The sequence below is a fragment of the Neopsephotus bourkii genome, unplaced genomic scaffold, assembly GCF_033783945.1.
Source record: "Neopsephotus bourkii isolate Nb327-2 ecotype Australia unplaced genomic scaffold, CSIRO-AGI_Nbou_v1 NB_780, whole genome shotgun sequence".
In the NCBI taxonomy this organism is placed as follows: domain Eukaryota; kingdom Metazoa; phylum Chordata; class Aves; order Psittaciformes; family Psittacidae; genus Neopsephotus; species Neopsephotus bourkii.
In genome coordinates, this window is record NW_026901276.1 from 2,734,836 (window position 1) to 2,789,617 (window position 54,782).

Sequence of the window (54,782 nt, forward strand, 5' to 3'; positions counted from 1 at the left end):
ATGCCATGCAATTTCTTAATGAAGCCTTCCTCAAGTAAATATATATTAACATTATTCCAACTAAAATATTTCAACAGTTTTCATTCCTGCTTGATCATGGTGTTCTAATTCCTTGTATTTTATAAAAGACACTGAAGAATATGTATTTATTTAAATATTTTAGGTAATTCCTTTGACGGGATGCCTGTTCCTTGACATCAGAATTCATCGTGATTTTGTCTTGGTTGCACATTGCCTTCTTAAGAGACTTGCTTGGATTTTTGTTTCGGTTTTAATCCTTTCAAGGTAAAGAGGAGAACTTACATACTTGCAGCACTTTATATACAGTTTTTGACTGTCACAGCTGGTGTGTTACTCGCCACATACCGAAAACTCTGTAAAAAAGTTTATCCTCCCTAGGCTTAGTCTGGAAAGATGCAAAACAAGCACTTCTACTATGCAAATGGATGGACTGGAGATGTACAGGAGATAGGTGTGCAGATACTGATGTAACCTTACAGAAACAGGAGCAGCAACACAAAGCCAGAGCACATCCGTAATTTCAGCATTGTGGTAAGTGAACACCAGCTATTAAGCCAGTTGTGCCAAAATAACTAGGACAATAGAAGAACTGATGAATGACAAGTAGCGTCCTGTGATTTCAAGAAGGCGGCAACCAAATAGATAATGCATGCCCAAGCGCTATCATATGGTCAGGAGGTGTCAGGGTCTGTAAACCAGCAGTCTGCTATGCATCATTATTGTGGTGTTATTATTGTTATTAAGGATGTTTGGAACTTTGTAAGTGTTGAGCCCCAGCCTTGCAGCAAGAAGTGACCCAGAACAGCAGGGATACTGCTCTGGCAGAAGCGTGGATGGAGGCCAGCATGTGAACAGGGCGGGAGCAGAAGCTTAAACCTTTCACATCGGTGAAACTAAGGCTATCACTAAGATGACTCAGCATGGAAAACCAGTAGTAATTCATTTTCTGGCAGTGAGCTAGAAGGAAGCACTTCTGAAAGGGCTACAAAACTAATGCAGTAAAAAACAGTTTTAAAATGCTTTTGTATCTTGTATGTACCAGAACAACATCATGTTAATGGAAAATTCATGCTTCACCCCTTCTGAAACAGGAAGTAAGATTTGGCTACAAATTACATTTCCCAAAGGCATACCTAAGTCTCAGAAATTATTACTGACATGGCACCTTAACTTTGTACCATTGCACAAGATACCTACTTACTTGTTTTAAAGCAGTGTGACATATAACATCACCCTCCTTCTTACATATTGAAGTAAAGCAGCCTGGCACAGAATATCTCCAGTCAGCACTGAATCCCGTAACAACGCTTTAGTTTAACTTGAGCCAATACCAAGTACCATATGATAGGTCAAAACCCCTTCCCTTGGTGCCTCAACCAGGAAAACAGGGTGAGACAGAAGTAATGGAATTATGGTTGTACTAACAGAAGTGCTGATTGCCCTCATTTTTCTCCCCACTGCATTTTATCTCGGTTCATTTAAAGGAGTCCCCTGAGGGACACTCAGCACTCTGAAAAAATTACTATGAAAAGGTCCTGAGTAGATACCTGATCCACCATTAGGTATGTGAAGTCCTACAACAACAAACATACATTAGTATATAACCACAGGTTATTTATAGACGGTGGTTATGTAGAGCTTAAACTTCTGCTTTTATGAACTAGTCCTGATGTTAGAGCCAAGGTGGCTAAAGCAGCAATGTCTTCTTGCCTTTATGATTACACATCAACTTTTCCTAAAAGCTCTTCTTTTTTTAAGATGTACAATGCAACAAAATAAAACAGCATCCTACAGTTTTGTGAGTCTAAGCCTACCAATCCTCTTGAGATTTTGTATCTTTCTCAGTATTCTGTGCTGAGGTGGAAGAGAGGTGTGAGTCCTTGCAAGTGAGTTATGTGACCCTTGATACCTGGAATAGGGTGTTTCTGTTCTAAGAAATGGTTTGCTCCATTAAGAAAAGAGTTTCACACTCATCTGGGTGGAAAGCAGAACCATTTAATGAACACCCCCCGAGACTATTTTCAATGGAAGAACTGCTTTTGGGCATCTCTAGCCACAGTCTGTGATATACAGCATAGCGCTGGAGAGATGCTGTAGGTCTGGGTTGCATGTGGACCTCTGAGAGCAACCACTCCTTCCTCCCATAGTTTCTATTCAGTTTTAAACTTGAGTTCCATCAGAAACAATGGGAAGCTAGCATCCACTTTACTTGAGAATACCCTTGTTTCCATGCCTAAAATCAAGCAATGCAACAGCCACCCCACAGGCACTTACAAAAAGCTGAAGTACTACTTGCAGTGTTGTTCCCCTTAAAAGCACCAACTTGGAATCTAATTTCTTACACATAAACTAGAGAATTAACCAGAAATGTAACTTGAGTGTTTTACAGGGCAGTACAGTATTTGTGACATAGATAAACATAAAAGAAAACTCGGTTTCTCAAGTAGCTTGTTTAATTTGAGCTAAGCAGCATGAACTCCCTGGAATGACAACCTGTCTCTCTTCCTAGTTTTAATACAAAACTAGTCACAGGTTGATAAAACCAACCAAAACTCGTACTAGCACAGTTAACTTACACTGGTCTGCTAAGTTTGGTATCAGAAATCTGTAAAGTATTTATTGAGGCAATAAACTTCCCTCCTTATGGGGAAGAGATACCCCTATACTAGCACCCTCCTAAAACCAAGTTCTGACAGATTATAGGAAGAGATTCAGTCACCCAAACGAAGGTATCGGTGCCACCCAGTGTCCTGCTCTATCTACTGCTCCAGAACATGGCAAGTGCAACAGCTGACAATTACACGTGTGCCCTGCTGAGCCAAGTCATTTAAAATGCAACTGTGCACCTATGCTCAGGTAGCTAAATCTCACCTGTGGAGAGCTGAAAAATAAAATCATCACTCTGAAGCAAATCCTCAGCAAAGGGAGAGAGCTCACAAGTCATCTTAGTATTTTTCAAGAAAATCCAAGTGGTTTTCAACTACCTTATTTATACATGGCATCTCATTTCAGTGAATGTGGCACGGGTGGATACAGACCCATCAGCACATTAATGTATTTACACTTTTACTGCTCATACTTGGCTCCCTGATGCTGCAGTCATGTGCTTCATGTATTCACTGAAGTCTCAGCACATTCCCATTATACTTTATTCATGCCAGCAGTCAGAGCTTTCCAGTTACAGGAAATGTAACATTTTGGTGGCAAAAAAGAACTTTCCACTTCACCTGCCCCCACTTCCTTACCCCAGTGTGATAGGATATATAGCACACTGTGTCATATGGAAACCACAGCTGATGCCTCAAGACATGCTCCTAACCTCCCATCTTTTCTTGGGAAGGATCAGGAACAGACTTTGGGCCAGACACACTTAAGAACCATCCCACTCCCAGGCAACTCTTCTGCACACCACAGCATACATGCACAAATAACAAATGCAAGTCTACCATTGGAAGAGAGAACAGCTGAGAATGTAAGAAACTGCCTTGGGAGAGGGCTGCTAAAAAAAATCCTAGCCCTACCCTAGAAGAGCTGCTGTGAAAGCAGGTTGATACAACAATGGACCAGAGGCAAAATTCACTACCTTGTCACTTCATTGACTCCATTCTCTCTCTAGTTCTTGCACAGACCATCAGAAAACCAAAATATTACTTTGTATTTAGGAAGGCACAAGACATTTTTAACAGACATTAAGTTGCTGGAGCAGGCCCAGAGAAGGGCAACAAAGCTGGTGGAGTATCTAGAAAACAAGTCTTATGAGGAACTGTTGAGGGAACTGGGGCTGTTTAGTCTGGAGAAGGCTCAAGGGGAGTATCACTCTCTACAACTGCTTGAAAGGAGGATGGAGAGAGGTGTCTAATCTCTTCTCCCAGGTAACAAGTGATAGGAAAAGAGTTAACAGCCTCAAGCTGCACTAGGGAAAGCTTAGATGTTAGGAAAACTTTCCTTCAACTGAAAGGGTGGTCAGGCATTAGAGCAGGCTGTGCAAGGAAATGGTGGGATCACCATCCCTGGAAGTGTTCAGAAACTCTGCAGATGAGGCCCTGAGTGACATGGTTTAGTGGTGGACTTGGCATCCTGGGGTAATGGTTGCAGTTGATAATTTTAAGTCTTTTCCAACCTAGCTGATTCTATGATTCCATAAAGCATGTCTTCATACTACTGATAACCTGTACCTACCTAATAAACCTGGTATCAAATACAGCAGTATCGAATCACATTTTAGACCTAAATAAAGTAATGACCTATGGCTATTTAGCTGGAAGAATGAAGGCTGGCTACTAATCCTAGCACTAAGATGATAATACTAGTACTTTGCATTTATTACCTCCCCAAGTGAAGGAGTACATGAAGTGTTTTGAACAGACTATGGCATTTCTATTTTTTAAATTGCAGATCAAGAGATCAAGGCCCAATCTCCAAATTACCTGGATGCCTAAAAATACCCGTTGGTGCTTAACCAGTTTCTTCAGAAGCAGGTCAGCATTTCTGTACACTAGCCAAACACATTCATTCAGTGCATTCAGGAAGAACTCTTTGGACTAAACTTCACCATGGTGGTGTAGTATCATCCTAGCACTCTGCAGTTAGGTGTGCTCATCCTCATGCTCCCAAACTAACGTAAGTTGGTATCCAAGTTCCTAGAATTTGGAGTTACAGAAATGAGTTTCCAAACCATGGAAGATGCAGTCTCTGAAACAGACCCATTTATGACTCTTCTGGTGGAGCACTAAGAGAATTTGGAAGAACTACAGCTAACTCACTTTTAAAAAGGAGAAGCACTACACAAAAATTAATGTGTTTACTTTCAGCACCATGTGAGGTAGAAGTACTTTACAAATGGAGAAACTGAATATAGGAATGTAGGTGAAATAAGGGAACACAACATATAATGCAAAATCAGAAACAAAAGTCAAGCTGCTTCATCGAAGTACTTTTTGATGAAACAGAATTTACCTTTAGAGTGCCCTTGACAATATTAAGTAGGTCTGAAACCAGGCTTTGAGAATAAACACTGTACTTTGTATAAATATAGAGAAAATAACATGACTTGTTAAATAGCCTAGTATATAAAATACCTAGAACTATGTGTATTAGTACAAATGAAGAAGTTTAAATTTTAATGGATGAAAGTATTAGCACCCTAGAGTACATTCATTACATTAGGTTTTCCCCTCAGGAGTGTGATTCATCCTAGCTAAGCAAAAGTGGCTTTACACCTTTTCCTCATCGCATTCTGAATTCCACACCTTTCCCTCCTGCAAATCATTCCCTTCTACACTTTTTCCACACACTTTATAGCTCAAGATCACAGCTAATATTTAATCAACATAACTTTGAAATAATCGGTTTACTCCCACCGTATAAAGAGCTCCCAGGTCACCCACACAAAGTTTCACAATGACAAACAGCCATGTTTCAAATTAATAACATTTTTTTCATAAATCCCTTTTAAGATAAGGTCAAAACCAGTACTGCCAGTTCAGATCCAATTTACGTGTTGTTTTTCCTCAGGGGTTTATCCAAAGCTCCTTGTAAAAAAAGTGACAAAGTCAACATTGCCATCCTAACTACAAAGTGTAAGCTAGAATCCTAAAGTCAGAACGATAAAAACTAAGGAAGTTCTTGCTGTAAACAGCTGTCTAAGCAAAACAAGATGCTGTGCAAAAAGGGTACTAGTCTTCAAGAAGAGTTTGGGTTTCTGCTTTTAATGCTTGCACTGGTTGAACCATCACTGCAGTCTTTTGTTACTCAGAAAAACTGTATTAATGAAAATAAGCAATATTTTATTTCAATACCAGATTTATGGTTTGTGTGTTACACTGGGGTTGGCTTGACTGATATTAATCAGGTATGTCTGAAACACAAAGTAACATAAATTAGACATTCCATGAGACATGTACAATTCTTTTCTACCAAGATGTGGATAGTTAAACCCACTTACATGCCAATTCTTTTACACTTTTTAATGGTGATAGTAACTAGTATTTTAGTAAGAGGGTAAAATTCAATAAAACTTATAAGGACAGCCATACAACTCAAAGATGACATTTGCACAGCTTCCGATTCCACTGTGAAAATATACCCCTCCAAAATAGAAATAGGCACTTCATCTTTAAAAATGAAGCACACTCTTTTGTTCTTCAGTCATCATCAACAGTTGGCTTGATTGTCACTCCTCTTCTGATCTGACCCCAACCAATTAAACTGCAAAAAGAAAAACAGTTTATATTACTTTCAATAGCACTCAGAAATATCCTGAGTAAATCAACATCCTTCTGTCATTCTTATCCCTTCAGTTCTCACAAATTGATTTTTTTTCCACTTGTCTCCCACCCAAAACATCCTACAAGACTTAAGACAAAATGACTGCTACTGCTAAACCCAGGACAACTGGTTACTGGAAACACTGCATAAAAAAAGGATGAGGGACAGAGAACATTTGCATGTTTGTAACCAGCTAAGGATGTACCTTTGAACAATAAACTAAAAATCTGACAGTGTTGTAACATGATGTACTGGTGGACTGCAAATCTGTTCACAGCTTCATCTCTTTTTACCTTTGCCTGAAGTGCTGCATTACATTCAAACGGAAATGAAAACACTGAAATTCAGATAAGATGACAGCAAAATTACAGAGCTGTTAACTCTCAACGAACATGTAACCTATAAAGGTTAACTCAACTCTTGGGTAAGTTCTACTATTTACAGTCAATAAAATTAAGGGCCCTTTTATAGACAGCTGTTACCTCAGAAAAATATGCCTTTTAAAATAAATGATGTCCATTTCCACAGCCAGCAGGCAGCCCATGTTATTGACACAACTGCTTGTAAAACATTTGCAGTTTCTGGCAAGGAGATATGCAGAAACCACATGTGCATCTCAATTTAATTTGCTAAGCAGCAGAGCTGCTCTCTGGACACCAGAAAAGGAAATGAAGTGTATTAGCCCAACACTTCCCACTTTTTAGGACCATATCCATAGGTTATTAACTACTCCACCTCTGAATTTACTGTTGCTTGGAATCACTAGTGTATCCTGTTTGCTTGGCCACTTGTTTAATCTCTGTGCCTTTATATATATTTATTCTCTAATTTGTACCTAATTTTCATCTGTTGCTTTCACACTATCTTCCATCTTTTCAGTACTCCATTGCCTCAGGCTAAACAGTATCAACTGTACATTATCTTTATTTCAATTGGATTTTATTATGCCGGTCCTCCAAGTTTGCCTCCTCTTCCCATTTCTCAACCTTCAGTCTCCTTATGTTGTCTCTGTCCTTTTAATACAGCATAGAAGGCAACTTTTTAGTAACATAATCTTTATAACAGGCTGCCACTACTTGTCCAACCCATAATCCAGAGGCAAGTGAGTTTTTTGGCAAAATCTGGCCATGTTTTTCAAGTGGAAAGTAATCTTCAGCAGCAACAAAACCCATAATCAGATTTGCAAAGGCTACCAGTCTCTAGCTTAAAAAATAAAACAAAACAACCCCCCAAAAAAGGAAGCAAAGCATAATTTCCAATATAAAACAGTTTCTCCTTTTCCTTCCGTTTCCCCTGACTTAATTCGGGTCCTGTCTATTTTTCTTTTCTCCTGTTCAAGGCATGTTATCTTTTTCCTTGTTTTTGTCATGGAATAATCTCTTCCCTAATTTGTCAGCTAGCTCTGACAGCAAGCACTAAGTTCCCATCTATGCTTTCTTGTTGATCTGAAAAACTGCATCTCAGATATTTAAAGCTTGGGTTTTTTATGCAGTGCACACTTCTTGTAAAAATGGCTATGTTCTCTTATAGTATACAGGAGCTGTGCAGGGTCAACAAATCTAAATACCAATATGTTCTTATGATACTCATGTGGTCTTATGGAACACTTAATAGATACAGTATGCATAATCATCTAAAAAGAAGTATGGGCCTAAGATTAGAATGAATCATGAACCAATTCTGCTCATCATTTTCAGCCTCCAGATGCTTCTATGCAGTCATTCTGTATTTGTAATGAGAATGGGCCAATCCAGTTGATACTTTTTTCCCTCTCTGCTCATAGTACATAAAATATTTAAACCTCAGAATGTCCCTCCTCTGTTCCCCTCCTACTACTGCGAGATTGTGCTAGAAGTCACATACAGCTCCACAGGTAGAACATCACTGACTTAGGTGTATATAAAGACAGGCTTTGGCTTATCATTATTAGAATTTCCAAACCACTGGATGAAGATTGCCTACTGTTAGCTCAATTTACAGCTTGCGCAACAAATCACAAACCTCAGCTGTTTCCTCATCTGTAGGTATCTACCCAATTAATAATGATGCTTTAAAAAAAGGAGGCTAATAATGATATTAAGCATTCCACAATAATGGCATCCGTATCTTAGGAGAATCCAGAGGAATTTTTGAAACAGACATACACTTACCTATTCTAGAAGAAAATCAGATCCAGGTATTTTTTTGTTAACAATAACACAACCAGGTGCTCTACCTATTTAGCACCAACTTACCGCCAGTGTTTCTCAACTCTTCGACTCAGGGCGATTTTTTCTCCCACTTCTGTGCATACTGGGTTAGTTAGCATAATCTTCCCCAAATCAGCCTTTACTGCACTAACTCTCCCTCCAGTAGACAAGGATCCTATGTTTACCATTAAAACTTCATTCCTCGATAATTTTTGCACCTGAAGGCAGATATACAAAACTCTGAAACATAAGCTTTAGTATTAAAAAAAAAACAACCCACAGACAATATTGAGTATTTTCTCTCACCTACCTGCCACAGAAAATGAAAAGATACAGCTGAGGAATGTAACAACTATAAATACACACACAAGCCATGCAGAGTCAGTAGATAAAGCTTACATGTGAGAGGATAAATATGCAAATACATTGTGTATGTAGTACTGCGAGTCCTTGGTATGATACACTTTCTTGGGATTTCTGTACATTTTCTATAAGACATCCTGATGATTGCACATACTACACTAAAGTGGAAACAGTCTCGGATATTGCTACAAATTGGAACATGATACCATTCCTTTATATTACATGGATATTCTCATTTTCCTTATGCCTACTTCCATCAAAATGATTTCTCAAAAAAAGAATTGATTTCACAGGATAAAGAGAGCGCTGAAGCACTTACTGTTCCATGAAATGTTGCATTAAACTGTTTTAATGAAACATTAGAATCTAATTCTAGATTTTAATGCTAACAAAGAAAACTATGATATTTTAGTTTGATTTCTGTAAAATGGACCATGGAAAACAAGACTCTGCCATACATCAAGTTCAGTTTCTTTTCAACAACAGCATTTCAAAAATACTTAGCTTTAAAAAGTTCTTAACAGAGAGAATCTACAAAAAGCATGTAACTAGGAAGTAGATCCATACCTATATAAAACTATTGCACAAATAGGCTAACAACAAAGGACAACAACCATCAGTATGTTCCAAAGTATACCTAACTTTAGGACATAAATACTTTTTGCTACTTTAAAATACTCTGATATGAATTCCTACTTCTGTGAAAAGCATTCTTCTGTAATACTAGCTAAGCAGGTAAGCTTAGTGACAAACATAAAAAGGAGACAAAATTACTGCATAAGACCAAAACAATGTATATACTAATAAAACTTAGAAAAGAAAGCAGGAAAAAAAAACCCCAAACCCAGAAAAAGTGGTACAGACCTTAGCAGCTTTCTTGTCTCCTTCAGTGCGCACACCTAATAGTCGTCTCAGCAAGAAATAGGAAATCTCCAGCTCTGTAAATATTTCTGGCAGCGCTCCAACGGCACCAAGGACCTGACCTACCATTCGGTCAGCCCGACACAGTGTTGGATCAATCTTAGTTCCAACACCTACAACACAACAAAGGAGATCACAAAGAGTTAACTGAAAGGCAGCTGTCAGGTTGACTTAGAGAACATGTGAAAATGACAAACAGAATGTATTGGGAATTCCCTACTACTTGGAGCAGCACTTTCAGAATGTCAGCAAGACTATAAGCTCTTTCTAAACATATGAAGAAACATTCTACTGCTAAAGCTGCTATAATTAGCACTGTGAGTTAATCTGCGCTGGCCAGTGACATTCGGGAAATATTTATTAACTATCTGATTTTCACGCTCACGTTGTATCTCCCTCTATACATATGAATTATCTGAAATTCTTCATAGGCTTTTTGTTTACTACACTGATTTATTGTTAAATGAAACCAAATGTTTTCACTTCATAAGCATGAAGAAATAAAACTTTTCACAAGAGAATATTCTTACCTATAAGACCTCCTGGAGCAGCATATTGTAGATCATTGTGTTCAGCAAAGAGTGACACAATTTTGGAAAAGATTGGCTTGCACATGAGTTTTCCTTCACTGTCCTTAGACACAATACCAGGCCGGACCTCAATTTCCTGGCCCACCTAATTAGGAAAGTGAAAAAGTGATTAACTAGTGGTTTCACAGGAACACAAAGCTAACTACTAGTCACAGACAAGACCCACATATCCCAAGATCTACTATTTATACAAGTCCTTGGTTCTGGGCTGCTGCAGAACTCCTAAGACTTCTGTTGTGCTGCTTACTGCAACCCGAACAATACTGAAAGCTCTGTATCTCACAGCCAATATAACAATCAATTTTCTTTTCAATATAATTTGTAAAACTCCTCGAACAAAGGATCTTTATCAGCAATAATGCCAGCATTGTAATTTTAGATTTTTTTTTTTTTAAATAACATGTCATTTAGAAATGTTATAGCATTGAGAAAAAATAAGTTAATTTGACTGGTGTAACTGATCAGCATTGATAAACCACAAGACAAAGAAAATACAAGTTGCATAAATGTTCCAAGATACGGTTTGCTTTCCAGTCTAGCAAAGCAACTTTTACTGTTGACAATATCCCATAAGCAAAGTAAAAATTTCAAAATATACAGAATACTTAAATGATGAAGTGGGACCTGTGGGAACCCACACGTTTCCAAGGTTCTTTTAAAGTTCTTTTGCTCTCCCTTTCCCCCTGTAATTCAGCAAGTAAAAGTGGTAGGGCAGAAAAACCAAAGAAAAAAGGCACTCTCAATTTTTGTAAGCAATGAAATCAGTATCATGATTAGAAAAAGACTGCAGTAACAAAATACATTTAAAAATAAAAAGCAGTGTAAAACAGGAAGGCAAAAATGAGGCACAGACAGAAAGGGTAACTGCCATCTGACTGTGCTCTTTTTTTTAAATAAAATCATTTGTATAGATTCATTTTGTACTAAACATGGAAAGCATCTACTCGTTATCAATATAAATCCCCAGACACAAAAGGGAAAAGGTTACCTTTAGAACACCCTTTAGAATACTGCCACCAGCTACACCTCCCTTAAGGTCATCAACTTCACAGCCAGGCTTGTTGACATCAAAAGACCTAATTACTGAAAAACACAGACCAGGTTTATACTTGAGATCAGGTTCTTAAAGAATGAGTGTCTTTAGCAACTTTGCTTCCCTATTCTAATGAAGGTATCCACATATTTATAAATATTACAAAAATGTAACTCAGGAACAACACTAAAATACAATGAATATTTTAGTCCCAATTTTTAAGTAAATAGTTGACTTCTCAAAAAAAGCTGCTCATGTACACAAATATTTTAAATAATTGTTTCTGCATAGCAGAAGTTAAAGATCTGAAAAAGATAGCAACGATAAAAATATTACAAAACCTCTTCAATATTCACAATGTTAAATGTGAATATTGTAACCTTGTTTAATGTGGTTGATTTTTCTGCATTTTTAGCATGATTTTTAGGTTTCCCATGTTTCATGTGGAAAAGAAAAGGCACACAAATTGCTTTATCGTAGTGGAACTGAATTTCATATATGCTGGACAAGAACAAAGACCGACAATTCTGAGACAGGAGATTAACACAGAAAATATAACCAGGCTACCAGTAAGTTTTTTACGGAAATAATTTAATTTTCAAATTCAACAGTTTTTCAGTACTTTGTTAAATCAAATTTAAGTTGATAGGAATTTAAGGGAATGTTTTAAGACACAGAAATTTCTCATCCTTACTGCATTTTAGTGCTGTCATACACAGAAAATACAGAAAACCTAGCAGTTACCTCAAATAGATTGAGCTATAGCAGTTGACTATGAGCAAACAATACAGCTCTAGGAAAATATGCAAGTTTAAAATAAACAGCACACTAAATAAATAAATAAAAGCATACTAAACACTCCTTTTAAATCTACCTCTTTTTAATGCATTCAGCTCATCCTATTTTAAGTGTAGATACCTGTGGGAAACGGTTAGCCACAAAAGGCCAGACCTAAGTATCTACGTACCAATAAGCCTTGGCTCAGATGTGAAGTCTCGCAGTGGGACTGGGATTTTTTTCACTATATACTCGCAAACTACCTCAATGTTGTATTTCAGCTGCGCTGAGATTGGAATTATTGGAGCTCCTTCTGCAACTGTACCTGAATCAAAATAAAATTCAACATCAAGCCTTAACACAGTGTTTACGGTACCATGACCAAGTGTTCTGTCATTCACAAAAATACTAATGAATTTCAATGCACACTTTATGTGTGTTTCCCAAAGTAGTAAGTATCAGAGCATTTACCTTTCCCTCCAACATTTTAGTTCAAACCAGCCAGACTTACTTTCGGGGGCATTCTGAAACAACCCTTATATTGCCTTTGGGTAACTATACAGAAGAATTTTACAGCTGCTCTCTAAACATTATGCAAGGTAATCTTCTGCTCTTAAGAGAGAATTCACTTCCTACATTGTGATCAGAAATATTCTTAAGAGAACTTCCTCAGATAAATCAGATATCTCGCTACTGCATACAGCAGTATTAATTTTACAGTCAGATTTTATTCTGATAAACTAAAATACCTATCAATTTAATGATACATGTTTTCTAAGTTCTGCAATACAAATACATATTTTTTAAAAATTGTAATTTTGTGGAAGGATGCATTTAGCTAGTTATCGAGACTTGTTAAATATTACTAGTTTTAATTCTATTTCTTTTACGGTAACTCAAATTCTCAAACTCCAAATGTACCCATTAAGCCTGACATAGCTGTTATGAACAGCTTACACATGGCAAGAATTCTGAACTACAAATAACAAATAAACAAAACAAAACAAAAATCCAAAAGACCCACTGGTGACTTCTGATGCTGACAATCTAGCTCTGCAGCTTCTTACATAACTCAGCTGAAGCAGATAAGCAGGGAAAACAGTGAAAGCTTCTGGGAAATACGACACTCAGAGCACTAAAGCTGAGCAGGACACGGAACATTAGAGTAGAATAACACTGTGTGCGCTGGACTTAAAGAAAGAAAGACCAATCTTTTGTGATTAGATGAAAGAACACATTTATACCTACAAGGTGCCCTAACGAGCACTGCTTCATTCTCTCTTGTACTGCAGTAAAATCACAGTACAGCTTCTATCAAAGAATCAAGCCAAGAAGCAATACCAAGAAACCACCGCAGATTCAGTATAAGCTACTAGATAAGAGCTATTGCTGTCAGTTGTACATAAAGAGCTCTGACCAACAGCCTTAACACTACTGTATGTAAGCAGTCTGAAAAAGGTAAGAAGCACAACTCCAGTGCTCTGGTTTTAGATTAACAGACTGTGTACACTATCATTATTTAAGGAACAGAACCTCTTCTACAAACGTATAGAAAAGTACTATGTCTATGTCCCAACACCAAAGAATTTCCACCACTAACTATATCTCTGCTGTTGAAAACTTACCTTGTACAAATGCAAGAATCTGTTCATACTGTTCTTTAGCCTGGCTCTCCTTCACCAAATCAATCTTATTCTGTAGAATCAAAATGTGTTTCAATTTCATGATTTCTATAGCAGCTAGATGTTCTGAGGTCTGGGGTTGAGGGCATGACTCATTACCAGCTGAAAGAAAAGTGATTGTAATATAGAAACTACAAAGATATACAAAACTCCCACAGTTAAGACATTACTTTCCATTGTATTTTTATAAAAGATAACTCTCTCAGTCACCTCTCAGTAAGCTACACACAAAGCAACCAAGTTAATAAGCACCTACTCTTCCCCAGAACTGACGGCTATAGCATCCACACAATATATGACAGAAGAGAGGTTCCCTGAGAGGTTCCCTCATTCTACTTGCTCCCAGGGGAAACACACATCTAAACTTTCCAAAGATAATGACAGATTTGTGTCTATTCGACTTACTTCATATCCTTTAGGTCTTCAGACATCTTGGTACTGACTGTGGGATAATGGACAGTTTACCTTTTCTTAAAATTCTATGGTATTTTGTTATCACTAAGGCTATAAAAATGCCAAGATCCCCAAACTCTGTAACACACGATAGAGTATGTGAATAGGGTAGCTGTCAGCACGGTTTGGATTTCACCCCCCAGGAAGCCAACTTTGGCCTGATGTGCCATTATGGTGGTTAATCTCACTTGAAGATTGGTCTAGCACACTTTCTAGATCAAAACAGGCAGAAGGAATGACAGCTCATCACCTGTCTCAGACTATTTAAGCTGTAATATCTGAAGCTGTTTTTCTTCGTTGTTGACATGTCCCATCCAGGTAAGATAATTACCATTTATCATTGCAGAGTACTAATACCTATGTTCTATTATAGAACACTTGTACCTCTACAGAACACTACGTTCTACAGACATACAAAAATAAGTTTTACACAATTCCTGTCGGTTGCAAATCAGAACAGAAAATGTCTGATCCAAGATAAATCTTCTATAATTCAATTTTTTTCTGTATTCATCTGGGTTTGCTGTCTGTATGGATGGTCATGGACTCTCCTGAATGACAAAGGCTACATACATATTTAAAACAAACTGAACCTTCAGAGAAACTCAAAATGTACCCACAGCTAATCTATTTCAATAAAATAATACAGATTTTACAGCACTATACAACGGTTCCTCTTATCTAACTAATCTTCCATCAGCTTGGCCAGCTACCACACTAATGAGTATGTATAGCAATGTTTTTTTAAACCCCAGTTTGTTAGGGTTCATTTTCATCATAGCATCACTTTATTTTCTTAAACATATCTCAAAAGTATTCACTTGTTTTAACTGCTCACCCACCCCACTAAATTTTAAAAACCATACAATGTTGCATCATGATATTAAAAAAATAGAGCTGTGCGTTTGTGTTGCAATCATTACCTATCAACAGTAAAGCTGCATCCATCACTGCTGCACCGTTCAACATGGTAGCCATCAAAATATCATGGCCAGGACAATCCACAAAAGAAACATGCCTGTTGCAGAAGGAGGTTAAAAAGAAATCCAAAAGACAATTATCAACAATTTATATGGCTGATTTATGTAAGCAGCTAGGCAGACATAAAAGTGAAAAGCATTTTTAAAATAGATAAATAAACATGTCAAAACATGCTGAGAAGCAATACCTTGACAGTATTTTCATAAACGTTCAAAAAGAACACAAAGATTACTGAATGGCTACTGAATAGTTTTTCTAATATTTGACATACATCCATATTAGATACTGATTTAGTATCTCACAAATTTACTTGTTAATTAGACTAGATTTAAATGCACCAGAACAAAAAAAACCACAACCAACCAAACCCAAAAAACTCCAAACACACCACACAGGATTTCACTTATCTCTTAAAAAAGGACAACTCCCATTCTCCTATTTTAGAAAATTATGAGTCTTTAATTACAGTTGTAATTACATTTCACTTCAAAGACTTATCTACAGAAACAATGTTACATCTTTTAGTACAATCTGTATGATTTTATTGTGCAGACCATAATAGTCAATTAGCTACATCCTCGTGTCCTGGTTTCAGCTGGGATAGAATTATCTTTCTTCCTATTAAGTGGTGCAGTGCTCTGTTTTGGCTTTAGTCTAAGAACAGTGCTGATAACACACCGATGTTTTAGTTGTTGCTCAGTAGTGCTTACCCTGATTAAGGACTTTTCAGTCTCTCATGTTCTGCCACTGAGGAGGGATACAGGAAACCGGGAGGAAGCAGAGACAGAACACCTGACCCAAACTACCCAAAAGGGTATTCCATACCACAGCACGTCAGGCCCAATACATAAACTAGGGGCAGTTATCTGGACAGAGCAGATTACTGCTTGGATGGGCCTGGGTATTGGTGGGTGGTGAGCAAGTGTATTGGGCATCACTTGGGTTTGATGGGGTTGGGTTTGAGGGGGGATTTTGTTTTTTGTTTGTGGTTTTTTTTTTTTTGTTTGTTTGTTTTCTGCTTTGTATTCTCTTTCTCCTCTTGTTATTTCCTTTTTCATCATAATTATTAGTAGTAGTAACATATTGTACTTTTCATTTTTAAACTCTTCTTTCACAGCCTACAGTTTTGGGGTTTTTTTTCCAGCTTTCCTCCCTGTCCCACTGGGTGGTGGGGGCAGGGTGAGGAGGCGAGCAAGCAGCTGTGTGGTACTTATTTGCCAGCTGGGGTTAAACCACAACATCTTGCTTGAACCTATTCAGTGAAGAATCCTGGTTTTCTGGTAGCATGCCACCAAAAAGAAAGTTACTAATTTGCTGCTTCTACTATAAGCAAATAAACCCAAAGCTTTTAGCCAACAATTTAACAATGGCTGCATGACTCACTCTGCAACAGAAGTTATTATCAGAACAAATGCTCTACTGGGAATCTCAGGAAAGGAAGGAAATACTTGATTACAGCACCATGTGTATTTTATACATAAGTATAGGAACCTTGTTATACAACAGTCTTCATGGCTACTCTCATTTGAGCAAGAACTGTAAAGACCCACGTAACAGCTGTTGTGGTTACTATGTTTGCATAGTGACCATGATATGCATTATTAGAAATGAACTAAATAGAGCCCTCATCTCACATTAGGCATCAAGATTTCATATACTCATTAGCAACTTTGATAACCTTTCTGCTTCTAGGAAGAAAAAGTTTAACAAAGGTCACCCTCCAGGAACATATTTAAAAGATGCATTTGTGAGGTCCGTGTTAGTTCTCAATCTAGTAGCTTTGAAATGTACTTATATGAATAGCAGAAAAAATTAACTTCAGTATCTTGCAGATACCTGAGGACAGAAGACATAGCTGTGCTCTACTGTGGACTATGCACGGCAACTAATAAAAACCACAGCAATTCGGGTCATACCTTAGATGAGGGGTGCCCAGCGTCTAAGAACATGAGGTCTCGCATACCAACTCATTCAGCTTTTAGCTCAATCCTGACTATTTTCAGTTAACGCAAAAGGCAGTAAACACAATTTATACCATATGTTTTACAGCAGTTACCTGACTAGTTTAAAGTTCCCTTTGGTGCCAGGAATATCTGTAGGGAACTCATCTGGGGTACTGCTTCCACAGGATCGGTAACACTCTGGCCGGGAACAGCTTGGGTCATCCAGCTTGTAAATCTGTAAGCAATTGTTAAAAATTGAGAAAAAGTTTATTTATCAAGTTTTAGCTATCTGTAAGCTTACAGCCATCCTGAAATATATTAGCAATATATTTGCTAGATTTTAGCAATGACTCACCTTTGCATTAGCATATCCCAGCTTGATTGTGATATTTCTTTCCAGTTCATTTTTAAATCTGACAGTATGAACTCCAGATATAGCTTTGACTACTGTTGACTTCCCATGGGCTACATGACCAATTGTACCTATGTAGTAAAAGCAAATGTCTGTCAATAAACCATCATTTACTTTTGAGTACTGTTCCACTAGTATCAACACATAATTACCCCGAACTCTCTGTAGCCAGAGCTCCCATCAGAAGCATGCATGGGTTTCATAATAATTTTTGTTTAAAGAAATAAAGCCCTCAGCGGACAGGTCTTTGCATTTTCATGAAACTCATTTTAGTGCTTAATTTTAAGGTAAAATAAACTTTGCTTTAGCAACTATTCCCCACTTCATTCAACATGACTCTTAGAGTAAAATTGGTGCTTTCCAAGTTAAAAGGCTTTGAACAAGTCTCTTCCTACAACTTGGTAAAATTTATAACGAACCCACTATATTTATATTAGTCTGATTCAATAAGAATTTCTTAAAAATGTTCTCACATAGATACCATATGCTACTGCATTAGCACCAGAAAGAATCACATTAATGCAACCCTCTTTTTTTAGAAGTTTGCTTTTACCTATATTAATTGTTGCTTGCCTGCTGATGACTTCTGGTGAAAGAGGTGTCAACTTGGTAACATCCTGTGTGAGGGAGATTTTAGAATTTATTCATCTTGCATCTAAAGGTTTAGAAAGTACTCTATGTATTTTCTTAACAATTACCCAGTAGTTCTATTCAGCAAAATACAACCAGGCTTATTAAAATAATTCTAAATATGAGTTCCAGTCTGTTAAGAATGTGAAATAGGAACAAAAGATGAACAAATGCTGGCTGTAAACCAGTACAGGTTCCAATCAAAACACTGACTTTAAGTTGGTATAGGCTGCAAGGTGTAGAAGATGGAAGTAAATAAGAAGCCCTAACACTAAGAAAAGACACCCCAAAAGTTCTGCTGTCCTCAGTAGCCTGTTGCATTTGCACCTGGCAAATCGAACACAAACGCAGTTCATACAGTTAAAAAGACAACTCTAAAAAGTTAGTTTAGGGCTACTTTCTAAGCTGCTTGTCCAAGCATTCAAATGTGGAAATCCACTTAAATGTTCCTCTGTACTATTTTGCAGTTATTTGCAGTTAATTTCTATCCTGCACTGAATTCATATGGATGAGCTACTCAGTTCAAGCAAAGATTCACAATGCCAAGAGTCCTCAGTGCTGGACAAGACAGAAATATTTGCAAACATACAAATAACCCCCCACAAAATAATTTACATTAATTCGTATATTGTTTACAATGTTACATGCAGGTCCTGTGCATAACAATCAAATAAACACATCTGGGTGAAAATGTAAGCTCACTCAGTCTATTCTCAAGTGTTACAGGAACACAATGTTCACATTCCAGACAAAAGATTTGTCCATCTAACACAGAATTAAATTTGTATGTCTTGTATATTTAACTTGAAAGACTACACACGATGAAACCGGTGCTAGGAACATGACCTGCAGATGGCACCATCCAGCAGGCTGACAAGCATATAAGCATGATGCAAAATCCTGTCATCAAGAAAATCGTTCCTGGTGCACACAATTATGCACGCATGCAGTTTTCTCCTCAAGAGAGATGTAAGGCTAAGTTCAGCCATAAGCTCCAGTCCACTGTACAAATGCAAAGACAAAGTGAAAAAACAGAGAGTAGGCCATAAAAGTAATTCCTACTGACCTCCCAACTAGGCCTATGATCTTAGTGTCAAATGCCATGACCAGCAACGAAAAGAAGAAACATTCTGAAATTACTAACTTGCTTCACTTCACGTGCTTCAACATGCTTATCGATAACACAAAAAGAATTCTGCTCAAACACCAAGATTATCAAACATTATTACCATAAATAAGCTTTTCTAACTTGCTGAACACCAGGGAGGCAGCAACAGGATTTTCGACTGGTTTTGTCTGCATATATGTGTAATAAGCGAGACAGTCCAGGCAAGACCACCACAGCAAGAGACCTCTGTAACCGATTTTCTTGACAGTCACGATAACTTTCTTGGTAGATCAACCAATACAAGGCTAGCAACCAATCCATCTAGCCCACTGGGGAAACATAACTCCAGTTTATGGTTCTGCTTCGGGGAGGGAAGAACCTCTAATACTTTGCAGCACAGCCACACTCGCAAGGAGGAAACTGCACGTCTCCACTGCTGTGCCACTAAAGGCTCACTCGCAAGACCGGTACGCCAACCTGCCGAGCCTGGGGCTCACCTCACCAGCAAGCGATGGCCTTTTTCTGCCAACACAAACCCGCTGCGACCAGCCCAATAACCTGCTGCCAGCGCTGCCACTATGCTCAATGAGTACCTTCACCTACCCATTCCTTCAGCCCCGTCCTACTGCCACTCGCCTTCCCTGTCCCGAAGCCACCCGCTTTCCGCTCCCCTTCAGCCCTTACCGGCCCCAGCGGGGCCCGGTGGGAGGCACGGACCCCACCGCCTGCCCGCCCGCCCTGCCGCCAAGGCCCCAACAACCGCATCCACCGCTCCCCGGAGCCCGCAGTCCCTTCCCGATCCCCCGGGCGCCCCGCGGCCGGGTCTCACCAACGTGGCGAGGTCCTGCCGGCTGAGGTGCGGCTGCCCCAGAGTCACTCCCGCCTCGTCCCCCGCCATCTTGGCTCAAAGAGGAAGCTGGGCGGTCTGCGCGTCCGCCTGACCTCCGGCTCTGCGTGGCCCCGCCGCCGCCGGCACTCAGCCCGGTAACCGCCGACCGGTGTGGGCAGACGCCCAGCTCCGGAACCGGCCACGCTGAGCGGCGTGAGGCAGCCACCAGCCTCACTGCGGAGCTGCAGCGACTCAGGCGCGCCGCCGGGCAGCCCCGCGAAAGGACCCCCTTCTCCCTCGCGCCGGGTGATGCAACCAGGGCTGCCACAGGTGCTGCTCCGCGTGCGCTGGCACCGCTAGGGAAGTGCGCGTGCGCGGGGCCGGGGCGGGAAGGCATCATGCGCGTGCTGCCGGGTAACGGCTGTGGGCTGAGTGTGGTGGGGGTCTGCTGGAGGGGGTGTGGGGTTGTAATTAAAATGCACCGCTAAAGATGCGTGTGCTTTCAAACATAGCTTTAGCTACTGCTAAGCAGTAAGTGTCTGGGGAATCCGCTCGTTTACGTGTTTCCGTGGAAAAGGGGTTATTTTTTGCCCGCAGTGGGCCTGCTGTTATGCTGTGTTACTCCTGTGCGTGCTGCGTATGTAACATACTGCCAGTGCCTCGGTAGTGTGATCGGGATGGGGACCTCGCTGGGTTATAAGATAGGACAAAAAAAAAAAAGATTCATTATGTTGGTGCATGTCCAACAGCATGTCAGTGTAGGTTTGTTTAGGGCAGTGAGTGGGTGTGAAGCAGAAAGGAGCATGTTGGTAAAACTCAAAAAAGATATGCTTGTATATAATGGAAATGTGCATATGTAATGTGTGATACACTTATCTGTTTGAACAGTAAAATGTTACTGTACGTACCTTAGTGATTTCTACTGGCCGCCAGCCTGGTGACTTTTTAAATTTCAACCTTGTTATCATGTTTTGGAGGCTGAATGCTTAGTGTCAGGGAGACCACAGGGATACAAGATTGCCCCATGGTATGGAGAGCGATAGTCTGCTGTACCAAACAGCTTAAAACCCAATCAAATGCATGCTGTTTTCAGTCTTGGATGCAATGAATAAATGCTTAAAAAATCGAATGAAATCCCCAATCCATTGATGAGACCCAGCTCAGAAGTTCCACAGAGATCAAAGACCAGATTTACAACCCTACCCTGAGGGAAATTGAATTGACTTCTCCTTCATGGAAACTTCTTAAAGACAGAGGATGTTGTTACTAATATTTCTTCCATCATCAGAGAAACAGGTTTCAATGTAAGTAACCAGTTACAGGAAATAGAGGCACATTCATCAACTGCGGCTTTGCCTTCTGGAAAAAATTATGGTTTAGATTTTTGCCTGGCTAACTGCTTGGGTCAAAAAAACAGGTTTGCTGTAGACAGCCACGTGATTAAAATGTGGTGATAGAAATCTGTGTGAAACTGGTATGCCTGGTTTAACAATGTATGTGGCCTCCCACTTTTGCAAATACTACTGTTTCCGTTCTTTTCAGAGATGAGTTAGGAGTGCGTTTTGCTGGATACAGCACATTGCCAGCGTTCTTGTTTTGAAGAAATATGTGTGGTACAAAACCTCACAGTGTGTATAATGGTGTTGCCAATGACAAAATGTATTTTGTCCTGCAAGCCAGTAGTTTTGTGCATTGGCCTGGAAAATAAATGTTCATATCTAATATTTAATTGGGCCATGTGATGTTTTTGATTTGTCTAAAATATCTCGCTTCTAGGAAAAACAGTAGAAGCTCATGACCAAGATACACAAAATATAGTGGGAGCGTGATGCAATACTTTGTAGTTGCCTCTGCATCCAGGCATATGTAATCATTCGTTTATGAAAATTAACTGAAAATACTAGACTCTAGTTACTTAGCCATTTAAATTATGCAATAACGCAGTGCAGTGTAAAATTATGGAAACAGTTTTTTGTCACATTTGCAGCAGCCTTCAGAAAGGATTTAATACTTGCCAAGAACCCTGTCAGGAATCTGAAAAAAAGAAACAAAAAAAAAAAAGTACACAAACTGTTGCTTCTATTTTAACAATGAGATGATACATTTTGCATGTTCTGGGGTGGTGTCATTACCTTATTTCACTGTATTTGGAAATACTTGTAACACGAAGAAAACCTAGAAAAATCTATAAAGACTGCAAATGTTTATTTCATAGAATCATACAATGGTTTGGGTTGGAAGGGACCTTAAAAGATCACCTAGTTCCAAACCCCCTGCCATGGGCAGGGACACCTTCCCCTAGACAGGTTGCTCAAAGCCGTGTCCAGCCTGGCCTTGAACACTGCTTTATTGGGCAGCCTGTTCCAGTGTCTCACAACTCTCACAGTAAATTGTTCCCTAATATGTAATCTAAATCTACCCTTTTTCAGTTTAAAGCCATCCCCTCTTGTCCTATCCTTACACGCCCTTGTCAAAAGCCCCTTTCCAGATTTCTTATAGGCGCCCTTTAGATACTGGAAGCTGCTGTAAGATCTCCCCAGAGCCTTCTCTTTTCCAGGCCAAACAACCCCAACTACAGTACGAAAAACATTTCCAGGAGTTATCAAGTATATTTCGTGTATATATATAAAAAAAAGAGATTAAAATTACTCAAATGGCAAATAGTCTATTAATGTAACTGAAAACCTTGCATCAGGATTTTTTTCCTTACAATAGTCTCAATTAAGCCAGTGGGAGCTACTTAGTACAATTTCCTAAATCTGAGGGGTCAGCCCAAATCTCTAGGTAAATTAATATTAATTTGGTTGTTGTTGAGGTACCACATTTAACAGTCTCATATTTTTGTTTAGGAGACTATAACTGAAGCATTATTAACATTTTGATTTTTCGGTAGAGGCAAATTTTCCAATGTGAAGGAGAGGAGGGTGGCAGTGTTTTGTGTTTTAAAATGTTAAGAATAAGGATGTCAAAGCTGTTGTTTTGGGTTTTTTTTTTGGTTTTGTTTTTTGCTAGGTTTGAGCTCCTTTTCTGTGGAAGTGTGTAGGAGAGACCTGAATATCATCTTGAGGCACAGCTTGCCACGAACTGCAAACAGCAAAATGACAGTCAGGTAAAACCAACATGGTCCTGCTTAGCTTTTCTCATCCTCTCTGACCTAGGAAGGTCAAAAGTCTGAAGAGGGCAAGAGAATGCACAGAGGTTTGGTTGTATAATTCTGTGTATGAGAAACTTGCTTTTTACTCCCTTTTTTTTTTTTTTTTTCTGAAGCATGAGATGTGAGCGGGTATATGCTTGGTGTGGCGGAAGACATACCGTATGAATAAGGGAGAGAATGTCTTTCCTTTGAGGGTTAGGCAACAGGAACGGTAGCTGTCTGACACAATCTGTACTCAAAGGTCGGTTGTTTTACCGTAAGTGCACGAGTAACAGGAAGATGGGGAAAACTTACTGAGTAAGCGGATGAGATGGAGTAGCATCAAGTGTGCTGAGCAGAGAGTGATAAGGCCGCCGTGATGAAGGAGTGAATGAGAGCAAGTTGATTGTAGTCTAGAGTAAGTAGGCGGTGAGGGAGCGGTAGGAGGGCAGTTGAGGAGAGTGGGAATAGCAGTGGGAAGTCTTTTTGTGAAGCAGTGCGTGGGATTGCTGGTTCTTTGTGTGGAACTGGAGGGTGGGAAGGACAGTCAGCTTGGGGGGGGGGCAGCTATAGAGGAGGCATGCTCTTGTTTTACAAACCGAGAATGGGGTGGGGGTGGCAATGAGAGACTGAAAATAGGCAGTGAAGGAGATGGGAACAGCAATAAACAGGGAGGAGATGGCAGCCTGTGGTCTGCTATTTAAAGCAGTGAGTGACATAGGAGGTGACAGGGAGGTACGTAGTAAGGTAGCAAACGCTGTCGGGGTGACAGTAGCAAACCGAAGGTCTGTGTAATTTAGTTTACCTCAATAAAGTTGGAATTTACAAAGGCAAGATAAAGCAAGGAGGTGATGTTTGTGCCAAGACAAAGCCCTGTTCACCCCAGGCTGGGCTGCAGTTTCCATGCATGCGCAACCTGCATGCAGTTTGTTGCTCAAGGGCAGCTACGCAGAGCGCCCGTGGTGGCTGGCGGCCCTGGCCCCTTGGGCTCACCCAGGGTGACCTGGTTCCCACACCGGCTGGCAGGGCTGCCGGCCTGGGGCCAGAAGGGAGTCAGGATCGGCTGGCAGCACCTGCGGCTGACCCGGCGTCAGGGCAGGCACGCAGCAACCTGCTCGCAGGGGTGGCTGTTTAGCGGGGTGGGTTGCAACTCTACAGGCGAGCGGGGCTTCTGCCCTGGAAAACTGAGTCCTGTGGAAAGGGGCCGTAGTTTGTGGCGGGAACCGGCCTAAGGGCCGAGGGGTGGAAGAAAACCACACATTCTCGAGACACCAAAAGCGGACGGCCGCGGCTGAGCGTCCTTGTGAGCCACATGCAGACGATCCTTGCTGGTGCCGCTTGGCCAGGCCCCCGTCAAGGGACTTCTCCCCGCGGGGCGTGCCCGCTATCCCGGCGGCGACTGGGCCGGCCCGGCGACCGGCTGACTCTTCATGGGGCAGGGAGGTGCAGGTGGGACAGGTCACGCCGCGGGGCGGGGACCGGCCGCTAGGCCGGGCCGGGCCGCCTGAGGCGGGAGCGCGGCGGCGGCGCTTTGCCGCTGCGGGCGCGCACCCTTCTCCTCCGCCCGGGCCCGCAGGTGGCGGCGGAAGTGACGGCCGGCGAGGGGTGCCTCTCGCGGGGGAAGATGGCGGCTGCAGCCGTGCTAAGCAGCGCAGAAGGTAAACAAGTGTGAGCCGCGGGGGACGGGCGGGAGCTGCGCGGACCCCGGGGGCGAGGCCAGGCAGGAGCGACGGTGCCCCGGGCGGCGCAGCGGGGGGCGGTTCCCCACCTCCCCCTGAGCGTGGACCGTAGGGAGGAGGGAGCCCAGGATCCCCCCTTCCTCCGCCTCCTCCGCCTCCTCCTGGCTTTGCCTCAGCCATTGCCCCTCTCTTCAGTCCCCCGGCGCCTCCCTCCGCCGCTGCCGCCCCCGGCTTTATGTTACACAGAGGTACCCCTCTCCGCCGGTACAGCGGGAGGAGCTGCGTCTTCAGTGCCGCCGCTGCCGAGAGGTAGGTGAAGCCGCCACCGAGGTCCTCTGGGCCCTCCCGCCACTGCGTGCCCGACTGGGGGCGGCCCAGGCCCCTTCCTGGTCTTCGGGGACCTTCCTGCCAGGGCTGAGCCGGCCGCGGAGGGTGGAGGTGGTGGGCCGGGTGCCCGCGGGCGCCGGGAGTGGCGGAGGGAGGCAGGGTGTAGCGGGACGGCGGGCACTGCGGGGCTGCGCTGAGCGGTGCCGGACGGGCGGGCGCAGTGAAAGCGTTGAGCGCCCGCGGGGCGGCCGTGCCCCGAGCCGGGCGCCTCGGGCTCTTTGCCCTCGGTCTCTGACTCAGAGCCCGCCTGCCCACTTCGTTGAGTAACTCGGCCTCCGAGCTTTCGCTCACAGCAGAGTGGTGCAAAACGTGTCAAACCGATAAGCTGAAGTAGGTCATCTGAGTTCGTTCCCCGAAAATGGCTATTTCGCGATCAGTAGCATTGGAAGAGAAAAAAGTATCTCTGAGCTGAACGAGTAGATTGCTGCCCAGGAATTGGTACTGAAGCTTTGGCTTATTTGGGAAATACTTAAATGTTGCTTACAAATATCAAGTTCTTGGGGGGGTGGGGTGGTGTGCTATTCGGTTGTTTTTTCCCCTCTCCTTTAGAATAATAGGGGAACCGTAAAACTGTTACTGGATAAAAGGGCAGAACTACTGAAGTCTGGCTTCCTGTTAACTTCTTTGTTGTGTATACCCGTCCCTAGGATAATAACCCAGCTCTTTTCACCACCATTGCCCCAGTTCACACTCATATTCCCTCAGCATACCACCACACGCCAACAGCCTTTCTGCTATTTTCCAACACCTAACTAAGGAGTTTAATTTCTGACACATGTCCTATAAACTTTCCCACAGTCACTCATCTCTTTTCAGTTCTCTTAATTATACCCTATGGCTGGTTTGAATCTACATGTGTGTTGATTTGCCTTTCAGCAAGCAAAGTAGAACAGATAACTGTTGAGCTCACATTGGAGACACTATCTAGCTGCCAATTTGTGGGAAACCTGTAGAAATTTAGTAAGTTTGAGATTTCTTTCTTTCTGATAAATGAGATTGACATTTGGCAATGAGGTCAAAAGCTTTATGTCCTGAACAAAAGGCACAAGCTCACTAATTTCATTTTTGCAGAAGATGCTAAAAGTATTAAGTTAGCAGCAAATGCACAGATAATAACAGACAACTGTAAGGGGTAGTTCAATTAATTTAGATTAAAGTTATTTTTGCTAATATAGTTTAAATATTACTTTTATCTTGTTACCTTTTTATTATGCTAAAAATTTATGTGATGAGAGTCCAAAACTATAGGATTTTATTTTTACTACTTGCTACTTTTCTGTATAAAATACACCATGATTTTCTTGACAAGATTCTTCATATTGAGAATATCACTCTTTATTAATATTTTTTCTTACATTTGGAAAAATTTATTATAGAAACCACAAATATATATAAAAGGAATGTTGATACTCAGAGCAGGCCTGTCCACTTCAAGAGCAGTGGCAAACGTAGTTTTCAATGCTAATATTTAACTCTGAGGTATTAGTGATAAAAGTTTTTCTAGTTAAAGACAATATTCTTTCTTACGGATATATTAAAAATATTTTATCCTGGGCACCTGTTCTGCTATCAGTAACTGTAATTGGAAGAGCATTGAGCATGTTTTCGTGTTCCGGAGCATGTTTTTCTGTACAGGTATAGTGATGGAATGAGCTTTTAGCCAAATGGTTTAAACTGTTTTAATGTCTCTGAAGTGTAGTTATCTGCATAATGGGCTGATCTGATGAGAAACCAATGTGTATCTCATTGATGAGACAGAAGCTGACTTTAAATTCAGTTAGGTGAAGTTAAACTAGCTAAGTAACTACATTGGATGCATATGTCTGGCAGTCTTAAAATGCTTGTCAAGCATCTACTTTCATCAGAATGATAGTCATCAAAAGCTTGATTTAAGCTGGGAAGCATATTTTGTTCTCTGGAGGCTCATGTTATAAAATGGAGAGTTCTAACTTGTAGTCAGTATTTGTCTAAATTGAACATATGTGAAAACTATATTTTTAACAGTATTTTGAAACAAAATTGTTCTGATATTTTGTGTGTGATTGTAACATTTGGATCCTTCTGTGCAGAAAGGCTGAATTGGGTTATAGATTAAATTTTTAGGAACAGAGTGTAATGTGACCTGAGAAACCTGACCATTATGAATACCTGCTTATGCAAACAACACCACATCTGCTTGAGTTAGGCATTTCTCAAAAAGAAAAGAGAACAAAACACTCTTCTAATACTCTTCTTTGTGGAGAAGAGCTAAGGATTGCTCATCAGGGTTCTAGCATACTTAGAATGACGTGTACAGAACTGAGGGACAATCCATACCGAGTTTTAGTATGTTTGGTTATAACTAGTTCTGGTAATGCTTCTAGTCTAACCAAGATGACCTCAGAGATGGCTGGTGTATTACGAAGTGCTGCTGTTGTTACAAACTGATGCAGATTGCTCAGAGATGGCAACATGGGTAGGGGTAAGAGGAGCTCTCATGGTCAGATGCGTGCCCCTGCAAAGTTCTTTGCACAGTGTGGACAGTTTTCAGGACTGCCCAAGTTTTAATTTCGAGTTCTGGCAGTCTGGTTCCTCTGGAGCAATCAGTAAGCTCCTGACTACTTGCTTCCAAAGTAATCCAGTGTTTTTTGAATTCTCAGCACGGATTGGGTGAAGTCCTTAGGGTGAACCTACCATGTGTTTAAGATAAATTATTTCTTAAACATAGCATGTTCGTTCTGAAGGGTTTTGGATAAAGCACATATAAGCTTGATGTGTGTGTTTCCTACATTTGCAATTGTTTTAGCAATGGAAAGTTTTGATATCCACTGGTTGTTGATCTGTCTTACTTCTACATCATTCCTTCTGCTGTTAGTGGAGAATTATGATGAAAAGTGGTGGTTTGGGAAAAGTTGAATAGTTTTAGCCTCAAACTGTGTAAATAAAAGCTTAATTTGGAGGATAAATTACATGTACTGTGTAAATACTTATTTTTACACTCACTGTGTTCTCACTGCAGTGCACTACATTCAGAGGCCCAGGTTTTAGTGATGGATATGTGCAGTTGTGAATGTTTTCCTTGCATGTTCAAATGCCTGTGTGTGTTGTGTTTTCGTATGTCTGAAACATTGACTGTGGAGAAAAGTCCTGTTTGTGCAGGAAAATGTTTGTTTTAACAAATTAGGGTTGAAGAATTCTGCTCTCAGCAGTCTTTGCTATGCACCTCACTAAATAAAGCATATGTAATGGCTTTTAAATTGCATTTAAATGCATGTTTTTGATGGATGAAAGGCATGGGATAGATGGAACAGATTACTGGATTTTAAACTCTTATTTTATTACTTTGTGTAACCGGAGTATAGTTCTGTATATCTGGTGTAATATCCTTTCATGCAACTTGTAAATACAGTGTTTTATTATGTGAATTCACATAATAAATTGAGCTGTGTTCACATAAGTGCTTTTTCAGAATTTCTCTAACGAAGGTAGAATGAATAAGCACTTCATGATCTGTAAACAGGAACTTGCTAGGTCTGTCTCAGCATTTCAAATGAGCTATTAAGGAACAGCAGTAAAGAAAAACAGAAATCTGCCTTCCAGCTGGTGTGTTAGAGGTGGTAATGTCAATACTTTCTAGAACAAAACATTTCTATCCCTAGAAAGTGCATATAAGCTTACATATTACATAAACAGACTTATTTAAATAGTTCTTTTTCAGGCAGTACTGCATTTGGATAGATTTTTACATCTTTTCAGCATAAGCAAAAAGTGGGTATTCCATAACTTCCTTCTTTGCATTTAGACTCCATTTCTTCTGCTTGTGACTAGGAGCTTCAGACACCCTGAGGAAAGAAGGTTCTCCTTGTTTAGCAAGAAAAAGCAGTCTGGAACAGGGTTTTCAGACTTCTATTACAGCTGCAGAATAAAGATGAGAAATCAGTGTTCCAAGTAAGTGCTTTTACAGCACGGAGTAGAGTCTGTAATGCATTATATGCTAAAAGAGGAGAAAATGTCAGGAAAAGCCAGTAAGGTTAAGCATATTTCTTTTTTTGCTTTTCTGCAGAGAATCTTACTTCCTGTGCTGCATTATACTGATCAGCTCTAATATGTGCAGAACAATGCAGAATATCAACTTAGATCCCCCCTCCTTGTTGTTTGTACATTGGATTTTTTTGTTCCAATTGTCTTATAGACCACTGTAGGCTACGTGTCTTCCTGAGGATTAAGTGTGCTTTATGTGGTTTGCATGTGTGAAGAAAATCTAACTGAATTTTGCATTTTTATTGAAAATATGGAAAAAAATCATTATGTTGCTGTCCTCTGGGAAATAAGCTGCAGCGTTTGAATAGTGCATAGAATTACATCTAAGATTGCAAGTGTGTGTGTGGGAGGAATGGCACAGCTATGCTTTAGAAAATTGACTTCGTTTGAGAGTATTTTGTATTGCTTTTTTAATATTTGAACTACCACATTGCTGTTTGCTTTTGACTGAGGTTATTAGCTGTAGAAATTAAGATTTTTTACCAGTTCATCTTAATACGCATCTGACTACCTACTTTCCCGGTTTCTGTGTTATTTAACCCCCTTGTGTATTTGCACTGGCCAATGCATTTTTGTGTTTTAAAGAAAAATACATCTGCTGATACTGTATATGGCTTTATGCCAGAAAAAAAGAGTACTTACTCCTATCTAATGCAGGAAGACAAGTGGTCTTTAGCTTTTCACTCAGAATTTGTGTCTGGGTGATGTTATGAAGAAATCTTTCTGGTTTTGTCTCTACTTAAATAATCTATTAAATGCTGTCTGATGTTCGGGATGAAAAATATTTGGAGTTTGAAAACTATAGATTTTCTAAAAATAATACAAGCGAGGATATGAAAATAAGGATTAAGTGACTTAAACCTCCATGTTTTTGAAAACAGTCTGGAATAATAAATTCAGTGTTGACCACTTTGTCAACAGTAGTGTTTTGCAGCTGACTTCTGATTTTAATTATTTTTACAGATTAATGTATTTTGGTGATTGCTACCACTTTATTTTTTGACAATTTAAAATCTGAGGGGTGGTAGCTTCCATCCGATTTTTTTTTTTTTTGCCTGTATGTGTCTTATATCTATTTAATCAGAATTAAAAGGATGGATAGGCAAAAACATAACCAATCAATCAGTGCAGTTTCTATGTAAAAGCATCTTGATCACAGAATCACAGTGTAGCTGAGGTTGGAAGAGCCCTCTGGATGTCATCCGGTCCCCTCCCTCTGCTCAGCAGCACCACCTAAAGCCAGTTGCCCAGGACTCTCTGTCTGAGAGGTGATAGTTTCAGGGTGCTATACATTTTATGAAATGGGTGGCCCACTTAAAAGCAAGTGGCCATTAAGTCTCTTAAATAGGAAAGACTGAAATATGATCTCAGATCAGAGAACTGAGGTCAGGAGGGGAGGAGTTACAAAGAAAGAAAAAAGCTAGTGTTTACCTTTTCATTTGATACTGGAAATCAAATTAGAAAACAAACTCCCATAAAACCAGGCTTTATGCTTACTCTTCAGTTTGTTGCTTCTTTTTGAGGTGGTCAAAAATTAGTAAAGTAATTATTTCCTTGTCTGCTTTGGTGCAAGAATTGACAACAACTAAAAGGAATATTTGACGGGAACTTTTCTTTTTAGTAGGCCTGTACTGTGTTCAGGAATAAGAGACTCAAAATGTGAAGCTTCAGAACAGCTATCATTTTGTCTTCAGTGACATTGAGAGTAGTGTGCTATCATGGATACTGGTGAGAAAGTGATTGCATTGTCAGTTCTGTTCTTTTTCTGCTGCTTACTTACAGGAATTTAGAATTTTAACATAAGGCCTTAATTGTCATGAGCACTCCCAGCATTTACTCTATTGTGCACAGAACCGGTCAGCAGGTCCCACAGTATAGGAGTGGTGCTGATTCCATGAGGTGTGGCTGCAAACACCTACTTGCCATTTTAGTTTTACATGGACAAAACGTGTCTCCAGTTTTGTTTTCCAGGATGTGTGCTGATGAATTAAGGAGAGGAGATGATTATCCATTGATGGATTCAATAAATTACATTCCAGTTACAATGGCAGCAGTCAGGATGCAGTACTTGAGGAAGTGGGTGATAGCAACGCTCTGAAGTTGTAAAACCTGGGCCAACCTGGGTCCTAAGTCAGTTCTGGGTCCATATACTTATGTAAAGTTCTACAGCCTTGAAAATAATATTTTTTTTTAAATGTAGTGGTATTATTTAGTTTTTCATATAGGTTATCAGTACTAAGGCATTATTAACTTTGTTATAGGAAATTCAGGGTTAAATGCACAAATGAGTGAATGTTGTGCTGTAATTTAATGTTGTGCTGTAATTTAAGGTGAGATAAATTGAAATGGCTGAACCAGTTCCTAGTAGCTGGTTAATGCCAAAAAGGAAAGATGTTACTCTTTTTCCCTGTTGCTGCTCAAATGTGATATCCTGCCCCCCGCATCACGTTGGCTCTTATGCCACCCTCCCTGCAATGTCAAGTTAGAAGTCTGCTCACTAATAAGCAGAAAGCTCTCTGGTTTTGAGTTTTTGTGTGTGTTGGGGGTTGGTGGTTTGTGTACTGTGTCATCATTGTCATCTCCCTCTCCTCCCCGTCCCCTGCCCTTGGTTTAGTTTTCAGTCACGTTTATGGGTTGATTTGGCTTTCTAAGCAGTCAGGTAAACCACAGAAATATCTCAAAGTAGGCTGCAGGAGCTCAGGCCCCAGGATGAGGAGAGGGTGGGAGAATGGAGTGTATCTTTGCCCTCTGACTAGTGATAAATTGTTGGACTGGTTCAAGCTGCCTTGTGCAACTTCACTGTACCTAAACCCAAGGAAGTTGAGCAATATTATGAGAAATTTGTGGATTTGGAATAGTTTGTTTATAAGGATTTTTGTTGAATATTTGTCTTCCTTTAACAGGGTAGAATCTTGCTAGCCTTTTTGTGGGGGTTTTTTGTTGTTTTGTTTGTTTGTTTTATGGGTTTTTTTCTTTTTTACAGTTTGATTGTAGCTTGCACATAAGTAACACTGCATCTGCAAATGTTCAAGTGCTTTAGAAGCAATTAAGTTTCAATAAACCCAGTATACAGAATATTATTTATTGTGACCTAATCTTGTCAGTGCTTCCTGTTGCCATAGTATTTTGCTCTTTATAAATCTCATCCCTTAATTACTCCCTGTAGTAAGAAACAGGGGTGAGGGGGAGAACACGGTGACGATTATGTTGTTGCAGAAGTGAAACACACAAATAATATCTCTGAAAATGTTCAGTTTCCTAGAAATAACATTTGAGCAAATTGATAAACGTTTTTAAAGATACTAAATTTATTTATTTTTTTTTTAGGTTATACCTTGTACAGATCTACTGGAGCTTATTTCCAAATTTAAGGAAGTTTGGCTTCCTTTCTGAAACCTTTGATATTCAAGAGTAGGTGTTTTATTGCACTCCTGAGATAAATTCTTCAGAAAGATTGAGGGAGAGAGAAGGAAAAACCTATATGACAACCTTTTTAACATTGCGTCTTCCTTATCTGGCCACTGAGTAGCTTGGAGTGTAGAATAATTTTGTCAGGACCACATAGTTATTGTTTATTTCCCTTTCTTTAAAATGAAAGGGGGGGGGAATATTTAGCATTTATGTTTTGTTTCTTAAGTTGATTTTTTTCAGCTGAAGAGAAAACAAAAGGATGGTGAAGACTTTTAATATAAACAGTCTCAGGATTTGTCTGGTCAGGAAGGGCATGTGATATGTTACAAGAAATAACAATTTATTTTTATTTCTATTTATTTATTTTTTCTTCCCCTCAGGTGATTCATGGCAGGGGACGTGGAAGGGTTTAGCTCCTCCATCCATGACACCAGTGTCTCTGCTGGATTCAGAGCACTGTATGAGGAGGGATTGCTTCTTGATGTCACACTTGTCATTGAAGACCACCAATTTCAGGCCCATAAAGCACTGCTTGCCACCCAGAGTGATTACTTCAGGATTATGTTCACAGCTGATATGCGAGAACGAGATCAGGACAAAATCCATTTGAAAGGTCTGACAGCTACAGGCTTCAGTCATGTCCTCCAATTCATGTACTATGGAACTATTGAACTGAGTATGAACACTGTTCATGAAATCCTTCAGGCTGCCATGTATGTCCAGCTTATAGAGGTGGTAAAATTTTGCTGCTCTTTTCTCTTAGCTAAAATCTGCTTAGAAAACTGTGCAGAAATTATGAGACTTCTGGATGATTTTGGTGTAAACATCGAAGGAGTCAGGGAAAAATTGGATTCCTTCCTGCTAGAGAATTTCGTGCCACTCATGTCCAGACCTGACTTCCTTTCATATCTGAGCTTTGAGAAGCTCATGTCTTACTTGGATAATGACCATCTGAGCAGGTTTCCAGAGATAGAGCTGTATGAAGCTGTTCAGGCCTGGCTGCGCCATGATAGAAGACGTTGGAGGCATACGGACACCATCATTCAGAACATCAGGTTTTGTTTGATGACACCATCCAGTGTTTTTGAGAAGGTTGGTGCATTTGAAAAGCAATAGACAGGATTCATCATTTAGCTAGGGCAGCATGCCATTATATAGGTAAGATTCCCAAACCTATTAGGAGAAATAAAAAGATAGCATTTATTTTTCTAATAAAACAGTAGAAGACAAACATCTGGAAGTATTGTCATCTGATTATTAGACAATAATATGTACAGTGACTGGAGAACAGGTAGGTTTACAATACATGTTTTAAAGTGAACTCTTATGGAAAGGACATTTCAAAATAAGGTCACTTGTGTTAATAGAAGTTTTATTTCAGTCATTCTTACTGTTTTCCACAAGTTGCTTCTTGCTTTCCAAAGATTTTAGAGCTGCATAGAGTATGTAGGGCGAATGGCATAACTGTTATTAATAAAATCAAAATATAGCGACTGTAGATTTTATGTGTTTTAAGTACAGTTATTTATTTACAAGTGGAAACTGGAATCTGCTGTTAAGTCTGAAGGATGGTGTTAGTGTTGTATCTTCAGTGCTTTTACTGTTGTTACACAGCAGTTGGAAGTAAGCCCTGGTCACATACATTTGGCGCTACACAAGGCACATAATACAGTCCAAACTTATTGACAGTGTGAAGTGTAATGATTTATTTTAAATACCAGAAGAATTTTTGTAACAGGTGATCTGAAATTCAGTTGATCATTGTATGTAACAAGATGTTAAAAGAAAACTTTCTTTTTGTACTGTTCTGTTGAAGAATAGACACACACACACATACAGAGTTGTTTTCTGTTCTGAGACTGAGTATTTGTCAACAGTAGGGTATTACAAGACTTTGTAAGGAGCTCTCTTGCAGGCTAGTAACAGAAGGGTATTCAGGTCAAGAATTACTTAAACTGTGCTGTTTGTCTTAAAAAATGTTAATTTTGTGTGGCAAGATACAACTTTTAACTTGTGTTGTTTTAACCTTTCAGTGAATTAATGGGATTTAAGACTCTATGCTTTTGTTGGGTCTTACAAATAAATTTCCTATATATTTTTATTTTGTATCTAGTAAATATACAGATAATGTTATATTGTTCTTGGTGTTTTAAGGGCTACTGGATCTTTTTGGTAGTAAGGCTTATGCTTATTTGTATTTTAAATTGTAAAAGCAATTCATAAACAAGTGAGGTTTTGTATTTTGGGTTGGGTTTATTGTGTGTAAATTGAGTAGAGGAAATAATAATACATGAAATATATTTCTGATTCTATATTAGCCAATAGACAAATAATAGAATAAATACCTGTTTTAGAACAGTAATGTAATGTTTACATTGGATTAAGAGATTTCCAACTAGTAAGAGCTGAACTCTGCAAGATGCTGTGTAGTGTCTTGTTTTTAAAAATGCTTTTACCTTATTATTACAACATTTAAGCCCTTCAGTAAGAAAACTGATAGGATTCATAAAGTATCCTTAAGGTCAGTCTACCAGGGTAAGACTTGTATGAAAGAGTCTGCTTCAGCTCTTTGTGTTTTTGGGATCTAAGTTCAAGCATCAAGCTGTCTTCAGTTAAATTTCTGTAAGCACAAGTGAAAAGTACATGTTGGTCTTCAGCGTTATATTTAGGTGTAACTTCTGGAGTTGGTTTTGGTATCCGTGGTGTAAATCCTGCATAGAGTGCTTCTCATGTTTTATACTGACAGCTACCAAATGGCCAGATAGATACAACTTAAGGAGACAAGTAATTTTCAACATCCTAGTTTATATACCCACATGCAAAAGCTTTATCTGTGGATACCCTTCCCATTAATTTTATGTGGGAGCAGATAGAAGCCAGTGCAGATTCTGGAGTGGGACAACTCAGCAGAGGGAAGCACAGCTAAGTATGTATGTCATTTGTTGCTGTGGCTAGAAATGCATTTGTATTTTACCCTGGCTAGAGAGCATTGAGTAATCCAGCATGACAAGTGACAAAGGACAACTGCAGTTGGAGCCAACATCAAAATACAAACCATGCTTTTTCTTTTTTTTTTTTTTTTTAAGTGTTCTGGATGTTACCTAAGGAGAGCTCTTTCTTCAGTGTAGAAGGGGGAGAATATTGGTTTCATTTTTTTTCTCTTTGAGATCCACAAACATAATTTATACTTTTCCTGAAGCCAGCACATACTAAATGCCTGTGTGAATGTACCAAATACAATCTGAGATTGATTCTTAACAGTTCAGCAAACTCTGTAGTTGCTGTATACTGCCTGGCATGTCCTCTTACGTAATCTTTCTAATATGTACTCTGACGTAATCTTTCTAATATGCATTACTACCATGCCTGTCTGTAATGTATAAATAACTTACATGGAACTTTGCAAGACACAGTAAGGATGGTATCTTTTGGTCTCTTAAGTCACTCTTTCTTACATCGTTTTTCTGAAGAGATTTACAATCTGAGAGGGATGACTTGTCCTCTTAAAAATGAAATGAGTGCGTGACTCTAAATGTGATGTACATTTGGAGTGCACAAGTGAAGGTGCACCCTGTTTGCTTATTCTAAACTGTCCTTGAAAAACTGCTTCTGAAGTATGAGTAGATACTCCTTTTGTTCCTCAGCCCTTAAAATAGATGTAGATTTATGCAGGAAAATGTAAATATTGATGAAGTAAGAATATGGTGAATAGTTAGGAAGTAAAGTATATGGGGAGAAACACAGGTTCCACTATCCACTTTATTTGAAAAAGTAGTATTTTCCACTTTATATGAAGCATATCCATGGCTCTGTAAGTCTTGAGAAAGGCTGGTGATAGAAGGCATTTTTCCTAGATCATTTGAGTTCATCTCTCTTACACTGGAGGCAACCATGTAATGAAAAGACGTGTAGGTGTGGCACTTAGGGACATGGTTTAGTGGTGGACTTGGCAGTGTTGGATTAATGGTTAGACTCAATGATCTAATGTTTTGATCTAATGTTAATGTTTTGATAACATTTGTTGACAGGAATATAGTTGTACTTAGAATATGGTCAGAGATTAGTAGATGTAAAAACAATAAAGATCCTACTTAGTAGGATTGATGAATCTTTAATTTTGATTCAGCTTCATCTCTAGTAAAATACAGGGGTTTTTTCAAGGAAAAGTGTGCTCTCCAGAAGCCGGATACAGATGCCATCTTTATTCATTGAAAAGGTGTAGCATAGCTTCTATATTCTTAATAGTTGAGTTTGAGTTTCATCACTTGCACATTCAGAACTGGCAGTTGTAGAAAACTTAACTAAGCACAATTTTATAACCTTTGAAATAGTTCTTTGCTTATGTGGCTAGAAATGATAGAACCATGCTATGAGCCATCCATACTTTTGTGTGATGTTTTTTTTTACCAGTTCTATAGAAGGGACCAAACTAATATCTACCTCATGTAATAACATGTTAAGATTTAGTTATCAGGTGTACAAATACTAGATACTTAGTTTGGGTGTTTCAAAAGCAGCCTTCCATCACGGTTTTGAAAGCTTTCTCTGAAAGCCCAACTAACAAAAATGAATAGGGCAATAGCTGTATATAGTTGTATTGAAAAAAAAAAAGCTCCAAATACTGAAGTCAGATTTGTGTTACAGACCATTTGCCTTGCATTTCATTGTTCTTCCTGCAGCTTATTAATTTGCTTAATTTTCTGGGGGGGATGATGAACATAAGGGTTGTATCCACTCTTTTGTGGGGATTACTTTTCAAATTAGAAACTAATGGCGTACATTTTTTGTTTTACTGTTTCATAAAATATAGATGGAAAATTCTAAAAGTTGTATAGCTGCTCAGCTAGAAAAGTAGGCATTACAATACAGCAGAAAACTAGGTATTGATTAATAGCTGCATAAATTTGGAAAGCCAGCAGTTTTTACTGAGTATTTCACTGATTCAAAATGCAATCAAGCTCAAATTTACCATGGCTAGAGGGATGGTGGTGATTTTGGTGGTCTTTGATGATTTTGGTATTGACTGCCTACTGTGTGAGTAGAGACAGGGATGAGTAGTGGATGTTTTTAATTATTTTCTTTCTTTCAATGACACATTTGATTTTGTTTATGCTGTTCCCTGCCTGTGTAGCTAAAAGTCCAACTGTGAACCATTGTAACTGGTAGGTGATGCAAACAGGTAGATCTCATCAGAGTTCTTCTGGGAGCTTTTATATTACCACTACATCCCAGCAGAACCTCTGTAAGAAGGTTTTGTCCAGAAAATGAAGAGAAAGAATTGAAAGAATGTGAAAAAAACCACGCGAGCAAAGCTTTAGCATTTGGATTAAATTCCTTTTTACTGTAAGATTGGGGTTGGCAAGGAAATCCAATTTAAATGTGCTCTGAGACCCTTCAGCAAGGTAACAGAATAGGGTTTTTTTAGACTTTGAAAATGCATTTATATTTTTTTATCAATTCAGAGTTGACAATGTACTCTTAAGAATGCACATTCGTTTTACTTCAAGGCTCGTCACGGTTAGTGTACATTTCCATCTGTTTTGGATGCTTTGCAGAAACCTGTGAGCATTCTCTCTAATTGAGTATGTTGGTAATAAGGGCATTTTCCTTCTAGAGCTTCTCCATTTGAGCTTAACAGAAAAATAAGTCTGTTGGTAAGCACTCAGTTGTTGATCAACTGCTCCTTGCCACTTCTGGGTAATGGCAGAAGCCTGATTTTGAATGTTGGAAGAAATTCCTTCAGCCTATTTTGTATGTCAGACAGCAGTCCCCACAAAAGGCTTGCTAAAGGCCATGTTCTTTAACCTACCAAAACAAAATGTATGCACAATTCACAGTTGTGTTTTAATACCTAACCACCTAAATTTTAATGCTTCTCTTTTTTGATTGTACTCACAAGTAATTAAAAGCATTGTAAAATTATTCAGAAGTGTAGGTGGAGGGTGTTCCTTACGAAAGGCTGAATAGGAATTTAAAATAATTCTGGAAGATTTCACACAGACAGCGTGTGAATATGTAAGTGGGCAAACTGACCTACATTTCCTTTGTCTTCATTTGCATCAGGCAAGCCTGAGCAGTCTGTACTTTCATATAGACATTCTAACAGTCATAGACCATCATTTGAGCCTTCAGAGAGGTACTGCTCCTGTATGGCAAAGGTTGTGCTATGGAAAGCTGGAAGTTTAGAAACAGTGGTATTTTTCCTCAACAGTGAAATCAAGGAATCCTCGTACTACCTTTTCTCACCAGAATTTAGGTAGTATATCAGTCTATTTTGTGATTTGTTTGTTTGGGATTTTTTTTTTAATCTTTTTTTTCCCCTGAATATTGTAAGAATTTATAGTGCTTATATATTTATGTTCATCTCTTCAAGATTATTCTTGTAGATAGCTTCCCCAAGAGCATCAGTCTGAAAGAGTTGTTTATAACTGATAGTAATATTTGCTTCTTGATGTCTTTCTGGTTTAAGGTAAGAGATTGAGGCTTTGCTTTCATTTCAGTGCTTTGTCAAGAGAAGTAGTACTGATAGATTGATTCCCTGGTCTTGAGATTCTCTCTGGATTGAGAGATAGTCTTTGTTTGCTTTTGCATGCTCTCATGGGATGAGGCTTAGGCTATGGAAAGAAGTATAGTGGTGAGGCTATATAAGGGTTAATTCCAGTTTCTGGCTGGTATTTCAGTTTCTAGATCTAAAGACAATTGTAAATGTTGAGGGGGGAAGAGAATACATTTTCCATCTCTGCCAGGCCCTGCTGGCATGCTTCACATTGTTAGCATGTTGATCCTGTTGTCTTCAATAACCAGTCCAAGAAAATTTGAAATGCATATAGGTGGAACAAAAATTCTTTTATCTTTTTTCTTCAATTCCCAAAATGATAGCTTCCGTTTGGGAGTGTGTGAAATAGTTGTGCTGGTTTAGAATTTGAAAGTTAATTTTAAGGGTAAAGTAACCCACCCAAGAATCTGTTATTTTAATTTCCTGTGTAATTTTTTTACCCTTTAAAGCTTTCTGTATTTTACCATTTTTCTGTTCTATGGTTTTCCCTGCTACCTCTCCCCCAGTATATTTGCTGGAAGTTATCTTCTCAGTCAGGCTGTATGGTTTATTCAGATGCCGTATGAGCAAATTGCCTGTATTCTTACGATATATTCTTTATATAAAGTAAGAAAAAAGAAATTATTCCCCAAAAAAGTTGGCCTTACGGGTGGGTGTTTCATGAGCACTGTGCCTAAGTAAACCTTTTTGCTCCGTAATCACCCTCATAAATACAGTAGAAAGAAGTTGGATATTGCTCTGAGAATAATATTTGCAATCTGTATGTGCCCATTTTCTTTTTCCAAGATAAGTTGAGCTTGTCAAAATAAAAGTGTGGGGGGGAAGAAACAGCGTAAATAAAACTGTCAAATCGCTCTAACTCTTGAGCTACAAAGTACATCACAACAATAGGTTAGCATTCAGGAGTTTTGAAAATCAGGTAGATAAAACAATTTCAGTTTGCAGATCGTCCAGTAGTAACATTTCAAAAAGTTTAAAAAATGTTTATCTTAGAGCAGAATGTCTTCATTACTGTACAAGGAAGAGAAAGGATTAACACAAAGTTAACATTTTAGTAATATGTGTTTATGGAATAAGCCACTGCTTTATTCACAAGGTATAAAAACATATATCTCCAAATTGCTTTTCAGATACATGAAAACTTGTACCACCCCCCCCCTTAGGTAAGTGGTGGTACAGGCTTTTATTACTTGGGGCAGGGAATAGGAAGAGGTGGGGGAACAGATACTGAAAACTAGTAAATTCTGGTGTTACTGTGTGGTCACTTCGAGATTTCAGAGTGGCCTTACATTTTTTCTGAGCGTTGCTTCTCTTTCTGAAGCTAGTAGGTACTAAAGGCATTTGGGGTGTGTGAAAGCAATCTGGTGTCGTGAAAGAAATGGGGACTTAGGATCAAATCTGATAGAGGATTTGTGGATTTGGCCATATCTAGTGGGGTTTTATTTGTTCTAGATGTGTAATTCAGAGTGTTTTGTTAGACCAGACTGTAAAGGAAGAATGAAACCTCTTTGAAGAGAAGCACATCGTGGCCTGAGGGCTCTCTGGAGCTAGATTAGTTAAAGTGTTCAAGACAGGGATGCTTTTCGGAATTGTCTCAGAACTGGTCTTGGGAGCTTAAATTGACTTACATAATAGGAAGGGTCCTAGAAAGATGAATTACAGTCTTCCACTCACTGCCAACTCCAGTGAAGCTGTGCAGGGGTAGCTCTGTTTGGATTGGGATGGCACTTCACTACTGTGGTAATTCAAAGGTGGTAGCTCGTAACTGGGAAGAGGAAGTTCAAGCCTATGTCCACCAATTTACCAAATAAATGCACAACCAAACGGTTATAGGTTGAGATATTTTCCTCTTGTGTTAAAGGCATTTGTTAACATGGAGACTCGTAGAGGGGACCTATAAATGTAACCATCATGATGAGTGGTCAGTGCAGTCACATGTTCTGAAGGAGGGGTTTGATTGCCTTCCCTTCCCACCCCAGTTAAATAGGTGTGTGAGGAGAGCCTACCATTCAGGAATACCTCCTTGGGCTTCGTTGCAAGAATTCAGCAAAAGCTTAACAATGATAGGCCCTGGTAAACGCAGAATGGGTGCATAGAATGATTTTCAACACCAAAAGAATAGTTCATTCTTCATTTAGATGCTTCGTGGATTAAGCAGAAAATGAACAGGCTTCTTGGGAAAGAATGAATAATGATTTTTAGGCTTGGGGATTTCAGTTGTGCCTAATTCCAACTTAAATTCTGTGTGTGAGTATTCTGCTGAAAATGTTAGTCATTGCTGTTAATCACTAAATTGCCTTCTGGATTTTGAATAACAATACATTAGCTTAAGCCTTCATGCACAAATACAATTACTCTCAAGATTGCCTGAATGAAACTAAGTAAAATAATCTTATAATGACACACAGTCATTTAGGTTTTCTGGATTGTTTCTCTTGGTCAGAATTTTAATGTCTTTTAAATGTATTCATAGGTAAAAACATCAGAGTTTTATCGATACTCCCGGCAGCTGCGACATGAGGTTGACCAAGCCATGAATTACTTTCATAGCATTCACCAACAGCCTTTGATGGAAATGAAATCGAACAAAATACGTTCTGCCAAACCCCAGACTGCAGTATTTAGAGGAATGATAGGACACAGTATGGTAAACAGTAAAATTCTTCTCTTGCACAAACCAAGGGTCTGGTGGGAGCTAGAGGGTCCTCAAGTACCTTTACGACCAGACTGCCTTGCCATTGTGAATAACTTTGTGTTCCTGTTAGGTGGGGAAGAACTGGGGCCAGATGGTGAGTTTCATGCTTCGTCCAAAGTGTTTAGATATGACCCAAGACAGAACACTTGGTTACGAATGGCAGACATGTCCGTTCCACGTTCTGAGTTTGCTGTTGGAGTTATTGGGAGGTATGTTTATGCAGTGGCTGGGAGAACCAGGGATGAAACCTTTTACTCAACAGAACGCTATGATATTACTGAAGATAAATGGGAATTTGTGGATCCCTATCCAGTCAATAAATACGGACATGAAGGGACTGTTCTTGGTAACAAGTTGTATATCACTGGTGGAATTACATCATCTTCAACGTCTAAGCAAGTGTGTGTGTTTGATCCTAGTAAAGAAGGGACAGTAGAACAGCGAACAAGGAGGACTCAAGTGGTCACTAACTGTTGGGAGAACAAATGCAAAATGAATTATGCAAGATGCTTTCACAAAATGATTTCTTATAATGGTAAGCTTTATGTCTTTGGTGGTGTCTGTGTGATCCTGAGGGCCTCCTTTGAATCTCAAGGATGTCCTTCCACGGAGGTCTATGACCCAGATACTGATCAGTGGACTATACTGGCTTCTATGCCAATCGGTAGGAGTGGTCATGGTGTAGCTGTGCTGGACAAACAGATAATGGTTCTTGGAGGCCTTTGTTACAATGGTCATTACAGTGATTCAATTCTCACCTTTGATCCAGAGGAAAACAAATGGAAAGAAGATGAATATCCGAGGATGCCGTGCAAGCTGGATGGCTTACAAGTCTGCAGCCTGCACTTCCCTGAATATGTGTTGGAGCATGTTAGACGTTGCAGCTAAACCAGAAAGAACAACCCAGTGAAATACAAAAGGCTGTACCTAATTTGTCAAAAAATACAAACTAGTTGAATTCCGTCAGAGACATTACCTTGTGTGTAAGAACTGCTAAATGCTTAAGAGCATTTAGGAGGTACAGGGAGTTTACTTACCAAGTTTATTAGAACAGCTGATGGTTGGTCTGATGTTGTAAAAGCTTTGTTTTTTTAACAAACATAATTGTAAGGGGAAAGAAAAATATATTTTTGAGTGTGCTTTTTTTTTTTAATATGACCATAAGACTTTCTTCTTATTATTCTTTTTTTTAAATGTCCATTACACCATTGCGCTTCTGAAATCAGTTGAATTTAACAAAATATTTGTAGAAGAAAGAGGAGGAAGGCTTTATTTTAATTTTATTGAGCCTCAAAATAAAACTCATCTGTACTAGGGTACAACCAAGTATAAAATAGCAAAACTAAACAATTTCTCTATTTTTATGTTGTCTTCTGAATGCTTTTCCCATGAATTGCAAAGTATTCTCAAATCTGTAGGTGTTTCTGTTTTCCCTTATATATGTTGAAGAATGATCTCAAACTCTTTGCATGACCTTTTTCCTGGTTTTGTATAGAAGTACCAGTAAGTCTGCCAAAATTCAAATTACACATTTTCTACTAAATCGAAAACAAAGCATTTTTATATTCATACCACTGTTTCTATGCTGCCTTCTATTGTCTGCATTATGTTTGTTGGTGAGTAAAGAATATATACACACATGCATACACTGTAAAAACTATATATAAATACATCTTTTTATGTGCAGTTACAATATTATATTTTAACTAGTGCACAGATTCTGCCATATTGTTGTATTTAAGGTATAGTGCTATCCTTTAATGAGCTTAATAATTCAAATTTCTTAAGTAACCGGAAGCCTCATTTGGTTTCAAAGTATCTTGTCTTTAATATGTACTGATTGATTCAGTAACTACTCTTTATATCAATGCTCATAATGAACTGTCAGTAATTTGCTGTTTTATAAATTATTTTTTAAAAAGAAAACACATCTTACCTGATTTCTTTTATGTTTGAATGTGCTGCCCAGTTTTCTTTTTTTATGAAGATGGGAAATGTCAATAAGCAAATGCTCCGCACTGCTTTGACCCACAGTTGTTTTCAGAGCTGGATACACTACAGTTTATTCTCAGTACTTCACTTGTAGTCATACTTCGATAGGAATACTTTGTACTCATATTGAAGTGGTATAATTTAATTTTTTTAATAATATAGTTATTAATGGCTATGAACTACTGTGGTTTGAAAATGTGGAATTAGGTGGTTGGATCATTAGTATCATTTCTGTTTCTTTTACAAAAAACCTACACAGCTATAGCTACTGACCTCAGAGTGCCTGAATCAAGATGTGTGGTCCATCCAGGAGGGCTTTGAATAACTCCTTTATTTTTGTCAACTTGCAGATGTTACTGACTGTAGAATGGTAAGAACTATAAATACATTCTGTTTATTTTAAAGTGTGTGAAATCAGCCACTTCTAGACTCTAAAGGGAAGATTTGGAGAAGTTCAACTAACTTGGGCACTTAGTTCAGATGTGTAGGGACAAAATGATGCTGAAACATGCACCTGCGTATGTTGTAAAATCTTATACCACTGTGTTTCACGTGAAGCAGTAAGACTACTTTATATGCAGTGATGAAGACCACTTTACTCAGCATCTTCCAGTCAGAAATCACTGTAGAAAAGGAATGTACAGTACTCAGGGGGTTCAAAAGAATGCACTTACAAAGGGACCAAAATCACCCTGTATTTCTTATGTTAAATGCAACACCTACCTGCCTAAACTAAGTTTGAAATAGTCAATAGGTGTTAAAACAACATGTAAAATTCTTCATTCTTGTACTTTGATATTTTTGTAGTAATTATGTTCTGGGTTTAGATGTAAGGATTTGGAGCTATATGGCAAGTTGACATTTAGGTTTTTTTATTTATTTATTTTTTTAATTAGAAATGATTTATTGATACAGTATTTTCTTTCAGTATGTTTCAACAGCAAGAGAGATTGTATGCCATCATAGTTTCATCACTAGTGACTGGACCAAATACTGATATTCAGCCTTCTTATTCAGACTAGTTTGCAGTTTTCTCTTTTAATCAAATTTCAGTTTACTGAATTAGAAATCTATTTTACTTTCTTACTTTAATAGCTTAACTTAAAGCCAGTGAGGCTTACGCAAAAACCTCAGTTTCATTGTGAGACTTTGTGTGTTCATCAGCTGCATGGCTGCAGAGATGAACTGTCTCCAGTAGGTGCTGGCAGTGTGCAAGTGAAAATGCTCTGCTGTACATAGTTTATGGAATATTGGGGCACAAGGATAAAAACAAGCTTTTAAAATTGTTTTTATTCTCTTTGTCACCAGCTCATTCCTCAGTAAGTTTTATGAGGCAGCAAAAGCTAATCCTGCCTGTGTAGGCTTTCATGGACATGTTATGAATAGTACAGAGAACTTTTATCTAGGGCCAGTCTGGGGAGTGGACATGGTTCTGGATATTTGGTCTTCCATAATTCAGGTGTAGTAGAGAGACATGGCAAAGACTTCATTAAAAATAACGGTAAGGATGGGGGTGTATTAAGTTATCATTTTGAGTCTGCACTTAAGCACCTTCTGAAGTTCTATCTGCTAAGCAGCTGGCACTGAAGTCACTGGTGAGTACTGACGCTTGAAACATGAAGAACCAGGTCGTTTTGAGGTGCTCTGGTTTTAAGTTCATATTTATCTTCAGGTGCTCAGCTCTGAAAGATCTTGTTAAGAATTGTAATAGTAATTATTCTGTGACATTCTAACTTGAACTCTTGATTTCAGCTTCCCTGAAGTTGTGTCGCCATTGAGAAGCTGGCTGTAATCTTTCCAGCAATAGGAATGCTTGGAATTTTGTTAGGTTTAGAATTTGTGGAGGTATGAGAGAATTTTTTAATTTACATTTCTACCATGCTTTTATTGTTTCAAACATGAAACAGAAATTACCGTACGTTCTCTTTTCCATGGCAGTGGAGTTTTTGAGGCAGTTTTGTTACTTAATATTATCAGAAGGATTTTTATTTTTTTTAACATAAAATTCTGTTTTTGTTTGCTTTTAGTATTTAGCTCCAGATAATTCAGTGTTTAGATAAAAATAAAAGTAAGCTAGCTAATAAGATTGGCCTGTTACTATCAGATTTTGAGCATTATGATCAGATTACAGTGGATTTTTAAAACATTTAAATGCCTCTACTTTGTCAAGAAAAAGGTAAGCTACAATCCTTGATTATTACGTTGGGGACGGTTCTTCTATTCCTACCCCAGTCATAACGGTATACTGGCAAATCTGATCCCCTCATATTTAATATTTAACACATGACCTGTTTTGAAACACCAAATGTACTTGCATTTTCATAAAAAGGTGGACATAGTGAGTTACACTCTAAGTTTGGGGTGGGTTTCTTGTTTGTTTGTTTGTTTGTTTTTAATATTTACAGCAAAAATGTGTCAGCTTCCAATTTTAATTTAGTAATGAGCTCCAGGGGATATTTTGTTTTCAAATGAGCAAGAATGGATGAAGTGTGTAGTGCTCCTATAAAGGGGTTGGACGCTGCCAGTTCCTGTTCCACATGCTGCTCTATCTGCTCTTAGGGGCAGATAATTTTGTTCAGAATTCAAAAATAGCCCATTTTTCCTCACGAAGTGTTGGTACTAGTGGGAGGTACTAGGTGGCAAAAAAAACCCTTCTGATTTTTTTTTTTTCCCCCATTGATTCAGTTGGAGGAAGGCAGTGCTCAATTTTACAGACTGCTGTTTCAGAAAGCACTGCTAGCAAGGGGGGCGAGTGGTAGCATGTGATATGCTGCTTTAGTATGTTACTTGATTTTGAAAAGTGTGGATGCCCTACTTCCTGCACAGTCCTGTTACAACTAGCTCTGAGGGTTTGTGACTGTAATATTTCTCTGGTTTCTGAGATTTGCAGCCATTTTTTCTTGAGGACCTCCTGCCTTACAGACGCAAGTGATAGGATTTTTTGTGCTGATAATGTGGTAACTACTTCAGTCAGGAACGAAGCTTTGCTTGATGCTCAGGAAGCAAAGGATAAAATTCAGCAGGTACAAATTCAAATCAGTTAAAAAAGACAAATATTGTTTAACTCATTATGTCCATTCTTCTGCAAAACCATTATGGGGAGATGCTAACAGCTTTTTAAAACTGAACTTCAAGCTGTGTCAGCATTTATGTGGCAAAGTCTTTTTAGAAGTAGTCACATTTGTAGAGGTGTTTTGCGTTTTAAATCTATTTTTCCTTTTAAAAAATTAAATAGTGAATTGTACCCCTGATTCTTTTAACACTTTGGATGTGTACTTCACATAGGTGAACAGTCCAATACAAAGAGAGTAGAAAACTAAAAGATACTTATAAGAAAACTTAAAAGCGCAAATGTTACTAAACTTGTGCTTCAGTGTTATGGGGCTGGGGGCATCCAAGAAAACATCTGTCCTGCTCTTCTTCCATTAATAAATACATAACTGGTGAAGTTACTTGAGTAAGTATGGTCCTTCACATGTGGCAGGGCTTGCTGAAGGAGTGGGAAAGAATGTAACTGGAAAACGTGTGATCTATTTAAAACAAAGCTTACCAGTGTCCTGTAGCTAACTTTTTAAGATTTAACATTTGTAAACCAATATGAAGCTGCTTAAAATGAATACTAACGACTACTTTTGCATCTGTATTCTATTTTTGAAAGTTGGTGAGTAAAGTTCCAGTTTGTGTGGATAAACTTCATAAAACGTATGTAGCAGGTGGCAGAAAAACTGACCTATTTTGAGCACAGCTTTCCTGGATTTCCCTCTGCTATGGGTTTGGTTTGTTTTTTTGTTTTTCACTTCCCAAATTTCAAATAATGTTTATATCTTTTTAAAAGAACTTTCAAAGCTCAATTTCAAGTACCTTTGAAGTAATATTAAGTTGGTGGCTGAGGGAAAACCACTTCTATTTGCAGATGGTAGTTTTTATTTATGGCTCTGGTAGAAAACCTTACTGTAAGTCTAGAAAATAAAGTGTTACATAGGACTGTAAAGTCAGCTATTCTTAGGGGGCTTTTGTTACCTCAGTGGGACCCACCTAACTTTTATGTCAGTTCTGGGAACAGGTGAAGGGAAGAGTGAGCTATGTTTTTATTTTAAATATTTTTCCCTATATATTGTTATTTTTGTAGGTCTTTTTAAAATAAATTATTATATGCTGGAGATTGAAATTCCGCTATAGTATCCCACATGAGCCCAGTGTACAATATCAGATTGTTTGCATTGAAAAGAATGTATTTGATAAGTATTTGATAAGTTAATGGAAAAAGTTATTTTCAAACTGTACTGTGTTTGTGTTTAGCAATTGGAAATACTTTTCCTATAGAAAATTAAAAGTATATATATGACCTCATGTACATTTGGATTAACTGTCTAATGATTACCCCAGGGCTGCTATAAACTCCTCTGAATAATTTAAGAATTGCCTCTTTTTAACTGTTTTAATGCCTTTTTTCTTTTCTTGGCACAAAGTAATTTTCCCTAGCTGTGGAGACAGTATGCTCAGACTTGCATATACGCTCTGCTCGGGTTTCAGACTGAAAACTGTATAAAATGTGTATAAAAGAAAGTGTAAATAAAATATTTTTAATCTTTAATCACTCTTGTGTAAGCTTTTGTAATACTGAAAGTGTAGTAGGCCTGGATTACTTTCTGCAGGACTTCAGCTTCTACTCAGTTAAGCAACTCTTCAAAAATGTTGTGTCACTATAATTCATAGTGTTATGTTAAAGTTATCCCAACAAGAATAGTTGGATGTCCTTATATAGCATCAAGCCTATATCTTTGGCTGTATTTTTACAATCTTCCCAGTTTTAATTACTGTATTGCATTCATGTGTCTACTCTGTATTTCAAGCTTGAAATAATGTTTGGAGTTGGCTTCGTTGTTCCGTTTATATCTTGGTTTCAAGGCATAAGTTTAAACTGTAAGACTGAAAGCCAAATCCAGCCTTTGGTGTTAGCCAGCAGCCAGGAGAAGAGACTGTTCCCTGCTGTCAAGTGCATGGAATTGAAGGCTCTGAGGTGCCCTGTGTGGACCTCAGAGTGCCAGAAGTTCTGAATTGTACTGCCTAATGCTTCTGATAACAGGAAGGGGAAACTTCATTTCAGGATTCAAGTGTCAGGTTAGAACAACACTCAATATCAAGAAGTGGGTGGGCGAAGCAGATAAAATAGGAGTTTATGATCTCATTTTCTTAGCCTCATGGAAGCCACATGGATGCCACACTTTCCTCTGCCACTGTTTTTTTGGCCACTCTTGCTGTCAGAACAAAGTCCTGAGTTCTAAAATAGCATTTTAATTGTATTCTAATACTCTGAATGACTGAAGACTTTATTTGCATGAAGTAGGTTTTACCGCCTTCCTCTTCGGTAACTTGACCTCATCCTACAGTTGTACTGTTCAGTGGGTGAATGCTGCAAACGAGTTTGTGCTGGTCTCAGTGGGATGTGTCATGGGAGGAAGGTCCTCTTAACTGTGGTGTGTTGCCAGTTTTTGGTTCAAAAGGAAACAAAATGTATTAGAAGGATCCAGTGAAACAGACACAGTCTTTTCATGCTGTGAATGTTATTGACAATTATTTTTGTTTACCTTTTTAATTTCACTTCTCTGTGAGCTGGGTTGTATTTTTGGCAATACCATCCTTCCACAGTGTTACACTGGCCAACCTCTGTAGCTGATTAGGAATCTCCTGTAATAGTTCCATCATTTCACTAAGGAGAGCTTTCACATTATGGTTCATAGTTGCTCATACCAAGTTCACTTTTTTTTGAATATGTGGCCTTATTTTTTGGAAGTAGTTCAGTCATATGTTTTCACTTGTTTTGTGTTATGTGAAATTAATGTTAGTTTGACAAAGGACTTTTCTTTTTTTTTTTTTTTTCCAGTTAATTTTTTCCAGATTCTTTCCTGTAAGTTCTCCACCCTTGTTAACTTGAAATTCTTTGTTTCAATAGATGTTTCCCCTTTGTTATAGATCGGGTAGATTGGGTTTGGGGGGTTTTGGGTTTGGTGATTTTTGTTTTGTTTTTCCTCTGATTCCATCAGCTTCCTAATGTGTAAAGGAAAACAGTTTGAGTTTTGCACAGATTTTGTCTTCATTCTGTACCTTTTGGGTTCATGCCATACTTACAGACATGTGATCTTCCCCTGCCCAACCTTCAGCCCTGCCAGCTCTTTCTGATGTTTCACTGTCATTGTCTAATCAGAGTGCTGACTTGTACAAGGCAACTTTCTTGGCATGTGCAAAATTGTCGTTCTTTCAAGAAAGAGGGTAGAGGTCTGTGTGTAAAGACAGCTTTAATTTTTGTTTGCATTAAGGTTTCCACTTTTACAGTTGGTGCTTCAGTTGCACTGACAGGTGCTTTATGTGGTGTTTACAGGTAAAAATAAACTTCATCATGATCTCTGCTTAAATACCCAGTGCCTCTTCTTCACTCATCTGTCCATTGGAGTGAATGCCAGGATGAAATGTCACATGCTGAGTGCCAAGCCTCCTAGACTGTAGGACTTCTAGAACTGAAATACTTTTTGCCATGTAACTGATGTCTGTCAAATGCATCTCCTGGCAGTGTTGCTCTTGGTATTGCATTGTCACTCTGTATTACGGATAAATGTTGCTCAGTAAGTGGTGCTGAAAAAAACCTCACTTGTTTTCTAATAGATGGATGGCTTTAATGGTTAGCAGTTTTTATCACACTGATTTTACCAGATAGATCTGTCTTTAGCCCAGGCTGGCAGCCTGCTTTCCCGCACACGTTCCAGTATGTCCTAAGAATTGGTTTGTTCCTTTTCTTTTGTTTTGTTTTGGTTTTTTTCTTTTTTCATCCTGTGGCTCATCTCACAAGTTGGAATTAACACCAACCATTTTTTTCCTGTGTGGGAATCTTTACCTCCTGTAGTGAATAATGCATATTATGGGTCTGTTTATATGTGTTTCAGTGCTACTCATGAGGCTTTCTGACTATACCAGCCCTTCACTGGTTGCATTGTACTGACTGAAAACAGGTACTTCCCCCATGTTTAACTTCCACAGTCTCAATTCCAAGGTGTATTCATCTTGTAATTAGCTCCCCGGATTACTGAATACATACAAAATGCATGGGATTGTGCTTGTGCTGATGACACTGGTGTCAATGTAAGGCATGGCCTAAGCATTGTCCCCTGTCTTGATGTAGTGACAGCCTTCACTTTCACTCCTGGAAACAAGAAATTGCTCTGCTGTCCCCTTGCACCTCTCTGAAAGCCCTCTTGGCTAATTTATTCCCAGGATGGAGACCTAGTCACTTGAGTGTCCTTGGTCAGCTGAGGATGTTCCATGTGATTTGCCTGATGTCATAGAATCATAGAATAGTTAGGGTTGGAAAGGACCTTAAGATCATAAAGTTCCAACCCCCCTGCCATGGGCAGGGACACCTCACACTAAACCATGCCACCCAAAGCTCTGTCCAACCTCGCCTTGAACACCACCGGGGTGGAGTATATTCACAACTTCCTTGGGCAACCCATTCCAGTGCCTCACCACCCTAACAGGAAAGAACTTCTTCCTTATATCCAATCTAAACTTCCCCTGTTTAAATTTAAACCCATTACCCCTTGTCCCGTCACTGCAGTCCCTAATGAAAAGTCCCTCCCCAGCATCCCTATAGGCCCCCTTCAGATACTGGAAGGCTGCTATGAGGTCTCCATGCAGCCTATTGTTTTCCAGGCTGACCAGCCCCAACTTTCTCAGCCTATCTTCATATGGGAGGTGCTCCAGTCCGCTATTCATCCTCGTGGCCCTCCTCTGGAGTTGTTTCAACAGATCCATGTCCTTTTCATGTTGAGGACACCAGAACTGCACACAATACTCCAAATGAGGGCTCACGAGAGCAGAGTAGAGGGGCAGGATCACCTCATTCGACCTGCTGGTCACGCTCCTTTTGATGCAGCCCAGGATACGGTTGGCTTTCTGGGCTGCAAGCACACACTGAAGCTGGCTCATGTTAATTTTCTCATCGACCAGCACCCCCAAGTCCTTCTCCGCAGGGCTGCTCTGAATCTCTTCTCTGCCCAGCCTGTAGCTGTGTCTGGGATTGCTCCAATGAAGGTGTAGGACCTTGCACTTGGCTTGGTTAAACTTCATGAGGTTGGCATCAGCCCACCTCACAAGCATGTCAAGGTCCCTCTGGATGGCATTCCTTCTCTCCAGTATATCAACCAAACCACACAGCTTGGTGTCATCAGCAAACTTGCTGAGGGCGCACTCAATCCCACTGTCCATGTCAGCGACGAAGATGTTGAACAAGTCCGGTCCCAACACTGATCCCTGAGGGACGCCACTCGTTACTGGTCTCCAGCTGGACATTGAGCCATTGACCACAACTCTTCGCATACGGCCTTCAGGCCAGTTTTTTATCCACCGAGTGGTCCATTCATCAAACTGATGCCTCTCCAATTTAGAGACAAGGATGTCGCGTGGGACATGGTCGAATGCTTTACACAAGTCCAGGTAGATGGCATCAGCTGCTCTACCCCTGTCCATCAGTTCTGTAGCCCCATCATAGAAGGCCACCAAACTGGTCAGGCAGGATTTCCCCTTGGTGAAGCCATGCTGGCTGTCACCAAGCACCTTGTTGTTTTTCATGTGCCTTAGCATGCCTTCCAGGAGAATCTGTGCTAAGTTTTTGCCAGGCACAGATGTGAGACTGACTGCTCTGTAGTTCCCTGGGTCATCCATTTCCCCCTTCTTGAAAATGGGGGTTATATTTCCCTTTTTCCAGTCATCAGGAGCTTCACCTGACTGCCATGATTTTTCAAATATGGTGAGCAGGGGCTTAGCAGCTTCACTCACCAGCTCCTTCAGGACCCACAGATGGATTTCATCTGGACCCATGGACTTGTGCACATTCAGGTTTTTAAGGTGGTCTCGAACCAGTTCCTTTCCTACACTGGACCCAAGGTCTTCATTGTCACAGTCCCTGCGTCTGCCTTCCAAGACTTGGGTGGTGCGGTCAGAGCCTTTGCCAGTGAAGACCGAGGCAAAGAAGTCATTCAGAACTTCAGCCTCCTCCAAATCCTGTGTAGCTAGTTCACCTGAGAGCTTCCTGAGGGGGCATACATTCTCCCTAGTCTGTTTTTTATTTGCTATGTACTTGTAGAATCCCTTCCTATTATCCTTAATATCCCTGGCCAAGTTTAATTTTAACTGGGCCTTAGCTTTCGTAACCTGGTCCCTAGCTCCCCGGACAACATCCCTCTATACTTCCCAGGCTGCCTGTCCTTGCTTCCAGCTTTTATAAGCCTCCATTTTCCCTAGAAATTTCCTCAGCAGCTTCTTATCCATCCAAGGAGGTCTCCTGGCCCTCTGCTGCACTTCCTTCTAGTTGGGATGCAACACTCCTGAGCTTGTAGCAGGTGATCCTTGAATATCAAGCAACAGTCTTGGGGCCCCCCTGCCCTCTAGAGCTATATCCCATGGAACCTTACTAAGTAGGTTCCTGAAGAGGCCAAAGTCTGCTCTCTTGCAGTCCAGGGCAGTGAGCTTGCTGCACGCTCTTCTCACTGTCCTCAGGAACTTGAACTCGACCATCTCAGTATCGCTGCATCCAAGGCTGCCCTGGAGCATCACATTTCCAAACAGCCCCTCCCTGTTGGTGAGCACAAGGTCAATCATCGCACCTCTCCTTGTCGGCTCCTCTATTACTTGCAGAAGTAAGTTGTTTTCCACACAATCAAGGAACCTCCTGGATTGCTTGTGCCGGGCCATACCATCATTCCAGCAGATGTCAGGGTGGTTGAACTCACCCATGAGAACAAGGGCCTGTGATCGTGAGGCTTTTCCTATCTGTCTATAGACTGCTTCATCTGCACGTTCTCCTTGATTAGGCGGTCTATAACAGATCCCCACAGTAATGTCTCCCATCACTGTTTTCCCTTTAACCCTGAGCCACAAACTCTCTGTTAACTGCTCACCTGTCCCCAGACAGAGTTCGATACTCTCCAGCCTATCCCTAACATAAAGGGCAACTCCCTCTCCCTGCCTGCCAGGCCTGTCTTTTCTAAAGAGCCTGTAACCTTCCATTCCAACACTCCAGTCACAGGAGCTATCCCACCATGTTTCTGTAATACCTGTTATATCATACCCCCGTAGACGAGCACACATCTCTAATTCCTCTTGTTTGTTCCCCGTGCTACGGGCATTTGTATAGAGGCATCTGAGCTGAGCTCCAAATGAAGCTGGCTCATTGGCTGGAGTGGCTGGAATATCTCTACATTGCTCTGAGCATTTATTATAGGTGGTGGGAACTGACTGGGTGTGCTGAGATGGAATGGTGCTCCCCTCCCCCAACACATCTAGCTTAAAGCCTCCTTGACCAGCCTGGCAAGCCTCCTACCAAAACTGCTCTTCCCCTTTTATCAGACCAGCTCCACCAGCGCCCACTAGACCTGGCCTACAAACTTGGATCCCATTTTACCCAAACCCCTGACGATGACACCACCCTTTTAACCATTTATTAACCTGGCCAATCCTCCTAGCTTTTTTTAGGTCCTCCCCTGTGTCCTGGAGAATTGATGAAAAGACAATCTGAGCTTCAGAGCCCCTAACCACCTCTCCCAGGGCTCTGTAGTCCTTCTTTATGTTCCTCAGGCTACTACTATCTATTATCTCTAGCACCCACGTTTATCACTAGAAGTGGTGATACAAGAAGTGGTGATGTCACACATCTCTCTT

General features: G+C 39.6%; 2 protein-coding genes across 8 annotated transcripts; one reads left to right on the top strand and one right to left on the bottom strand.

The window, feature by feature from the left end:
* Nucleotides 1–5,782: 5,782 nt before the first annotated feature.
* EIF2S3 (eukaryotic translation initiation factor 2 subunit gamma) lies at nt 5,783–20,418 on the bottom strand. Its single transcript, XM_061355151.1, has 12 exons — nt 20,200–20,418; nt 18,186–18,249; nt 17,576–17,703; nt 17,334–17,455; nt 15,220–15,314; nt 13,787–13,945; nt 12,352–12,486; nt 11,340–11,434; nt 10,292–10,436; nt 9,705–9,874; nt 8,523–8,695; nt 5,783–6,228 (listed from the first exon to the last, which is right to left on the bottom strand). Exons 1-12 carry the CDS (start codon nt 20,266–20,268, stop codon nt 6,165–6,167), a joined length of 1,419 nt encoding a protein of 472 aa, XP_061211135.1. The 5' UTR covers nt 20,269–20,418; the 3' UTR covers nt 5,783–6,164.
* Nucleotides 20,419–23,118: 2,700 nt separating this feature from the next.
* KLHL15 (kelch like family member 15) lies at nt 23,119–48,666 on the top strand. 7 transcript variants are annotated; one of them, XM_061355149.1, is made up of 5 exons: nt 23,119–23,308; nt 29,180–29,325; nt 32,746–32,829; nt 33,210–33,921; nt 41,859–48,666. In XM_061355149.1, exons 4-5 carry the CDS (start codon nt 33,217–33,219, stop codon nt 42,966–42,968), a joined length of 1,815 nt encoding a protein of 604 aa, XP_061211133.1. In that variant the 5' UTR covers nt 23,119–23,308; nt 29,180–29,325; nt 32,746–32,829; nt 33,210–33,216; the 3' UTR covers nt 42,969–48,666. The 7 variants fall into 7 exon arrangements, with proteins under 7 accessions (XP_061211133.1, XP_061211129.1, XP_061211134.1 ...); XM_061355148.1 differs by lacking the exon at nt 23,119–23,308 and adding an exon at nt 24,999–25,320; XM_061355150.1 differs by lacking the exon at nt 32,746–32,829 and having other exon boundaries at nt 23,212–23,308.
* Nucleotides 48,667–54,782: the final 6,116 nt, after the last annotated feature.

Excerpts from the sequence above, each read along its gene's own strand:
- EIF2S3 (XM_061355151.1), bottom strand. The coding sequence starts at position 20,268 with ATGGCGGGGGACGAGGCGGGAGTGACTCTGGGGCAGCCGCACCTCAGC. Across the intron at positions 17,456-17,575 it reads TGGGATATGCTAATGCAAAG|ATTTACAAGCTGGATGACCC; the intron begins GTGAGTCATTGC and ends AATTGCTTACAG. Across the intron at positions 6,229-8,522 it reads AGAGTTGAGAAACACTGGCG|TTTAATTGGTTGGGGTCAGA; the intron begins GTAAGTTGGTGC and ends TTCTTTTTGCAG.
- KLHL15 (XM_061355149.1), top strand. The coding sequence starts at position 33,217 with ATGGCAGGGGACGTGGAAGGGTTTAGCTCCTCCATCCATGACACCAGT. Across the intron at positions 33,922-41,858 it reads CATCCAGTGTTTTTGAGAAG|GTAAAAACATCAGAGTTTTA; the intron begins GTTGGTGCATTT and ends ATGTATTCATAG.